Consider the following 72089-nt stretch of genomic DNA (forward strand, 5'->3'; position numbering starts at 1 on the left):
ATGTTGTTTTACCTCCTTTAAAGATCATTACCGTAAATCTTGATCCCGCACACTTTTATCCCCAAGTTATTGAATATTCTAACTACATGTATTATAATAGTCATTTGCATTTTGAACGTAGACAACATCTGTTAAATACATGTTCATGCATTGATATGGGTTTTTTAGATCACACTTAACAAGAGCGCCGCGTATTGCTACCAACAGTATATACCCTACAGGGTTTTTTTGCCATAGTAACACTGTTTTTAAATAATAAGAATAATTTTTTGTTGGCCCCTAACCAATTGAACACAAAATTTCATATCCTGGTTTGCATACTTCTTGAGTTACATCAGGATGAATATTTTCCGAATGGATTGAAAGACGTTCACATTATGTATGTTGCCATAGCTACCACACGAATTCACCGAAAATAAAATGACATGCATAAACTCACAATGTCCTTCTTACGACAAACCAAGTTTCATTAACTTAGCTTGCATACTTCTCGAGTAACATGCAATGTTGAAATTTTCAATTCATGATATTTTCAGTTCATTTACAAAAAGAGGCATAAAATTGTTTGGTAGTTTGTTATAACGTTTAGACTGGTACCCTCTTTCTCTTTTATCCGAAAAGAAACCAGTATCAGCTAACCGCGGTGCCCGTCGCGCATTCAAAATGTCTTATAAATTCATACGTAAAGCGAATAAAGCGTGCAGTCTAAGTAGAAAACAACCAGGAAAGTTGGTTTAAAAAAGTATTGTTATCCTTTGTTTACAATGTTGGTAGTCCGAAGTCGGTCCCTGTTTTTTTTTTCGACATAATTTGCATGTTTCTGTGATATTTCTTTTCGATACAAAGTTTTTTAACTAATCATCGCATGGCACTTAGCACTTAGCACTTAAATACAACATGATTTTTGGTATGTATTGTTCAAATACTATTAATGTAAACTAAAAGCCTTATGCCGCGTACCTGTATATAACATTATATTTTTGAGGAAAAGTAAATCAGGGCACCAGTCTACTTATTGACCTTAAAATTTACTCTGATCAGAGCGTCCGAATGATTCAGGCATGTATGTTATCACTACTTCTGGATGCTGATTATGTGAATATCATAGTGTTTTATTAAGGAAATTTATCAATAAAGCCGCCATTGAATGATAATCACCATCAAACGGGTTTATTTTCATCTTACCGTGGGTAGCATTTTTAATTTGACACGCCAATTTTCAAGCAATAACAAGTTCGTTTGAAAAAATCATGTGATTTCAATTTTGCAAAATGGAGATAAAAAATATCAAATATGCGCATACTTATTTATGAAGTTTCATTTTAATTGAAGCCAAATGTATGAATATGTGCACAGCATCTGTGAATAAGATGATTGTTTACCTATGTGCATAGAAAGGTCTTGGAGCCACTCTCAGTGTAAGTACATGACATTGTGATAAACCATCGCCATTGATAACAATCTTGCATGCTCAATTTTGATTTCCTCTCTTATAATGCACCAGTCAATTGTTACCACGGCCCCCTCGGGGATATATTAGGGAAAGGGGCTGTGTTTTTACCTTTCAGGTGTCCTCGTAGCTAAAGAACTTCAGCGAACACATTATATATTACCTTTTTGGACGTGTTGTAAACATCAAAAAAATAAATATAAATAAAGTTATGGACGCCAGAACTAGTGTCCTCGCAATGCCGGGTGATTGCGGTGGTTTTGTCTTCCCTCAAAATATATCAGGGAATTGCTCTTACCTTAGATCCCCGGGGTGCGGGGTTATTCACGGGATGTTACCACCAGTTCGTTCTCGCAGGGCAGGGATTTTACCGGGGATTGACTTGACGGAAAGTCGGGGGGGGGGGGGGAGCGTGGTTACAATTGACTGGTGCATACTTTACAAGTTCTTTTTCTGAAGACGCTTCGTGCTCACTTTTTGTTTTCTAGCCAAGAATGAAAATCAAAAATGGGAAAGGTATTTGGTTAAATAATTTACAAGTGTAATTTTTGAGTTTTATTTAACAATGCAGTGCCGAATATTGTGGAGATAGAATTGAATTTTGTATTAATTAATCAGTTGACTTGTGGCGTTTAGGGAACAAAATTAAAATCAAAATATTCAATAAAGTTCCCTTATCACCCAATGTTGTGGAATAGTAAAGTAATGAAGATTTAACCTCACAACAGTCTTTCTCAAATGCTGTCCAGGCTTTTTTATGCTTAAGAATAACTAACCTCGCGTTGTCAGACCAGAAATCATCTTGGCATGAGATTGGATCACTATGGATCATTGTGCACCAGTCAATTGTAACCACGGCTCCCACATCCGGGGATATACCGGGGATAGCCGGCGAAATTGGCCATGTTTTTACTTTTCAGGTGGCCCCGCAGTGCCAGGTCTACCCGGAAAATACAGTGTGGATGGGGCTTAACCTAATGTCCCTTGGGTGCGGGGCATTTGGTGGGGACTGTGCAAATCTGTATGTATCATCCAAATATGAGTACCTTGCAGGGTGTATGTTATTTGTAAAAAATATACTAAGTGAGCTTTCAAGATTACCTTTCCAATCGCATACACAATGCAGTTTCAAACATGGATAACTAAAACAAATCTTGGTAGTAGACCATTACTATTAAATATTTGATAAGTCACAGACATTATAAGGTACAGTTTAAAGGGGCTGTACTCAGTTACTGATGAAAAAGCAAAAATTTAAAGAAAATTGACATAAACTTGGTATCGATGTGTACAATTAATGCATTAAAACTTACTAACTGATGATCCCCATAGTTTACAAATGATTTATCAATAGCAGTTATTTCGTGTTTTTCCATTAAAAAAATATTACTAGGTATGTCTTACATGATATTAGCGAGTTAGGTATATATCTGGAAAATTCCTCCCGGTAAAAGTAAGTCTTCATAACATAGTGGATACAACACTTCACTGCATTTTTTTTTCATTTTGGTATTTTATTTACAATAACGATATCAAAGAGTAAAATATTTTATTAAACAAGTGTCCTCAGATTCGTTACAGGTAAAAAAAAAACTTTTTTGGTGCCAACATGGTGTACAGTCCCTTTCATAAACAACAAGTAAAGCCAATGCTGTATTAATTTGGGACAAACAAAAAAAGACAGCACAAAGTTCAAAAGTGTGACCAATGTGAGAATACCTTACATAATTTATAAATTTCCATGCGATTCAGACAATTTTAATGCTAGAAATCACAAAAAATAATTCCCTTGAATTATTCCTGTCATAATTTAAAGCTACCCTCTCACAGATTTACCGTTTTTACAACTTTTTTTTGTCTTGGAAAGAGCAAATTTTTGCGTAAACATCTTCAAACCAATGATATCAGATTGCTGACAAACAATAAGGTCGTAGTTTGTCATATTTCCGTTCGAAAATTAATGTTTTATGGTTTAAACCGTTGCTAACAGTTTAAGAATAATGCTTAAAACATCAATTTTGTAACTTTAATATAAAAATCTGCCAACTAAATTTTGGGCAGCAGTCTTATATAACTGGTTTCCATGGATTTTCGCAAAAATTGGCTCGTTCCAAGACAAAAAATAAAAAAAGTTGTCAAAATGAGAGTGCAGCTTTAAACTCATACCGTAATAAAATTGCAATGCACTACTTTTGACATAATTTTAAACAGATAAAAAAAATGTTATTTTTAAAAGGCACAATATATCCTTTATGTGACCTTACATTATAATGAATGTATTCAGATCATAATTAAGTGACTTTTCTTGCACTTAAATGTAATCAAGAAAGCTTGGGATTGAACACTAAATGAAACAAGAATGAAATTAAATGAATCACAAAATATCATAAAAATTATACACACAAATGTTCTTTGATATACAAACAAATGAAACATTTTAGACTTTCAAAAATTTAACATTTACTAAATATGGTTAAATAAAACGATAAATACATTTGTAGGATTTGATATCCTACTAGATGTAACTCGGCTTCGTTCATTTTTCTAAACTTTCTCTCAGTGATGAGTAATAAATTTTATTCACTTCAGTTGTTTTTTAAGTTTATGAAAATAACAATTGAAACAATTCATTAACTACTGTTGATCAGTGCAGATTGCGGGAGGTCATGGCTGATTTCAATGAACCACCAATAAGCCCTGCCAAAATTGGATACTGATTGGTCACTCAGGTGCTTTTGGTAGGCATGATTAGCATGAATGTTAATTTTAACCATCATTTATGAATGTTTACACAATCAAAGAATATTGAAATAACAAGCGAAATGTTAGTTTGAATGGTGAAAGCCATGAAATATGTAAAGTATTCAAAAAAGAGTCCATTTTTCAGCTTGTGTAAAAAATGAGAAAATTGTTAAGTAACATTATTTATTGTTTATCAGGAAAATGTTGAAATCTCATGTTTAAGCCTATAATGATCATACTCGATTGCTGTGTTATTAGCACTTATTGCAATATGTTTTATTCATTGCAATATTTATGTAAAACATTAATTATTATGTTGACTTAAGTTTGTAGATGAGAACTAATGGTATAGGTGATGTGAGAATGATCTTGTAAGTCTTTAAAACCCCTTTTGGTATTGTGAGTTCTTTGCTCAAGTCTTGTTAAGTTTAGCTTTTGAAGATTTTCAAAGTAACTGCAAAACAAGTCAAGCTGTCTAGAAAGACTATGTCAAACCCTGACCAGATATAATTTCTTGTCTTTTCAAATTACCAACTTGGCAAATGTTTTACCAAAGCATAGGATATTGGTTTTAAAGTACATGTTAGTGTTTTTGTATGTGGAATGAAATATCATAAGTAGCACTAAATTGAACAGAATTTATAGTTCTCATTGATATTACACATAGCCCCAAGTACATGTTGATCTAAGATTTAAGGCTTGGATAGAGTCGGGGCAATTAAATGCATGTTAATACATTGTACTTTCCAACGCAAGAACTGTTTGTTTATTCAAGTAAATAAAGCAATCCCCACACCAAGGAACTGCAGTATTGCATAACCAGCTTAATTGACATTATGAGTTGGAGTTCAAATTGCTCCAATTAAAGGCACATCTAGTTTTCAGAATTATTCAAACTCTGATTTAGCAACCTTAATATAGTTATATGAACAACTTTTGCGAAATAAAAGCTTTTTTTAGATTTACAAGGACGGGTGAAAAGTATTTGCCAAATGTACTGCAACACCTGATACCTGTTGCCTAGGAATCCAACAAATTCTTGGCACTCCAAATGTTACAGTAATATTCAATTTGGAGTGCCTGAAAAGAAAGCTTCTTGATTCTACATTCAACATCTTCTTTCTGTATGACATATTGGACCAGGAGAATCATGAACCTACAACCTTTTGCATCTATTGAAATAGGGAGCTATCAGGACAGTGACAGAGGACAATACAAGAATGGCCAACTGCTGCATTTATTGACTTTTCCAAACTACTTCCTTAAGCATCTTGTACATGTATGTAGTTGTCTTTTTCAATGATTGTTCAAAGTTAAAATGGGCCTGTGGGTTAAAGATGCTCTGTCCAAGGGGTAACATGTTTTGTACATAATAGGGTTATAAGTACTGTACTTGATCCAGGAGGTTGTGTTCGACTCAAGTAGATTTTTGCATATTCGGATTTCACAAGGCATAAGCCGAGTAAAATCAAAATCTACAAAAAACTACCAGAATCAAATATGACATTCCGCCATATCCGGATCAAAACGCAGTACTAATAATCCTTTTATTATATACATTACTGATTAGATCACTTAGAAGCCACATCTTTGCATAATAAATTTCATTTTTAGGATGCACTCATTGGTTTAATGACGTCAATTTAATATTGCGCAACATACTTGTTATGACGGGACGTCACAAGAGTGGTATATGGCCGTATTGCACTGGAGCCGAATATGGGTTAAAGTATTTTGTGATATGTAAATGCATGTGGATTGATGATGGGTATAAAATAAAGAATAAAATTATGTTTGGTATTCCATTCTCACTAGCAGTGTGATGAACTGCTGACACCATGTTATAAAATATGATGGTCAAAGTATGTAAAAGACATTTCAATATTTCATACTTTAAAAACGATATTCATCTCATCTTAGTCTACTCAACTTGCTTTGCTATGTACAAAAGTCTGCAGCAGTAATATGAATAGCATAAGACAGAAGGCAGTGACTAATATTTATCAACAACACTAAGTTATCATGGTAACATGTTATATGAATTGAATACCAAGCACAAATTAAGAGGGAGAAAATAATTCTTCACTTTTTAAATAAAAACTACTTCCTAATAGCAATGTGTATCCAGTCTGACATAGGTGTACAATGTAGAAGTCTTTTACAAAGATTGTTCAAAGTATGGCCCTGTGATTTAAAGCTCCCCTGAAAAAGAGGTGACAGGTTTTCTATATAGTATATAATTACATCATTGAAAATCTTCTCTGAAACTGCAAATAACAGTCCTTTGATATAAAAGGATTTGATCAAATTAAAGAAGTATGTGTGCCAACCACGTAAATTAATTTGTACAAGTCTTATTTAATGACTTTGAGAATTTCAAAAGAACTATGACTTTATCTGATTTAACGCTTTACCCCCCCCCCCCCTCACTCTACACACACTGAACTACATTTTTCAAATTTCCTTTGCAGCTTGCAAGCAGTTTTAGTCTCAAGTTTAAGCTAGCCCATTAAACAGTGACCCCTTGTGATTTGAGCCGATTTTTTCAATGCTTAGAACATGGTTGTCAACATTCCCCTGAATGAAGCCCTAGTCCATCAGTGCTTTCACTTTGATTTTACTATGCAAACGTTAGATTTAAGATCCTCCATTGATCCTGTGGTATGTTATGCACATGGGCATGAGTCCTTTCCTCTCAGGAATGTTTTAATGGATTGATCAGATAACTATCTCCTACGAAGCAACGAACAAGGGAAACCCGTTACACTGTTCCTGGCTTATCATGTATAAAATAATGCATCTTCATCTTGATAAATCATAAGTTCACACATGTATGTCAGATTATGGAGCTAAATACGTGTGTGTGGTGTTAATTTGAGGTGCACAGAAAAATACAATGTTTTAAATTATCATAAATATTGAACATACCGTATACCCAAGAAATAGATATATTCTCGATTAAAGCAACGATTGTACCCGTCCATGATCCGGCGTACCAGTCTATCAACTGGAAAATGTATACCCCCGCCTGAAAAAAAAAAGATAAAAAGTATATTAATTTCATAAAAAGGACACAAAAAAGCGGAAATAATTTAATAGTTATTGTAGGAAGACTATTGTATTGTTAAACACTTACGCCTGTGCAAGTCGGCAGTGAGAGGACAAACATGACAACAGTGATGACAATCAATGTGGGAATACGAAACCCAGCCGGGAAAATTACCTGAATAATCATCTCAATCGGTATCATCTGCAACATAGACAATGTTATACCCGTAAAGGTTTTACAAATAAATGAATACGCTTTCTGAAAAGATATGCTATAAAAGTTATAAAACTGCTCGTCACTTCACCTTAATAGAAGGACATGAACCATTACAAGTGGGTAACTGATTAACACATATTGCGGCGGAAGAAACTCTGAAAAAGAACAATAACCTATAAGTCAAAGGACAAGATCAATAACTGTAATGTGATTTTTATATTAAGATTCCTTGATAACAGACAGTTTATAAGATAACTTAGCTCTAAAAAATCTAACATGTTTTCTATAAGTACCTCATATACATGTAAGGGTTGTAAATTAAATTGCTGCAAAAGTTCAGTGTAACATTGTATTGTTCAGTTTAATATCCAATTATAGACTTATTTGCCAAGTTATCTTCAATGTTCTGGTATAACCATACGTCTGTCTGTACAAGTGATCCAATAGACTTACAATATAGCATTCAATGTTGACAACGTCATTGTCCTCGGAGCTCTCTGGTGTTGTCGATGCTGTTTTTGTTTGATTTGTATTATCTATTTCTATTCCGAGTTTTTCATACGGTTTTGTTATTTTCATATGCGGTTTTCAATCATGTTATTTTAATAGTCATATTGTTATGTGTTTTTCATGTTGTTAAACATATTATTGGTGTTATATACAGTAACGATGTTAGTCCGAATAAAAATTAAAGTTAACATTAAGAAATTAAAATTAATGTTCTTTTTTCAAACAAACAAAGTATCTGAACGCGTCCTTTTTCATAGTAAATACATCAACTAAATTAAAATTATTGTGTACATACCTGACGAACCGACAGTCTGATGCTTTGTTTTGTTCCATACTGCAATACAATCACATTTCATTTATTTCCTCTTTTTTGGTTGTAAATTGTGTAAAGTGTAGTTTTTCCTTAACTGTTGTTTTCTTATATATTTTTATTTTCTACAGCATATATCTGGTACCTCATATATTTTACCGCATAGTTTCATATTGTATATATACATATACATGTTATATAATTTACTAATGCAAATAGTTCTACGATCAATCACATTTGCTAGCTGTCTAGTTGTCTAACATAGAAGCACAGCAAAAGTATCATCTGATATCAACTGCTGGCCCTTAAGATTCGTTATCCATCCTTTTTACTGCATTGCTGTTCATAATTTATTTTTTTAGGTCTGTTTTTTTTTCAACGTTCAAAATTAAAGTGAAAAATGTCAAGGTTAGCACAATCATATATTATAAATCTACACAATTAATCAAATTTCCGTTTCCTCAAACCAACTCAGCATCTTATTAAGTGTATGCTATTTTTTACAAAGTACAAATATTTGTGATTTGGATTGCCACCCTATCAGTAACGAAAATGATTTCGTGAAATATCGTACCGGCACTGGTTGATTTTAAATCTAAGTATTCTAGATTTCTTTAGTAAGTCGGTATGCTGAATACTTTAACCACTGTTTTATATGATAAACAGACTACAGTCATTTTTTCAATAATGATAGGAAACAGTTTCTGAAGTCTGGCACAAATGTCCTCTAAACAGTATTTCTGTGTAAACGTTACTTAACTAAAACATAATTCCTTAAAAAAGCTTTACGACACCTCAGACTTCTTATTTTACGCGAGTTGCTTCTCTTGGACTATTAGGTGTTTAGCTATTGTACCTTTGAATACAATGCATACCATTTTAAAGTAATGGTGGAAATAATTATACATTTTTTAAAGTTATAATTCTATTCCTTCAAAAGGTATATTTCTAATTCTTCAAAAATGTATACCAGAGTAATTACTCCAACCGTTTCTATACTACCGACTTCCTCTGAAACAGGAATGACTTGGAAGGAGTCAGCTCCGGAAACGTGGAAATAGTAGGAACGTCCTCGAAAGATAAAGCATCGGGCTGACGATATACAAAGAGTAAACAGCCAATGGGGCAGATAACACGACTAGGATCCCTCTCGTGCTTACCAGCTCGCACATCGTATATTCATGATATTGACAGAACTACCTCATTCCGAAAAAATGGGATGAGTACCAAAAGAACCTCGATTAAAAAAACACTTTGTGATTCGTAAGGGCATAGCAAAATTAAAGGACACAATCAACAGCGCCAAGGCATGTGCCAGGGTAGTTGTCCAAAGTGCGCTGTTATGTCCAATTATGTATTTTAATGTCACGAACAAAAGAATCCCTTACGGTGAACTGTCGACGCAGAAATGTAATATATTGTTTTACGTGAAATGAATAAGCAAGTACAGAGTAAGTCGGTCAGACAGAATGTGAAGTTCGTGGAAATATGTTAAAGCATCTCAGAGAACATGGGAATAAAAATCCATAACAGTCCACTTTTACATATACATAGTATGTTGAAATGGTCGACCACTCTTCTTCATACTAGACATTGTATAAGCACAATCCCACATCAGCTGAACTATTGGTGGGACATGATGTATAAAATGCCTTCGCACAGAGATGCCAAAAGGCTGAAACGAAACAGACTGCTATAATTGTAAGTATAATTGCAAATGCGTGTAATGGCGCGCGTTGGCGTCTAGTTCAGCTCATTTCTTCAGTAATGTCCTAAATGGCTGTCCATACTGTAGAACATAACCGTGATTCGTTAAATACTGATGAAGGGCTATGCCCGTACTTTTTATTTCCTCTCTTTAAATGCTGACTACTTTCGAATGAGCCGTATTGTTTAACATCTGCTTTGGTTAGATGATAGGTTTAGGCAGTGCAAAAAAGTTTTTGTCAATTCGACAAAGGCAAAAAAAGTCAGCCTATGTAACAAAAATCGATCGAGTATACTTAAGTAGGTCATGCATATTGTCACAAATATTCGTTTTTTCATCTTTATACGAGCCAGGCTTAATTTAGCCTACGACCTATCCATCAGATGTTATGAATTATAAACACAATGCATGAGAGTTATCGACAGCGGAAAACCGCTAATTGAAACATTGTTACAATAACAAAACACCAAGAAAATCGGCATATAATATAGTCCATTTCAAAATACTTAAGGGCAATTTCTTCTGGGTAAATAAACGATGAATCATATGTTATTAAATAGTCAATGGTAAGCCAGAAACCGTGTTATACGAATACAAACTGTTTTTTATCAACCATAGGTTCATACTGCAATAATTACAATAATCATATCAAGCGTGAGTAGAATACAAATATGTATCCGTAAAAAACTATTTTCTCAATTCCAACGCCTTGCTAGTAATCAATTTACACTGGTATTTTAAGAAGTGAACAATTCTATAAAAATGTTATCCCATTTGGTCGTACATAATAATATTTATCTATGTATGTTTTTCTAATAGAACAAAATTATGTTGCTCTTCGAGCATATTGCATAAATTACATTTCCTTATGTCTTCTGTCTCCCTCTACTTTAATATTTACGCTGATACTCATATTCTCAACAATGGAATTTTATATAATTAAGAAAACAATCATTATTATAGAAAGACAGTTAATCAAACTTTGGCATTTATACATTGGCTCTTGCTCACAGTTTATTCAGAAATCCGGTTTTGTACAAATACATATCGGTTACTCTCTTATATATAATTTTATGAACTGTAAAGTCATCAACATAATATAAATTCAGATATTCATGTTTTTAAACCCTAAAAAACATACAAAATGAAAATTCCTTCACAATAGTTCTTTTGAAAAACACTCCTATAAATGACTCGAAATACTAAAATGTATACTTTTAAAACATCTACAAAATCAATATTTTCATAACTATATGTAGTTTTATTGCTTAATATGCTGTTAAAATCGGTGTGATTGCCGAAAGGCTACAGGGAAAATTACTTTTAGAGATTCATATCAATGTGCTTTATAAGCTCGAATGCCGGTCTTAGGAAAACATACATCACTACGAGTTTTAATAACAAATGACCACGAACAATTGTCTGACCATTTCCTTAAACCGTTAACCTGATCATGATCAATGCAATCAATGGAAGATTTCTTCTTCTTTTGAAAACATGAATATCTAAATTTATGTAATGTTGCTGACTTCACAGTGCCTGTGCGTCAGAATATTATGCTACCAATCTTAAGCTGCAAGAACGCCAGAGTGCTAATGGCATGCTGTTAGTCTGCTTTGTTTACGTAGCTAAGCTGCCACGCTGTTAGGCTGCCAGTTTGTCACGCAGTAAGACTTCCAATTGTATGCTGCCAGACTGCCAAGCTGATAAGTTCACGTTGCCTAGCTGCCATCCTATCAGCTGATAAGCTTCTAACTTCAAACTGCCAGACTGCCACGCTGTTAGGCTGCTAACTTTACGCTGCCATACTGCCACGCTGTTAGGCTGCTTATTCACGCTGCCAGACTTCCATGATTTTAGGCTGCTTACTTCACGCTGCCAGACTGCCATGCTGTTAGGCTGCTAACTTCACTCTGCCACGCTGCTATGCTGCTATGTTCACGCTGCCAGGCTGCCATGCTGCTATGTTTACGCTGCCAGGCTGTTATAATGCTCAGTTTACGCTGCCAGACTGCTATGCTACCATGCTGCTAATTTACGCTGCCATGCTCTTAGGCTGCTAAATTCACGATGCTACGCTTCTATGCTGCTTTGTTCACGCTGCCAGGCTGCCAAGCTGTTATGCTGCTGAGCTCACGCAGCCAAGCTGCTATATGCTGTCATGCTGCTAATTTACCCTGCCATGCTGCTAGGCTGACAACTTCACGGATATCATTTGTTGATGGGTTCCAGCTGTCAGTATGTTAGTTTAAACATTCCTAGTGATTTGCCACACTTAATTTCGTAATAATAAAACTCCATAAAAAAGTGAATTATTTTCATCCAACATCTAATACCGCCTGTAGAACGTGAAGCTTACAATGTTGCTTTACCTCATTTAAAGATCATTACCGTAAATACTGATCCCGCACATGTATAATAATAATAATCATTTGCATTTTGAACGTAGACAACATCTGTTAAATACATGTTCATGCATTGATATTGATTTTTAGATCACACTTAACAAGAGCGCCGCGTATTGCTACCAACAGTATATACCCTACGGGTTGTTTTGCCATAGTAACACTGTTTTTAAAATAATAAGCATAATTTAAAACAGGCTCTTGGTTTTTGATACTTATAGGCTAATACCCTAGGAATTTTCCATCAAAAACTCATAAGTTTAAAGCGGTGATACCTTAAACATGAGAAAGAGGACCACTGACACCCAAACCACAGTGTAGCCTAGGCATAGACGGTCATGACATAGGTCACTGGACTGCGATTTAAGCTAGGCTCTGAGTTTTTGATACTTATAGGATAATACCCTAAGACCCTAAGACATTTTAAGCAAAAGTTCTATTATTTGAAGCGGTGATACCGTATAAACGGGAAAGGGGACCACTCTCACCTATACCACCACAGTGTAGCCTATGCCTCAACCTAGATCATGGTATAGGTCAATGGACTGCGATTTTAGGCAGGCTCTAGGTTTTCTATACTCATAGGCTAATACGCTAGGAATTTTCCATGAAAATTAAAAAAGTTAATAGCGGTGATACCTTAAAAGTGAGAAAGGTAACCACTCTCACCTATACTTCCTAAGGTATCAGCCTAAATACAGATAAAATGCCACATCCGAACAAGAAAGTATGGTTCAGTGCAGAATGCTATGATGCACGATCTACATTTAAAAAGGCAAGGAATAAATTCATACGGAATAAATCGAGTGATGAATTGCGCCATAATTATATTGCATCAAAATCTAATTATAATAAGGTTAAACGCAAGAATAAAAATAAATACTTAGCCAAGGAAAAGGAAACATTAGAAAAATTAAGCAAAACTAAACCAAGGGAATTCTGGAAAAGGGTGAAGAACCAGTATAAGAAACGCCCCCAAGATGCGGAAAATCTAAATATTTCTGATCTTTTCGAAAAATTTCGGGATTTATATAGCACCCCCGTTAGTAACGATGATAATGTCCTACGAGATGATATTGTTGATGAATACCTTGATAAAGAAATAACCGTTGTTGAGCTAAAAGATGCAGTATTTTCCCAAAACAATAATAAAAGTAGTGGTCTAGATAATATCCCCGCAGAGATATATAAGCATATATTTCCTCATATTGCACCGTTTCTGCTTAAACTTTATAACTATATATTTGCAAAGGGGGAGTACCCAACATGTTTTGGGGAGGGTATTATCGTCCCTATTTTCAAAGGCGGGAATGTAGAAGAAGCAAAAAATTATCGAGGAATCACACTCATTAATATTATAGCTAAATTTATTCAACGATATTATTAAATAGGCTCACTAAATGGAGTAACACTAATGAAAAAATAATTCAAAATCAATTCGGATTCCAGAAAGGAAAGTCCACAATTGACTGTGTATTTATACTTCATTCAATAATCGCTAAAACTCTTGCATCAAAAATGAAATTATATTGTTGTTTTATCGATTACGAGAAATGTTTCGATAAAATCTCAAGATCTCATTTATTTCATAAACTTATAACCCAAAATGTTAGCTCATTGTTCGTAAAAGCTAATCAGGCCATGTATAATACTGTAAAAGCCTGCGTTCGATATAAGGAAACGGCGTCCCCCTTTTTTACCTCAAATATTGGAGTAAAACAGGGGGATCCCAGTTCAAGTTTGATGTTTTTATTTTTCGTCAATGACATACTTAATTAATCATAATATAGATGGGCTATGCAGTATCAATGATATCAAAATATACTTACTATTTTTTGCAGATGGTGCAGTTATTTTTGCCAATACGCCTATAGCGCTACAATCAATGCTTAATGATATACAATTATATTGCGGCCTTTAGGATTTAAAAGTAAATATACCAAAGACTAAAATAATGATATTTGAGAGGGGAAGAAAAACAAAATATACATTTACATTCAATAATACTAATCTAGATATAGTAGAATCATTCAAATATTTAGGCATAACTTTATTTAAGAATGGAAACTGGAACAGAACGCAGAAACACACCGCTCAACACTCATTATATGCTTTGCATAATTTATTCATCGCAGTCAATCAATTAAAACTAAATACAAAAGAGCAATGCAAGTTGTTTGATAGTCTGGTAGGATCAATATTAAACTATGGATCAGAAATTTTCGGATATTATCCTGCAAAAGATATAGAAATTATTCATTGTAAATTTATGAGAAAGGTTCTTAAAGTAAGAAAAAGTACAAATTTATCAGCGTTATATGGTGAATTAGGAAGACATCCTATGGAAGTTCAGAGAAAAATAAATATGATACGGTACTGGGTTAAAATATTAAAAAGCAATGATAACTCATTAGTGAAAAATATATACACAATGCTTAAAACCGAAGCAAATTCTAATAACACATTTAATGGATTAAACTGGGCTTTTCAAGTGAAAACAATATTAGATGAAATTGGAATGTCTGACGTCTGGATCGAACAAGATATACAAGTTATACCTTTACAACTAATTAAACAGAGGATAATTGATATATTTATTCAATCGTGGAGTGCAGATGTGAATGGATCCAACAGATTGGCTACATATAGTTGGTATAAAAAAGAATTATTACATGAAAATTATCTAGATCTTATACAGATAGATAAATATAGGATATCATTAACTAAATTTAGAGTCTCATCCCACGACTTACTTATTGAAAAGGGAAGGCATTTTAATATACCTAGAACAGATAGAATTTGTACATATTGCAACATGAATGTCATAGAAAATGAATATCATTTTTTGTTAGTATGCCCGCATTATAATAACCTGCGAAAGGAATATTTTAAAACATTTTTTTTTGTCATTGGCCCACAAAACAAAAATTTATAGATTTGATGTCAGCAAATACAAAGAAAAAGCTAAATTCTCTTGCTAAATTTGTATACCATGCTTTTCTTTTACGATCACGTTTAGAGTAACATATAATAAATATATATGTATGATAATATTAATTCATAAAACAATCTTAATATAACATCCAATTTGTAATTCTCTCTTATGACCTTTCACGTTTGATAATATGTGAAGCATTTTGGCTATGAATGTTGTACATTTAATGCTAAATAAATGTTGTTGTTGTTGTTGTTGTTGTTGTTGTTGTATCAGAAAACCAGAGCCAACCTAAAATCACAGTCCATTAACCTATACCATAACCTAGGGTGAGGCCTAGGCTTCACTGTGGTATAGGTGAAAGTGGCAACAGGTGTCTCAATGCATAGTGAGATATTCTTTAATTGACATTCACATATTCGCACGGGATGCGTTAAGTCTGTGCAAGTGTGCCACATAAGAAGTTCATTCAGTTATGAGACAAATAAAATGCAAATTAAAGTTGTAGCATGCATTTCTTATGTTCACATAACATGTTACTGCCATATCTGTGCAGGAATCATGGTTTACTTTGAAAGAAATGTTTTATCAGTTATAAACTCAGTCGCCCCTGTCAAGGAAGTTCTCGAGCAAATCTTGTCCTAACGTTGTTTTGCAGATGACAGTGCTATACTTTTTCACATAAGGGTCCAAATTGTATAACAGAAACTCTTGGAAACGAACTGGAAAGTTGTCATGAATGTCTTTAAGACAATAAGTTTACATAAAACTTGTGGTTGAACTGAATAAATTCTTTTTGGATCAAAACGTAAACTTGCTAAAGTCAAAAACTCTTTTATCAAATGCAATGACCATACTTTAGTCTCATACTCTCCTGTGCAATACCTTGACGTGGTGTGGAATAATGATATTTCTGCTAATTCAAAATTTTAACGTGCAATCAGGAAAATGAAAATTTAGGATCATGTTCTTGTTTAAACAAAGATTTTTTAAACTTGAATATTCACAAAAACTCGCTTAGCAAATGTCATTTTGACTATATGCTAGCTGTGTACTAGTCACCATTAACTGAATAAACCGTATTAAGAATGGTCTTACTAAACAACTAACAAATCAGTTAAAAACTGCTCAAAACAACGTCATTAGATTTATAAATGGGTATAAATGTACATCTCATTTGAAAGAATATGATGTATATAGTATAGTTCCCACAACTTTTGCGCCAATACCTCTGATAATGGCCAAAACCAAACTAACCGTTTTGACTAACAAAATGTGACGAGCTTTACCTTGTTGTCATAGGGATAGCGTACTGTCATACACTTCCGGTTTCAATGTTTACAAAAAGTGTTGTTATTATCGATAGACAAAATATTAAATAAAAAGCTTTTCGAACGTTAAAATGCCTATGTTAAAAGAACCAAAGGCGAAGCAGCCTTTGTGGAAGGAAAACGATTATAAAGCTCAGAAAAAGGGCATTCGTAATACGGTTTATTCAGTTAATGGTGACCAGTACACAGGAGAATGGCTGAATAATTTAAAAGACGGTATGATTACTTTTCATATCATATTTTATATTATATTTGTTACATAATCCGACGTTGAAAAATTTACTTGACTTGATCCGACTTGATATCAGATCAAGATAGGCTTAAATGTTTACATAAAGTGGTGTTCATCAAACATTTTTGGCAGTTTTTGCTATCATTCAACTAGTTGGGTATTAAGGTTCATTCAAAGGGCCATGAAGACAATCTGGTGTTTATTTATTGATTTTTTAGTATATATAAAAAAAAAACATAGCTTAACTTTTATTTATGAGCTACATGTATTTTTAGTTGTCACGCAGCTGGTCATTCATTGATCATAAATGTATGATATGAATTTAAACTAGATGTTTTAATTTACATTGGTGATATGAAACTTTAACTCCATTTTCAGGTAAAGGTACATACAAATGGAAAGAAAGTGCCTGTATATATGATGGAGATTGGAAAAAGGGAAAACGAAATGGATTTGGAACATACAGTCGACCAGACACCAAACATAAAGGGCAGTTTGTGAAAGAATATTCAGGAGGATGGAAAAATGATATGCGTCATGTTAGTATCAAATATTTAAGTACTTATGCTCTATTGGACTTCTTCCTCATACATAATTTCAAAACATACATTAGACCACGCTTTAAAGTACTCATTATAGACAAATATTTTTCATTAAGCAGTGCCTGGAATAATGTTGAATTTAAAAAATGATTATTATTATATATGGTTTTTATTTTTCTCTATAATACAGTGCAATTACACACAGTATTTTAGTTTAAATTTAGAGTATATTAAATGCATCATAATAAAAAAATGAACGGAATGATAATAGTGGAACTATTTGTGCAGTTAATTTGGCAAACATCTGACATCAAGTTTAACATGTTTTTTTCCGTAATTGCATAAGTAATGACCCTTGTGGTGACAATTCTGCACAGGTGTGGTTAATGGGATTAAGCTCATCAACTTCCTGTTTGCCAGCACTCATCATTTAGCACTTAAAGTTCACTGATATAATAGATTTTACAATCACTAAAAATATTAATCTTTATTACATATTCCAGAAAAAATATAATAACAATATTTCCTTGTATTATGGAAAACAGTGTACAAAAGTCATAAAAACATGCTGGAAATTTTCATGCGCCAGATGCATGTGCAGGTTTCCTGTTAATAAATCAGTCATGCAAATGCAAATTAAAAATATATTTAAAGGAAATATTTTTTTGTAAATTGATGTCTTCACATGTTATATTTGAAAATTATAGGATGAAAATCAAATTTAAATTCACATTTAAAAAATGTTTATGTAAAAAAGTTGTCCAGTGTATTTTAAAATAATTGTAAATGTTATGTGAATGAGATTAGGAAGAGGTTATAAGGAAACATACATTATGTCCAGATATTTCTTTTGGTTATTAAAATGGAATAAGTTAGCTGCAGGTGAAATATCTAGAACCACAGAAAATGAAGTTAGATGTTTAATTTTCAGAGGTTAATAGTGATTCAGTGGCTGAAAGTATATAATTGATAGAGAAGAAATTATATTATTATTAGGAGGGAATAGCTAGCAAATGTCAAGGCATGTGGTCTGGAATGTTATAATATTATCCTGAATCTGAATTTGACAGTAGTTTGGTTCATTAGTTAGCCCTCACTGGTGGGGGGGGGGGGGAATAGTACTCAGTTTCAGTATCATATTATAGTACATTTATGTTAAGGTTCCCTGTTACAAAATAAACATGCACCAGAAAACTAGAATGTTTGGTTAAAAAGGCTTAAATTCATCCCACAAGGGGCGTTGCCCCCTTGACCCTAACAGGGGGAGGACACCCAGACCCCCCCCCCCGCCTACTTTTAGGATATTCCCTGCTACTTGAATTAATTTCTACACCCCTGACATACCGTATTCACTTGTTGCATTTCTAATCTTTGCTGACACTGTTCAAATAGTTATCAAATACTAAAGGAATTGAAGAAAAGAGACTTTGTTTTGTTAAACTACAATTTAGCTATTTACATTTATTATTGTATGAATACATATACCATGTACATGTTTTTATGACTAAGCAATTTAGTATTAACTACACTGCATGACAGGGCTATGGAACCAACTTCTACACAGATGAAGAGTACTATGAAGGGGAGTGGTATGGGGACAAGCGAAGTGGTTGGGGAAGAATGTATTATAAAGATGGCACAATTTATGAAGGCGAGTGGTATGATGACAAGCGCAATGGTCAAGGCATGCTCAGATTACGTAAGTCTAAATACTTATTGTTATCAAGAAATGCTATTAATTGATCATTAAATATGCAAAATTGAATATTGGTAATCATTGAAGATGCAGCTGTAATAGTGGATGTATGGTACAAAGTATGAACAGTTCATATTTTTAGCAAATTTAACAACTAACAAATTGTATTATAAATGAAAAAAATATATACCCATTTCAGTTAAGTAACATGTGATGGAATAAAAAAGGTCTTAAATAGAAGGAAGTTACACTCATTAATATAATACCAATAAAAGTGTTCTATATTGACTCCTGTTTGTTTCTTACAGCAAATGAAAACAGATATGAAGGTTCTTGGAGAGATGACAAGAAAAATGGACCTGGTAAATTTTATTACCTAACCAATGGACAGCTTTATGAGGGGGTGTGGGTGGATGATATTGCAAAGTGTGGAACAATGAAGGACTTTGACAGAAACAATGCACCTGAACCAACACAGTACCCCATTCCGAAGGTGATATTAGTTTGATATGTGCATCATACGTTTTGAAATGTGCATACAGATATAATGCTTCATTAACAATAAAACTAGTTCATTTGTTTATATTTTTACAGCTTATTATGGAAAAAAGTATGATTATATTAAAGCTTATTTAATTTTATAAAAGTTCGAATTAAAGCGACATAATTCAATTCATATAATCTCTTTTCAAAACAATATATTCCACGTATCTCTTCTCGCAAGGAAGAATAAATTCTTGTTAGTGCAAACTGTGCAGTTAAAGTTAAAATTATCCATAGTAACAATTAAACAAGTGTGTATTTGTTACAGGTTGAACTGGCCAGTGTTAGTGGAGTATTACAGGAATCGGAGGAGCAGTTTCTACATGATCAAGAATAAGTTTTAGTCCAATATAATAACTTTAAAGGTCTCATTGTCATGAACCATATTTTATATGTCCAGGAATATATTTAAAATATTCGTTTTTGTCTTCGTTTACCGAAAACACCAATATTCAAATTTTAATTATTTGATCATGGATCAATATTATAGATGTGCTTACACAACAATGGACTGTGTAAGTGCAGAGCAAACTTCTTCATAAAAATAAATGCCAAACATTTATACCCTTTTATATTACCATGTTTTGCATTCAAGCAGAGTTTGGGGTTTTAAAATTTCTTAATAATGGGATTTTGTGATATTTTTTTTTTGGTATTTTTACCGATTGTTCTTTACAATATTATATTGTTTTATATTATTGTCATCAATAAAATGTTTACGAAATCAAGTTTTCTCCGTTTTTAGTTCGATTGATCATGGAATAGGTCATTGTTCATTTGGAAATGTGTTTGAAAATCATCATATGATTGTCATACAGACCTGCAAATAAATGGTAACGTATAATACCGCAGTGTTTGTTAAAGCTCTTACTTCCAGTTGTTTTTATCGTTTACTCCTATCCATGATCATTTGTTTGCGTAAGAAACAATATGATGGTTCATGTAGTTATTTGTTTGTAATTATCTTGTATATACTTGGTCTTTTATATAAGTATTTTCTTACGAACTGCCAACAATACTATACTACTTCCAGAGCAAATTCTATTAAAATGTCTGGATTTATGAAACGCATAAGTCCCACAAATAATTGAAACAAACTATGTGTATAACACTTTTTAAAGAAAGACCAATGACGTTGGTATAGTGTTGATTAAAAAATTAAGTACAGCAAATAAAACGTCACCTATTTGGGGACAAACTGTCATCCCATTGATAAAATCTTATCACGTTAAAGGGACACTCTTATTCAAAATCAATGCATACACATGTATAACAAACATTAATTTTGACTGATACACCTTAAACTACTTACTAAATAATGCATTTATGGAAAAATATTAATTACTGATAACAAGATTGTAACTGTGTACTTAATAGCAGAAAGCGCTAAAATATTAAATGATTGGTGAATGCTAAAATATTTACTGTGGTCTTCTATAGTTTTATATGGTAGAAATGCCGTGTTTAATGCTCATTTCTTTCAAATTCAACTCAGTATCCTTCATGAGAATCATTGTTTTCGACATTTATTCATCAAATTTGGAATTTTAAAACAAAAGTTTTAATTGTGGTAAATCTTACGTGGGAATAAGAGTGCATCTTTAACCAGTTGTTCTGTTACTTACTAAGTGGAATTGCAAACCATAACTAATTAACCGGTAATTTCTGTTGATTAGCTAAAACAGGTGGCAGTTCTGGGCACTTTCAAGCCAGTTTTAAGTCTTATGATATTTATCGTACCGAAAAAAAATTGCGAATATCAACTAGATAGCTAGATAATTATCGCGAAAACTAAGTGATTAACACAAAACAATGTGCGAACGTTTATGTAAACAGGTTATCTTACGGCAGTTAAATTGTATACATTTAGTTAAACAAAAGATGGAACTCGTCCTCGTTTAATGCCTTTAATGACTTTTTTTTCGTGTAGTATATATATCAGTGTGTGTATACCACGTGATAAATTAATTACGACATAAATGTTGTGTCGGAAGGCAACCTTTTGCTTCGAATGGTGACTAACGAAAGTGAAAGTTCGAAGGTGGGACTCCGTAAGTGGCGTAGACTGCGCTGTTTAATTAAAAATGGTGAAGAAATAGTAAAGTTATGTAATGGTTAGATGACATGAAGTGAATTATTAATGATTAAGAATGGGCGGAGTGAGCGTAGCAAACTAGTCCTTTTTATTCATTAAGAATTCACTTCATGTCATCTAACAGACTTAGAATACAACCTTATTGGCTGATAATTGCCGACGCAAAAGCTGACGCAGGGAGTGTGTGTCGGATGATTGGCAATAGGCGGATCTTTAAACACCCGCGAAAATTGAAATTCTTAGTGATTAAGTCTACTACTTAATGGTTGCCTGTTTGCAATTTCATTGGTTGAGAATGTGTGTTGTATTCTAACCTTGTTTAAAGTCTTCATTTGAAGCAAAATATGCGCCTTCCTACGTAGCATTTATGACGTAATTTATCAAGTAGAATGTACACACACTGTATGGGTTGTCTTGTGGTGTTGTGTGCATCTCATTGACTCGGGCCTTTATATGTGTTCCGCTAACCAGAGCAGGAATACAAGTTTGGTTGCATGACTTGTGCCTGTAGGGTGGATTGTATTAATTTAAAACTGTGTTTACTATGAATACGTGTGTGTCCTCATGGCATACTGAAACACGTAACTAGCTGCATACGTTTGTGCGCACATCTTACATGCGTTGCTAAAGCAAACGTCGCAAAAAGGTGCCTTGTAATAGATTCTCGAAGAACAATCATGCGAAGCCTCAGAACGCATCCAACGTATACACACAGCAGATTTGGGCGAGGTTATTGCGATAGGACGCTTTTCTGACGTCCTGTATCACGTCGAGTTCGGTGTGTAAACACATGTCCGTCCAGAGAACACAGCGGTCGAGTACATGTACTTATGTAAGTTTTAAGTTATTAACAAAATCACACATTATACATGGACATCACAACACACCATATATACAATATACTCACAATGAGGAGAAAATCAGGTTACCAGTAGAATTGTTACATTTGATATAAAGCTATTAAAGCTGCACTTTCACAGATTGAGACTTTTGATTTTTAATTTATTTTTGTCTCACAATAATCTGATTTTGGTATCCATGCCTTCCGTTCAGTCATATAAATAACCCACAATTGTTTGAAAAACTGCCAAAAATTTCATTTTTTCTTATATCGTTAGAAACGCTTTTTGCCATGAAACATTTTGTTTCGAACGTTTATATGAAAAACTTCGATCTGATCTTTAGTCAGCAGCCTTGTATCGCTGGTTTTCAGACATTTAAGCAATAATTGGGTCATTCTAATGCAAAAAATGTTGTCTAAACGGTCGATCTGTGAGAGTGCAGCTTTAAATATAAACTATCTGAGTTTCTCAATCTAAAACTGTTATGAATACGCATTGCTAATTTCCAACAAGTAGTCTTTGTAGATGAGCTCAACACACTTTGGTTATCGTCTTCTTAAATCAGTTTATTATGGACATTCAAGGAACTAGCATTCGTCGTTTTAAAGGCGCACAACACGGTCAATGCAGTTTTAATGCATTATCATGTATAACTCATTTGACTTTAATGATAAAAACAAAACACTGAAAAAAAGGGTTAAGCTTGATACATTTTTATTTCCTTGATTGCGTACTGAATGGACCCACCTACCGACGCTCTTGTTAATACATTGTTTGTTTTTTACTTCCAACGATAACACTTGTTAAAAGTCTTTTAAATACATTGCTTTTTACAAGGATTATTTTTTAACTCGGGAGAATGTTGCGGAGTTTAAAAAAAAAAACGATTTATACGATAAATGTCTTATATGATATAGTACGTAACTAAGACATTTGTATCCCATTCAGTATGTGTCCATGTTGCATTATATTCGCCAGTGCTGTTAAGCGGGCGGTTTTATCGCTTATTTATGCGTGTTTAGGGAAAGCAATAGCTTAAAATTTAGGTACACAACGTCATTCAAAAGGTGTCCGTGACAAAAGATAAGAAAACAACACCAACTGACTCACAATGTTACTCATTATAATATTAATTCATGTTTATCAACGACTTAATGTCGATCCTAAATCACATCTTAAAACTAGACCAGAAAACAACGATTGCCCGTATACTGAATGGACCCGCCTAGCGACGCTCTTGTTAATATTCGTAACTTCAAATGAACACACTTGTTAAAAGTCTTTTAAATACATAACCAACAAAAGGAAACAAGTTTCAATGTACAATATATCACTTCTTCATGCACAACGAATCTGATTTATAAGGCGTAATCAGGCGTCACCATACCAGCAAAACTCTTTAAAAGAGCATTTCAGTTGGCTCGATATTTTTGGGTGTATTTTTTCGCCTTGTAGGAGAGTTGATTACATTAGATGTTTAACAGGATTAATTGTATCTTGGTAGAATGCTGCGGTGGTTAAAATAAATTATTGATAAGATGAATAATGTCTAACATAGTTTTATAAACTGATACAAACCTCGGAGGAATCACGTTTAATGAAAAAATGACGTTAACAATTATTATTTCAGTTTAAATTTTTATATATGCTCATTTTTCTATTCACAAGTCGACATATAATACACAATACTGTTAATATATACATACATACATATATATATATATATATATATATATATATATATATATATATATATATATGTATGTATGTATATATTAACAGTATGTTGGTGTGTGTTGAGGGAAAGCAATAGCTTAATTTTAAGGGAACACCAAGTCCATCAAAAGGTGTCCGTGACAAAAGATAAAAAAATAATACACCAAATGATTCACGCCGTTACTCATCATTATATTAAATCATGTAAATCAACGATTTAATGTCGATCCTAAATCCCATTTTAAAACTGGACCAGAAAACAATGATTAAAGGATAATACGTCTGTAAACAGAGCAATCACTTTAAATTAGCTATGGCCAGACAGCCTGATGCAAGCCACCAATCTGTCAGTCTATATTTGTATTCGTCTCGGTTATTCTACTAATAATAGTTGATAACAAGCTTTATACTGATAACCCATTAAACCGCCCGCTCAACAGCACTGGCGAATACAATGCATCATGGACACATACTAAATGGGATACAAGTGTGTTGTACTATATTTTAAAAGTTTAAAGTACGAAATCAGATGACCTATAGATAATCTATTTAGAAATGGTACAGAGGCCCAGAGATTGCATACATGAGAGATGAACTTTTTGCTTTGACCATTACTTTTGTGCATGGTTGTAACAAGCTCGGTAGTGGACCATCGATCGTCGATTTGCAATAAATGTTTTAGGCAGAGAAATGCAGCTACCCTAACAAAACATTATAAGAACAGTTCTAGTGAAGTCCACATATAAACAAATGAGCTATGGCTGGGCATCGTTGACTATGAGTAGATGACTACCAAGGTTGTAGTTTCAAACGGTTGTTTTAAACAAGAATTTTTTAAAGAATTTATATTTTATATTATAATTTTAAAAGCAATTTCCTTTGCAAATCTATAAAGATGCCTAGTGCTCTCTTGCTAAAACATGGCATAAACTCCTTGAATAAAGTTGTGTACTTTAGGTTGACTTGTGATTTGGTTCTATGCAAAGAAAAATGAGCATTGGCGGGGGGACAAACCATGACAATTTGTAGTGACACAAGTTGAACAACTTAGGTACTTGACCTATAACTGATTAGATGCGACAATAATCAAATCACTGCTCCCATACAAAAATAAATTGACATGTGTTTTCTGCTCAGATCTTCTCATTTTTGGAAATTATTTAAATATACAGCAGAGGCAACAAAAACCTTTTGGCTTAACACAAACTAGTTTTAACATGTTTGTTCTATCATGAAGTATTTTTTAAAACAAGAATTCCAGATACGGTGCTAACGGAAACACCACCGGTACTATTTAAATGAAATGTGTAGGGAAGCAGTTTCAGACAAGATGATTGTTAATTGTTTTGCTGTACATGTCTATATAGAACAAATGAACGGGGCGAAGCACTGAACTTGGGTAAAACCGTGTTTGAAAAGAAGACTTTACTGACCAGTGCATTAGACACATTGATCACTAAATAATTTAATGAAGCTGTAGATAAAGTTTTAAGAACTGCATTTAACAGATCTATCTAAAACAGTCGTTTATAGCCATAGTTACTGGTCTGTCACCGTAGCTCATTAGTGTTATTTTAAAAGATAGACCACAGACAAAAAACTGTACTCTGGCTGTAATTTAAGTAAGGAAATTAATCTGTTTCAAATGAAATCACAGAGGGCATTAAGTAGCAAAAACATTTTAGACAGTCTAGATTTGCCACAAGCAAAAACAAAACAAAAAGACTCACTCAAAAAACACATCCACATTCAACATTAATATGTCTATCAAAGGATTTGAGCGATCGTTCAAAATCACTGGAGGTGTCTTACAACATTTGCATACACAAAAGACCACGTAGGCAGTCGATGTATTAAACTACGTGAACAAAGATAAATATATGGTGTACAAAAACGTTGGTAAAACAATTCAGAATTATTATAAAAATAGATCTGACAACGGTGACAAAAACAAAGCAAAAACTGGACGAAATCAGAAACACAAACGAAATAAGAGTTGACATGATGAAATGCATTAGTTCATAATGATATTGGTTCAAAGATATTATCTGTATCTTTTATGTGGAGGTAGATTATCTACTGCATTGTACAGATGCTTTAAGTAAAAATGTGTTGTACGCGATGTTGTGAACATGGGTGTAATAAACTGTTTGCAGATTGACATAACAAATCTTTATTCATTTCTCTTCCGGAAGGCATGGCATGTATATAGTTGTTCTCAACTTGTAGATATTTCGAAGAAATACAAAACCATATCACATACACGTATACCTTTTTGTGCTTTGTGACAATTTCCCCCTTATGCACAGTGATTCCATTTGACTATATATGCAAAATTTCAGTGCTTTTCCATCTATGCTGCATGGATGGCCTCTTTATAATTGTACTCTTCTTTGGGTGAGTGCAAACAGTTTATTCATTCATTTGCAGGTGATATTTGTAACATAAAGTGAATACGTAAAGTATTATGATCGTATGGATGTTTACATCATTTTGTTTTAGGTATAAGAATCAATTCAGATAAAATTAACATGTTAAGGATTATTATTAATGCAGTGCTTTTTTCAGCACGAGAATGTCCTCTGTCAAAGTACTTTGAATTTTGAATACTGATCTGAAACAAAAAAAACTAGTTTGTTTTTAAACATTTACGTCATGATATATATATAAAAAATATAAATCCATCATGCTTCAGGTAAAGCCTTGCAAAACACAGTCATCCCTACTCGCTCAACTCTTGTTTTTTATCATAAGGCAATGTAGTACGTGGGTTCAAGCATTATGTCGTTGACATTAAAACTATTATTCATTTCCCAAAGGATAACAAAAACAAGGGCACCTTTATTTACATTCGACGCACATTAATTGAGATAAGCACAGAAAAAGACTGCAAAAATCGCCAGTTTGCGCAATGACACAAGTGACTGATTTAATCAAAATATAAACGATAACAATGTCAACAAAAACCATATATTGAATGATCACAGATGTTTTGTGGCTTTAAACCGAATTTATCACCATCTTCCCAGGGTGTGTACGTCGACATCTGGTTAAATCTTGATCTCAAACAGAACATTAAAAGGTGGATATCTAATTTGGCCAACTTATTGATGTAATTGAAAAGTCTATGACGTCAATCAATGAAGGACTAACCCCTTTTGGGCCACTTAGTTAGATAAAATAATAATCGGATCTTATTATAATCAAAATGGTCAATTTTTATGTCAAAACCACTTGTAGACCACAGTTTTGAGGTTTGATAAGCTGCAGGGTGTAGTGTTGGGACAGATATAAAGCATTGTCGGTTGGAAGATTGTTCCATATTTCATTTGCACCTACATTGCTAAGAACGTAAGCGAAAACTTAAAACATTGAACATGGAGAAATTCATTTTGGTTATTCCTTTGGTTACGATGTTTATTGTTGGTAAGCAATGCAATTTATTTGTTTATCTTGTAGTTGCACATTTGCATTTGTAGCTATTTTCAGTGCATGCAAAATAAAGACAAAAATAAAAAATAAACTTTTATGATTTTATGTTAGGTAAATATACTCAATTCTCAATAAATATGGTTTAACGTTTCTTTATTACAATTCTTCATCATTTGCTATTTCAGGCGTGTTCAGTATACCAGTACGGGAGAAGCGGTTCTGGCTGCAGGAGATCAAATGCGCCGAGAAGATAAACTGTACGGACGAGGACTACAAGCCCATCTGTTGCTCCAACTCCAAAACATATGACAACGACTGTGAACTGAGAGTGGAGAATCAGAAGAAATACTGCACACTGTAAGACGATATGCCATTACATATTACAGTCGTTAAAACAATTTAATGAGATCATCAAAGACTATGTAATTTGCACATTCGAAGAATGATGTTTTTTTTTAAATAGGGGCTATAAAGGTATTACATGGATGCATAATGCAGTTACTCTTCTGTCAAGACTTTTGACAAACAAACTTATTAATGACATATTAAAGATTAGTCTGCATTAGGATATTATCTAAATTAAAATAACATGAGTTATATTTTTTGAGAGACTAATGTCCATGCTTTCTCTTTACAGTAGTGGCGACTTCAGTCCCCTGGTAATGGTTCACCCTGGTCATTGCAAGGACCGCTCAGACACTTCCGACACCCCCAATGACAGGTCATTCTTTCTTGACCGATGAATACTTCGCCATCTAAATGCCAGAGAGAGGGCGTTGATGAGCTAAGGAGCTGTTGGGGAAGAGTGTGACACGATTCAAAACTCCACAACGTTTTGGAATCAGATACCAGACATGGTTAATCGCAGTGGCAACCCCGTGTTAGTTAGCAAATACTAAAGCTGACTTCACCTCTGCGTTGAAAGTCCCGAGTGGGTAAACAATCATGAAGAGTTCCGTTTAACGGTAATTTGACTACAATGAGTGCAATAATATAACAGATGTTCGATCATGAAATGTTCACAACAAAAATAAACAACCGGACCCTCAATTGTGTTTTTAACGTTGAGAGATATGGAGACAACACTGTTAAAACTGTATAGTGATCTTTGTATATATACAATACATGTATGCTTTGCTGTATATTAATTGTGTATAAACATAATTTTGTTGCAATATATGATTATGTTGGTGCAATGTGTTCAAGTTTAATAAATGTCATTCGTTAAAAAGCGTTCTTTTCCTTTTACATAATTGCCACTTTAGCTGATGAATGGAAAACAGCATGTTTAATATGTCAACAAACATAAGCATTTCGGTATGATACAATAACATGAGTTATATTTTGAAACACGTTGTCTAATGATTAATAAGGTATAATTGTATTACTAGCAAATAACAACGAAACGTCAAGTATATGTCATTGAGTGAACGAAGCAAAAATATCGAAGTTAACCGACCATATGTTCATGAAACAAAACTAATATCTAAAAATGTTTAAGAGAATCATAAGTAACCAGTTACGATTTATTAACGTATCATGGTCTTTGGCCTAGCCGAAGCATCTGCAGCATTATCTGAATTATTACTTAGCAAATGCCAAGGTGTATATGAGATTGAGCGAATGCACTTGACGGGTTTCATGGCATAAAAACAAAACAGTGATAACTCAGGTGAGGCGTTAGTTTAATATGATACAAGAAAAATCGCCCAATGAGCAAATACGTACTATGTCAAATGTTTCCGTACGGGTCAAAGGCGTTGCATCAAGAATTTACAAGATAGACATGGACAATGGAAACTTTAGGGACAATAAGAAATTGTTACTAAGAAATTGTTACTGTCATGTTAAAATCAACAATATAAAAACTTTTACTTCAGGGTGAAAAACAACTTTCTTTCTTTTTTGTAAATTCATGTATATGCCCTGGCTCTTGAGGACTGTTTTATCCGTTGTACAATTCGAAGTGTACGGCGTTATTTCCAGATATTTTGCGTTTCATAATATTTTTCGTACGAAACGTGCGTCTGTTTTCGTTGATCTTCGAAATTATCCCACGAAAGCGTTTAGGGTGGCGTAAATACTTAATAACCACTCCCATAAAGAAGAATCCTATAGTTCCATGGGTTTTTTTTATTATCAAACGTCATAAGGGAAACAGTATTTGGGGATTTTTTAAAGAATATTTGGTTTTATCCAGCTGTTTAACTATATAGGTGATGTTAGTGCCAGGTTATATCATATGATATGTTGGTCTAATTTTCGGATCAGTTAAAGAAAATATAAGCAGTGAGGCAAAAATGATGTTTCTTAATAATATTTTTGGCCATGTTGCATTAAAAAAATAGACCAATAATGTTCATTTTCAGTTACAAAAATAAGATTTAATTATGTCTCTCAAAAACATAGCATACACACAATGTACTTTTTAAAGTTTTCGTCATTTTATCAATATGATTTTTATCAGCAATTAAACCCCTTTCAACTGATACACATATTATGAGGGGTACCTATAGTCGAATCCCGTTGGGTCGAACTCGCTTGGCTCGAATGCTCGTTGGCTCGAACTGAATGTTAAGGACCGATTTCTTAATACTTAACGTAAGCAATCCCGCATGACTCGATTTTTCCGAGGCTCAAGGTATATTCTCCGGTGCCTAGGGGTTCGAGCCAACGGGACTCGACTGTATTTAAGCATCAATATTTAATATTGGTATACACGTATTGTAGCTAATGGGACCTACAGATTACTACCTTATGTGTTGGTTAAATAAAGACGGTCAAAGGCTTGAAGAAGGTATACAAGACCATAGCTGTTCTTTGGGTATCTTAATCATATGAGTTTAATAAGTATTTATAGAATATGGTGGAAAGAGATATAACCCTTTTTTATGCATGTGTATTTGCAGAATACAATCTTATAATTAAGATTTTAAACATGAATGTCAGTTTGTTTCTATGGAAAGGATAAGGAGAATGTTAATGCTCTTGTTTTCTTAAAAACAATGACAACATGACTTTTAACAGTCCACATAGAATTAAAAGGACTGACTGAGAACGCTGTTTTATTTCTCAATAACACGGGTAAATCATGCAAAAGGTGTTTGGTGAATATCTGAAAAAAATGTTGTTTAACTATATAGCCGAGAGCATTTTCATTGAGAAAATAAACATGGACATAAATTAAAAATAAATAAAAGATTTTAGAAACTCAAAGATAATTTTTCCACTGTCACAATGCTTCGGGTAGAACTATTATAAAAGGGTGAAGTGAACGTTTTATCAGTTCATATATCGTGTGACTAGTATTAGGGGTGGGTCTTTCTGATTGACGTGCAAAGGAGGAGTTTTAACAGTTAAGATAAGAAGGAACATTACTTCGTATAATAAGCAAATATGTCTTCCAACTGCAGTATTCGTGAAAGATGATTTTGAAAGGATTGGTACTTGTCACAATATTCTTTGCTGCAAGTAAGTTATAAACTATTAAATAAAATGTTATTTTGTTTTTGTTACCATTTATTTCATTATTATTATTATTATTATTATTACTATTACTATTATTATTATTATTATTATTATTATTATTATTATTATTATTATTATTATTGTTATTATAATCACAATACTAATAAATATAGTGCATAATTGAATATAAAAATACCATGAATTTAAGGTAGTGTGAAATTCTCAGTTTCACTAAACATTGATAAGGCGTAAAATATATATATATATATATATATGTGACAGCGACCACAAGATAATTCAGATTTTTTTATCAATCGTATTCATTAAATGTTTCGGCTATGACATGATGCTGGAAGGGCAACAGATGCATTTATTACATGGCAATATATATATATAAAGGCTTTTACCGAACATGGCTGTAGATGAATACATCACTATGAACATATATTTTAAAATTCTTGTCAAAAAAGAAATATGTTCCCATCTTTTTTCTCCGTTTTCTCAGGAATGGACGTGCAATGCTTTATCCTGTGTGAAATGCCCAACTGTACACACGTTGAGCACAGTCCGGTGTGCGGGACAAACCAGATTACTTACAACAACTCCTGTCTACTAGAAAGGCAAAGCACTGAGAATATTTGTCTGTATGTAATACCTCCATTCTAATAGCATTTTCATAAGAATAAATATGTTCCGTTGTGTGTCTGGGTTGATTTTTAGAATATCAAAACACGCACAATTACGAAAGTCTGTACTATGTGCACCTTCTTAATTAATTGCATAATATTATAATATATACAATTAAAGCCGCGCTCTTCTATTCAAATTATATTTCATTCGTCTGGTGCCAAACTAACCAGAAACATAAAAAAAACAATTAACTGATCTCCATTTCCCGAATACTGTTTTCATTGATACGTTTATTCCCTCTGTTGCAGCAAAGGAGATTTTAACCCAATAGTCAAAGTTTATGATGGGCCCTGCAAGAAACACGACAGTACAACGTCTGGGTCTGTTATCACCTGAGTATTAATACCATATCAAGACGACTCTCAAATCAATCTGAGATGAATTACAATGTTGTTCCGTTGAAATACTTCTTGGAAATTATTTCAGTACAGATATGATGTTTGAAATGTTATTTTCGATCGACGAACATGGGTGCGCTTTAGGATGTTTATGTTACCACGGGTTGTTGCGCTTGCAATAAGATAACGAATATACCGGGCCTGACTTGTGAAACTGTTTGTCTTTGTCATATTTGTATTTGCTTGTTGTTCTTGCTTTGTTATTTTGTACTTTTGATAAAGATATTTAACATGTCACGTCGAATTGTTCTTCTTTATAATCCTGTTCCCGATCATTTTTTTCATAATTCATGCATCCTATGTTTGCTTTCATATATGTATAGCTTTATCTTGGTGAGGCAATGGATATTATAGTATATCAAGGCTCCAGATTAGGGCTGGTGAGATGAAAATAATAAAATGAAAGTTCTTGGATTGTATGAAAAAAGGGGAATGCGCCAGCTTCAATGTTTAGACGCCTAATGCGCGGTATTTCGTTTACATTGGCTTTGTTTGTTGTAACCTGTCATCGGTCTGTGTAAAGCTTACGTGACAAACATAAGTCTTATATAGTATAGGTTTGTGTTCGCATCGTAAAATGTCTCCGACATGAAAAATCATAGAAGACCGTATCGGCCAGAGGGAATCACCCCTTACTTCAAATGCATACATGTACTTATTTCTAAAAACTAATACTCATCAATACAGTGAACATGTTGATATTAAGCTGTTAAGTAAGCGATATCCATGTACCTGGCTCTGAAAATACAAGCTTCCTCTTTAAACAAGATCGGCTATTAATTAAAATCTCGGACCAATATGGTGATATATTATTTACCGTAAAATTTGTCCCAACTGAAACCATTTCAGTTAATCCAGTAGAAGGCAATTGCGAAAAAAATGGATGACAGAGCTCTCCGCTACATTTAGATATAAGACATTTGTTACTATACTAATCAATGCATTATCGTTAAGCCTATATATACTAGTATGGTAGAGAAGCGTCGAGGATGGGAAATGTCTGGGAAGAAACATCTGGATACCGTTTCAGTCAGGACGATATGACTGCAAAAAAACAGATATGGAACTACTTTCGACGTATTTATATAAATCCTATTATATTTAAGCTTCAAACTTAATTAGAAGAAGTGATGTTTAAATGTTCTATATCATTATTTTTAACATAACTCGAGTACTATGAAATTTAAACATTAATGCTTATAAACAAAAGGGTTTAAAAAAACAGCACACTTTTTTCAAGCGCAACTGTTTCCGTGTTACAGCTGTTCCGAGGCACTACCGGCATCCGTTTACAAGTGTTTGTTGTTGTTTGGGTTTCTTAAATATTAGTTTTTAAAGCTAAGTATAAGCATTCCACTCTAATATGGATGCTGGGGAAAGAAATGACCCAATGACAATGTGGAAGCCGGACGTTGGTAGACTGACAAGGTCTACAAAGCTTAGAAAACTTATCAATGCCAAATATGGAACTTGTCTTGGTATGGAAACATTTTCAAAATGAATGATTTGTGTAATAGATGATGCATAAAACATGCTCAATTGATCATTGTGCCCCTATATTGAAAAAGGAAATGATGGTATTATAATTAAAATTAGTTTTTACTCTTGTTTATGCTTTGTTTAAAGCTGCACTCTCACAGATTGAATGATATGACAACTTTTTAATTTTTTGTCTTGGAACGAGCCAATTCTTGCGAAAATCCATGGAAAACAGTTACATGAGACTGCTGACAAACAATGAGATCACAGATTTTAACATTTAAGTTCATAAATTGATGTTTTATGCATTTTTTAAAACCGTTATTAACAGTTTAAGCCACAGGTGCGCATCACATTGCAGTAATACATCCTTTTTTTATATTTTTTTTCTATTATTTATTCATTTCGGTCAAGATAGTGAATACATGTCATTTAAAAAAATTATTCCACAATTTTTCATGAAAGAAAATTAGTATAATATATAAATAAATATAAGGTGAACATGTGCAAAAATTCATTAATTCCAAACGGACCTAATCAATAGAGCATAGTTCCTAAAAAAATTGAGATAATCTAATAATTTTTACTGTTCTGATAAGGTAAGATTCCCATTTACATAAAAAATATAACTTTTATGCTAGTAAGATTGACCTTTACGGCATATTCAGACAAAATGCACTGACCCGAAACTGAAATTCGCCATTACGAAAGAACTGGGAGGTTGAAAAACAACTGATTTTTCACCCCTAAAACAAGTTAAAAACAGACTGACATGCAAACTTTCCGTGTGCATTACAAAGACAAGCTTAAAATATCATTCCTACCGTTAAAAACTCGTTGAGTAAGACGCGTATTTATCCAAATCGAACGTTTTTTGTTGCAGTATTTCTGCTTTCACTTCGAATCACCTACTTGAAATTTTGACCTTGACCGCCACTCGGCTATGACTTAAATACACGAAGCGTTTTCATTGGACGGCTTCCATCGACTTTCCTTGTTATAATGACATAATTGGAAAAACATTCAAATGTTGTCCACAAGTCCCTTTAAGAAAAGGCAGAGTTCACAATTAATTTAAAAGGGATGCAGAATGAATTATAAATGAGAATTGGAACTCGAAAAATTGAAGATGTTGGGGTTTGACTAAAGACGCTTTCCATTGATTAATGATTGAATGCAGACACCATTGGCAGACGTATGAACCTTTGGCAATGACAGAGAGGAATATTTAGGTCTCCCCAAGTGGGAGGTTGGGTTCAAAAGCGGTAGAATGTCTTATTCCTTAAATTTTCAGCCAAAAACAATGATGGAAACAATGTAAGCAAACACTTGATATTTGTTACTATTTTAAGATTTTTGGAAAATACGCATAAAATACGTCATGGTTCAGAGTGTAGTCAGTGTTTTTGATTGAGAAACAGAAGGAATATTTACCTCTGACTTTTAAAATCTAGTTAATATTCAGTGAGTTGCAAATAAATCAAGTCAGACTGCCCAAACAGGGTTATTGTTGTTTTATGGCTTAAACCGTCACTGACGGTTTAACAAAATTGCATAAAACATCAATTTTTTAACTTATGAAAATCTGCAATTTGATCTTTTGTCAGCAGTCTTATATCACTGGTTCCCATGCATTTTTCGCAAAAATTGGCTCATTCCAAGACAAATAATAAAGATGTTGTCAAAACGTTCAATCTGTGAGAGTGTAGCTTTAAGGCAATTCCCGAAACAGAAACATGAATTTAAGTCTTTGATCCCAGTCAATCAAGCTTTTCCAGTCTTGAGATACCGTCCCTCAGTTGCTCTCTTCGCCTAAGAATTTGCAAACAAAGCAATCTTGAACACTGATTTTTAAAACCAATAATCGGTTTTTGTATATGTATTTTTGGAATTAATTATGTTTAGAAGTACTTCTTACATTCCATAAAAATCAGAAATAATGAAGACCATTGAAGGTTCAATTTCTTTTAATAAACAAAAAGTGGCTAAGGATACAAGCTCAGATGGCAATGAAATAACAACCTATTTGGCCTGCACATGCAGCAAGAAGGTATCTCCCAAATGCAAAGGAATCCAAGCAAGTACAAGCTCTATTTCTCCAAATTCCTTTGAGATAAAATTCAAAGTACTAGTCCAAATCAAATCTTAGGTTTTAGAATGAGAGATTTTCTATGTGAACAAGAAGTGCTATCAACCAAGTCCTATGCAATGCTGTGCTAGCGGAGAGAGCTGTCTAGGTCCATCTGTCCATTATTCAGGTAGTTGCTTGGCAAGAAATGCTCCAAAATAAGGCTATAAGGCATCAATTCCAATTGCAATCTTGAGTTTTATCTGTACCCATTTGTCAAACCCAATTTGTTTAAACTTCATGACTTTATCTTTTTAATCATTAATGAATGTAGGAAATATTATACAGTTATTGCATGATTATTTTGGTCAATAGTGATCCTTGGTGTCGGGGATGAGATTCTGAACTAATGCCCTCAGCCGATATTATTATAGATATAAATGTTCTGTTACCTAATCAAAAGTTTATCTGAAAAAAAAGAAAATAACTGTTTCATTATCTGATCAAAATTTTATTTAAACGAAGTGTTAAAAAAGTTAAAAATAAATTTAAAAAATATAATTTATTACAATTAAATAAAAGCACAAAAAATAAGTGATTTGTGTATAATGTATATATATAATGAATATAGTAAAAAAAGAAAAAAAGAAAAAAGGGGGAGGTGGGGGAGAGAATCTCAGTGAATTAAAATACCTATGTTTTAGTGCTCATACCAATATATCAACTTGGGGACAAGTGCACCTCTGGAATGGCTTGACATGACCAATCCAAAGTCCAATCATTAGGTAAGGCCAAAAGGAACACTACCCTTCCTAGGGAAACCCCCCTGACCCTAGATTGTTTTTACCCTAAATAAATTAATCTGATATGTGTTTGGCATAAAGAAGTTGAGATTTAATTTTCAACATGCCGAAATGTCAACCTTATTTCACTGAATTGACATGACTTTTATCTCTTAGACCTATCATTTTTTAGACTGTTGCCCTAAACACAGATTATTTTTTAGCGTTCAATGAATCATTTGGACATAACTAGGTTTTCCTTTAATAGCTTTCAAGTGTATATTCAATTCTGTTCAAATGCACATATAAATCAAATTATACTGTTTTTTAGAGAACTACAGAGATTTTCAACGCTGGTCCTGTGAAAACTATGCTGAATTTTGGGCAGAGGTTTGGGACTTCACAGGGGTTGTCCACTCACGGTCGTACACTTCTGTATGTTAAACTTGATTTTCCTTATTTTTGTTTACTTCTTAAATTATTTGGTGTGTTTTTTTGTACATTATGAATACATATACCTTTAGTTCTTCTAAAGGCTTAGCCTAAGTTAGCCCTAGGTATGCTTTTGGTAAACTGTTCAGTATCTAATATATTCACAATGTTGAAATTCAAGTCCAGCTTTTCTATACCAATTTAAATATCACAATTTGAGTCCTTATACAGGATTCTAAAAGTTTTTATTTTATTTTAAATTCAGCTCTTGTGCAAATCTGCTTTTTTTAAAGGTTGTGGACAAAACAAAGAAAATTACGGACATTCCTGAGTGGTTTATAGGGAGTCAACTGAACTTCGCTGAAAATCTTCTTAGATTTGATGATGACAAAGTGGCCATTTATTCCACAGGTAATTATGCATGTAGGTGCATCACTTGCAAGTTCTTTTAACATTGTCGTGAAGGATACTGAATATAAGTTTTGTAATAGTTGTGTGATAGATGACACATATTTTGATTAACTGAGATTTTCATCGATATCAAGAGTTTCAAATGGCAAATAAAATCAAACTGTAATATTGGGACAAAAGGAATGGTAGTGAAAATTATTCATGATTAACATAATGTGTTCCTTATAAGGTGAAGGAAGAGAAAAGATCGAGGCAATAACATTCAAGGAACTTGGACAGAAGGTGGCAGTGTATGCATCAGCAATGAGGAGACTCGGTGTGACAGTTGGTGATAGGGTTGTAGGTAGGAAAATATGTCTTCATTTTCTTGATAATTACATGATTGTCTTAAGCTTTTAAGTGTTAATGTATGTTTTACTTATCCTTTATCTGACAGAAAATCTTTGTGACATTAATTTATGTCTTCATTATTAGGTATTTATCGAACAGAATTAAATCACGTTATCAATTTCTAACTCCTTCAGGGTACATCCCCAACTGTCCTGAGGCGGTGATTGCGATGCTGGCTGCCGCCAGTATTGGGGCAATCTGGAGCTCTACCTCGCCTGACTTTGGCGTTGTTGTATGTACAGTTTTATTATCCCTATCAGTATTTAACACATGTTTATTCAATGAATTAGAATGTTTAACCCCTTTGTTTGGTCCCTCAAACCTACACATTGGCTGGTTTTAATGTAAGAAAATATTGGAAAAGTATGAATTTTTAAAGCTCAAACTTTTGTTAGCATGCATGTTATATAGTATAGTGAAAGACTCATGAGTACCTCACTAATTAGGAACTAATGGCTTGTTAATCAGGGCGTGCTGGACAGATTCTCCCAGATCCAGCCCAAGATGATCTTCAGTGTGAACGCTGTCCACTACAATGGCAAGGTCTATGACCACCTCGAGAAACTGGAGAAAGTTGTACAGGGTAATAAATTTTGTCTTGTTGTGATGAGTTGCATTGTATTTCTTTGCTCAAAGGTTGTAAGTAGCATATTACAACTGAAAAACAAACAGATGATACCAGTTTTATGTTAGCAATTATAATCTCACCAAACTTTTGCCTAAATATAATTGTTACATCCTGCTAAAATCTTCAAACTATCCACTTGTGCATGTACCTTTCAGGTTTACCTGAACTGGAAAAAGTTATAGTCATTCCATTTGTACCATCAGCTTCTTGTAAAATCAGCAACATTAAAAGCAGGTAAATGATAAAAACAATTCAATGATTTTGACTTATAACAGATGTTATCCCATTTTTTAAGTTCTGCCATTTGGTAAATTAGTTAACATTTCATTCCTGTGACTGTCAAAAAATAATCTGATCAGTATATTAAAGTGAAGCAACCTTTTGTCATTCCAGCATAATGTTGGAAGATTTCCTGCAGTCGGGTATTGTTGATGGTCAGGTCCCAGTGCTGAGGTTTGAGCAGGTTCCATTCAGTCACCCCATGTTCATCATGTACTCCTCGGGCACCACAGGGGCTCCTAAATGTATGGTCCACTCTGTTGGGGTAAGTAATGGACAATGGCATAAAGGTATGACCGTGGATAGTGTGAAAAGTCCAGGCTTTGAAATAAATTTGCTGCTCCAATAGGTCGTTTCTTAAATGATTCTTAAAAAGGTTTTTTAAACACAAAACATGTTACTAAAACTCAGTTGATGGTTTAGGTACTGATATTTCTTTAACTTTTGTCTGGTTCTTGCTATTTGCTAGCTGTTACTGGGTGCAGATTTCTCCCATTTATCATGATTAACACTGCTATTTTCTTACTCAATGTGATGTTTAAAGGGTACACTAATGAAGCACCTTGAGGAGCACATGGTACAGGGTGACCTTACAAGGGACGATGTCATGATGTATTACACTACAGTGAGTAGCAGTTCAGAGTAAATAAATACATTTTGTTAGGTCCATTTTTAGCTCTACTGGCCAAAGGCCAGAAGAGCTTATGCGATGGTAATGTGTATGTAGTATGAGCGTTCATGCATCTGTAAACAATTCCTTGTTAACACGATACAGCCTTCAGTTTTGATTGTATCTGGATGAAACTTGTACAGTATCTACATATCCATTAGAGCTCGGTTCCTTTCAAAAACCATGCATGCCTAGATTATAGGCCTTGATAGTATAAAAAAAACAGTGACTTGTTAACAGTTCCTTGTTAACATGATACAGACTTCAGTTTTGATTGTATCTCGATGAAACTTGTACAGTATCTAGATATCCATTAGAGCATGGTTCCTTTCGAAAACCAGCCAGATCCGCCTATGCATGCCTAGATTATGGGCCTTGATAGGATAAAAAAATGCTATTGTGTAAACAATTGCTTGTTAACACGATACAGTCTTCAGTTTTGATTGTATATCGATGGAACTTGAACAGTATTTGGATATCCATTAGAGCTCGGTTCCTTTCGAAAACCAGCTAGATCTGCCCAGGCATGCCTAGATTATGGGCCTTGAAATGATTAGATTATGGGCCTTGATAGTATAAAAAAAAACGCTATTGTGTAATAAATGCTTGCGAAAATAGAGTCATCAGTTATGAGTGTATCTCGATGAAACTTGTACAGTATTCAGATATCCATAAGAGGTTGGTTCTTTTCGAAAACAGTGATGTTGACCACACAAACCCAGCCAGTAGAGCATAGGCCCTTTAGGGCCTCTTGTTAATAAGTGTAGTGATGTTGTTTTTGTGATGGAAAATGGAGCCGAAATTCAGCCACATTCACAATCCTAAAAAGTATACTTTATTCACAAAAATCAAATTAGCAAACCTGAGAAGAAAACAAATTGTTTTTAAACTCCCAACAAGTCAGCTGGTACAGATATATCTAAATGCAGGCTCATCTCTAAAATTTCTTCAAACATAAGATCTTAAAACACAAAAAGGTAAAAAAAACAAAAAGTCTTCTCTTTCACATGAGTTTGGACCAACTTCCTGTAGGTTTCCTTAAATTACGGTGATGAAGACACTTAATTATTTGGAAATATTATTGTCTTTGTGCACAAAGTCTTAATTAAGTGTTCTAATTTTAATAAAATATAGGTTGATTCATCCTTGGATTAAATCAGTTGTGTACACATTCATTTGTAGTGTAAAAGGTAGAGGTAATATCTTGATGTATTTTTCTCCCACCTCAGATTTTTATAAGTAGATCCAATAATTTAACAATGCTAGAAATTCTTATCTTGCCCACGGGCGAAGATAAAATCCCCGTATGGAACTCCTTTTTAATGGTCACCACATTGTTATTACCTCTGTAACATCATGGATATCTTGTCTTGTGACAATATTTAGAACGCTAATTAATTATTTCTCGCTTCAAATGTCACCATAAAACAGTTTTCACACACATTTCAATAAATAATGCTTCACTCTCCTTAGAACTATTTAACGACCGATTTTGACTATTCACTATTCTTGCACTCTCGGCCATGGGAGATACTTATAATCTCTGCATGTAGTATGTAAATCACATAGAATTGCCGTATCTCAGGTAGGTTGGATGATGTGGAACTGGCAGGTGTCAGTGCTGGCGGTGGGAGCTGCTATTGTCCTGTATGATGGATCTCCCCTTGTACCACATGATAACATCCTATGGGATATTGTTGACAATGTCAGGTAGGAGAATACGCTATTCAAACAGTGATAAAGGGTACATAATGGATATATAAATAAGCTTTGGTCAATTTATTATTCTAATTTTTTGTAGGAATATAAGCTCATTTCTATATGAAATATGTCTTCATCCAACTAAATAAGTCCTGACCATTTTTGTTCCAGTGTAACGGCCCTTGGCACCAGTGCAAAATGGTTGGCTGTGATGGAAAATAAAGGACTCAGACCAGGTATTTAAGGACAACTTAATTTATTTGAAATTATACATGTACCTCATTAGAATTATTCACCTCTGAAAATACTTATGAAAATAGAAGATTACCAATGTATGTATTCAAACCTTTGGAATTGAGAACTGAAAGAACTAATATTTTTATTACGGATAATATTTATGTAATTCTCTCACTATGTTTATGTTGTGCTATGGTTCTGTGATTGTTAAACCAATTTTTAATAGTATGATTTAAAGATTGAATGACCATTGACTATGTTATGCGCTGAGACTATGTTATACCCTGAATTAATGTATTTTACGGATTTTGTATGCATGGGCATATTGCCTATTATATTCTGAAATAAACTCTAATCTGGAAACATTTGTCCAAAATCTCACTGTTAACAGTTTAGGATTCAAGTAAATTTTGATTATCATGTATTCCAACCATATATTTCTTTCAAAATATATACTTAAGTATATTTGATGTGCTTCTGTATTTCAATGTGAACATTATTACCCAGGCACCACCCACAAGTTGTCGAGTCTACGTATGATCCTGTCAACTGGTTCCCCACTCATGCCCAACAGCTACGACTATGTGTACAGGGAGATCAAGAGCGACCTGCTGCTCGGGTCAATTACTGGTGAGACATCATGACAAGTATAAAACAAATTCTTAAAATGTCAAACCAATAGCCGTGTTCATTTTGACAAAAAGAAAGCATGTATGGTTATCATAAAATAGTTGCCAGCTCTCAGAGTCTGCTGATGGATTTACTTGACCTAACTTGTCTATTCAAATATATTTACCAGTACTTTAACTACACTACTTAACTACAACTATTATACTATTGAGTGTTCTTTCTCTTTTCAGGTGGTACAGACATTATAGCCTGTTTTATGGGTCATACGTGGGATGCCCCGGTGTACAGGGGGGAAATACAGCAGATGCTTCTTGGTTGTGATATGGCCACCTTCGATGAAAATGGTAAGATCAGTAGAAATTAATAATTCTTAACAAGCATGTGTCAGTTTTGTTTTTGACAGACATTTTATTCAATACTGACAATTGCAAGGACATTGATCTGTTTATTTTTTTAATTTCCTTCAAGAATACCTACCGAAAGACTATTTTGACTATAAGGTGACAGTTAGCCCTATTCTTTTGTGCAGGTAAACGTGTGTATGATGAGGATGGTGAACTGGTGTGTTTCACTCCCTTCCCCTCCATGCCAACCAAGTTCTGGAACGATCCCCATGGAGACAAATACAGGAAGGCTTACTTTGAATCCTACCCAGGTAATCAATACATTGGAACGTTTGAAATATAATTATACAACCTATTTTGACAATTATTCTAACAAGGCAATAACCTTGTTTGCAAACTTCAGTTCCATGTTCCTGAAATCAAGATTAAGGTGCATTAGTTTTATTGCACACTAGACAAATCCAAAACCGAAAACACATGAATGGTAAAAAACAAGCTTACCTAGATGTACTTGTTACATCAAGTATGTGTTACAGGTGTGTGGGCCCATGGTGACTACTGCAAGTTCAACAGCGAGACAGGGGGCTTCATCATGCTGGGGAGAAGGTTCGGGATTTAGTTGATTAAGCTATCTTTCAAATGAACCATTTTTATGTTAGAAACTTTTAAATTTGGCTGCCATCGGTCATGACTACTATGACTGACACAAATACAAGTTAAAATTTATCACTGAAATTGGAGTTTTCACAGTGTTGTTGAACTCTAACTGCAGATCTTGTATCTTGTTTACAATTTTTTTTTACAGGAACTTGAATACTCAATTAACAATATGTGTTTACAAACTAAGTGAAAAAATGTTATATAGTGTTTAATACTTTAAATGTTAATCAAGTTGATTGTTATTACCACAATGTTGCCTTATTTCAGTGATGGTACATTGAATCCAAATGGTGTGCGCTTTGGGAGCTCTGAAATATACTATATAGGTGAGATTTTGAATTCAATTCATCTTGATGATACCGTACATTGTAGCATGGCTTCATTATTTACTGTTAAATTCTCTTGAGATTATTGAATGACAGTACATATGTATGTAAGTATATTCGTACAGATGTATAATTATTGCTTGTTTTGATGGAACATAAAAGAGCTATATAATTTTTATGCTTAATCATATCCCACAGTGGAATCCTTCAAAGAAATTCAGGACAGCATCTGCGTAGCTCAGCGCTGCAGGGATCTCTCAGAAGAGCGGGTTATACTGTTCCTGAAGATGGCACCAGGGGCTCCGTTCACTCCAGATCTGGTTAACAACGTAAAGACCTGTATCAGGAAACACCTGTCAGCACGACATGTCCCTGCCTTTGTGCTTCCTTGTACGGACATTCCAGTAAGTTATTTAGCTGCTCACAGCTTTACTGACACTTGCTTTCTTCTATCTAGTCCTAAACTTAGATATGTTAAATATGCATAAATAAAAAAACAGATTAATTCACCATTCGAAAGATAAAAGAAGTTTTTATCAACAGACGGGATAGTACCGTGTATAATAAGCAAAACTCCTTTTTTCATACATACTAAGTGCTAACAAATGAAATATTTTTGTATTTATATCTCAATGGTGTACACATCGTTTCAGTACACAATCAGTGGTAAGAAGGTGGAGGTGGCTGTCCGGCGTGTGATCGCGGGTCAAGAGGTTCTACAGAAGGGGGCACTGGCCAACCCCGACTGTCTACTACAGTATGCCAATATACCAGAGCTCCAGGGATACTGACAGCCATGATACACTCACATCCGGCTTCTGTCTTACACAAACGTTTCTGGCCTGGTTGTAAAGAGCAATGAAAAAAGCAGGCTTTTTACTTTTAAACACGTTTATGTATATGTTTAGCTTAGAGGCAACTAAGGAATTAACCCTAATGTGTGAGGAAAATATGCTTCATGTATATCTTGATATTAAAGACCGTTTAATGCTAGCTGAATCGAATACTGAGGAAAAGGGAAATGCTTGAAATACTATATTTATTTCATAAATTATGTATACTATGTAACGGCTTTGTTGAGAACTACAAAAAGCATCTTAGTAATTAAATCAACTCAGTGAAAAAAATGTTTTATTTATAAGTTCATTTAAAGAAAGGTAACAATGATTTTATACAAGGGTCATCCGGTGAAAGGTTAACATATTCTTAAGTATAATCATATAAACATGTACTGACTTTGTTCTATTTTGTTGTGTGTTTTAAGTTTTATTTATTAAAATGTATTTATTGAATAAAATGTTACTGTGAAATGTGAGTGAATGTTTGTTTTCCATTCAGGGGAAATAATCCGTTTTTAAAGATTCTTAAGGAGTGTTTTGGTTATCTCCCATTCGACACGCTTTTTAAAAATAACTAGGCTAAAAATAAAATGATGTCATTAAAACATGTTGAGACATAAAACAGGCATGCGCGTTTAACGTACAATATCGTATATAAATACAACGAGATCAAATGTCGGGTACAAAACTCAACAATATCAGTGTGAGAAGATACCACAATCGCTTTCTTGTACTTTCTTCACCGTAAAAAGTGAGTAGGTCTAAATGTAAACTAGAGGTGTTATTCATGTAATAATATCTTAAACAAAACATCTCGTTGTATCGATGTTCAAGTAAATTAAAATATGAGTACATGACTATAAGTATTAAAGCTTTGCTTTAAAAGCATAATCCTAGGTAAGTTGCATTGCGGCTCTCCATTCATGTATTATGTACAGTAAATTGGTATGCATCACGGGTGCGTATTCCCTACTGAACGAAACCGGCTTTAATGTTGACAGATACAGGTAACAACGAACCATGGCTGGACTTCCACCAGGGGGTGTCTTCGAGCTGGCCATTTGCTTTGACACAACTGGTTCCATGTCTCGCGTGATCGACGAAGTGAAGGGGCGCGTGCAGGATATGATCCAGCGGCTTCAGGCGGACATCCCCGCAATCCGTATCGCTGTTCTTGCCCACGGAGACTACTGCGATGCCGAGGTGTTTTACCTGGAGAAACATGTGGACTTCACCACGAACGTTGCGGAACTGACGGACTTTATCAACAATGTTGACGGTACGGGCGGGGGCGACCCGGAGGAGTGCTATGAGTACATGATGCGGCTCGTGCGGGGCCTGCAGTGGATGGCGGGCTCGCAGCGAGCGCTCGTGATGATCGGGGACTCCGTTCCGCACGAGCCAGGCTATGATCTGAACACCGACAACATAGACTGGCGACAGGAAGCGCGGGAATTCGCCAGCATGGTAGGTTTATCTGTATGTTATGAATGAGAAAGGACCGAATAGTGTCATTACTTAAAAAGTCTCAGCTTAATTTTTACTTTACAACATTTAATAATACAAAAAGTTTGTTAAAGGTACATTTCAAATGGTTTTTATTTGTTGGCGAAACCCTTTTAAATAGTTGACACTTCGTTCATACAGGGTATTAAGATATACGGCGTTCAGGCTTTTGAAGAGGAAGCCTCGGCGATGTTCTTTGAGGAGCTGGCCATGGTCACATCCGGGGAACATCTTCAGCTGAGCAACCTGTCCAATATCGTAGACTTCATCATGGCGATCTGCTATCGGGAGCGAGGTGCTGAATATCTAGATGTAAGTATTTCAATCTAGTATTGGCTTTCCGCAGTTTGAATAATGGAATTATTACTCGAGCTGACTTAGATAAATATTGCCGATTGATGAGTCTTTCATACATTTTATTCATAGTAAATGACTCCCATTACATTTTGGAAGCTATTATCGATTAAATTTGTCTACATTCAGAACTACGAGGCAGAGGTTAGGGCACGAGAGGCAAGAATGGGGCTTAACAAGGACTTGGAAGGGTTGTTCGGGGTGCTCCGGAGAGGAGATTCCGGCGCCTCTCTAAGAAGGGGTCACTCCAACGCCTCGCTTAAGAAAGGGAACTCCAATGCCTCACTCAGGCGGGGAAATTCCAATATCTCGCTCAGGAGGGTAAATTCCGCCCCATCACGGACGGGTTCCCTCGTCACTGCGGCCTCAACCCTGTCCACCATGTCTGCCGTGGCGGTACCGCCAACGCCCATCAGTCCTATAACATCCACCAGCACGTCGTCAGTGGTGATCACGGCATCTGCTTCTGTAAAGAGGATTAGGCAACCAAAACGTACCGTTAAATCACCAGCCATCAATCAGAAAAAAACATTACAAGGTAAACCTCGTGTACAGAAAATCGGTAAAACGAAAAGTGCTGTGTTAAAAGGGTTAGAAAGACAAACAGTACCCGACTCCAAATTTCTTTTAAAAGGAAGGACAGTGTGTCAAAGATGGTCGCAATGGAAATTGGCCATAAGAAATGATCGAACGGGCAGTAGCACGTTTCAGAAAGTCAATCCGAAAGCATTTGTTACACCTTTCTGGATAAAGAAAAGACTTTTTCCAAGAGACGCATTGGGCAGAAAAGCTCTGTATGAGGTGGCAGTACAACGAGGCCCACACAAGCGGAGACAGGTGGTGTTTTGTAAAGCTTGCACAATCAGGACGTGGACAAACTGGTACAAAGTCATATTCAACACCAAATCGGTGAAGATCCATTTGCAGAAGGTGTTACAGACACTTGGCGCCAATGTGTATGTGCGGCGTTTCCGCCTGGACGGATTCGGGAAGCGACAGAGAGAGCTCGTGCAGCGGTTCAAGGTTGGCCGGTTCTACAAGTATGCCTGGCAGTCCCCAGGGACGCCGCCCTCACTCACATGGGCGATGCAGTGACACGTTAGTTTATTTGAGGAATTTATCATTATTTCATTGAAATGATCTTGTGCCGTTTTTATGTAATTGTTATCTACGTTTATTTATTAACTTTATACACATATAACATGACCTGAAATTGATTAAAATTAACCTTGCCAAATCGCTTCGTTTTTGTTACTCCTCCGATAAGAGCAAATATGATCAGCTTTGATAACCTCCCTTTTATATCCCCTGTGTAAATGATTGTAAGATGGTTCTAGAGCGGAAAATATCCGAAGAATTGACATCCTTGGTATCGTCCTGTAAAATATGAGGATATATATAATATTTTTTACTTTGCTTATGTAACTTAATCTTAAGATAACATATTAAGTCATCAAGCCTGTGAATTGTACACACTTAACACAGTTTCAGAATACCCATAACACATACTATTCACTCGCGGATCCAGGGGTTGGGCGCAGCCGGTGCCCCTACCCCTCCCCGAAATCTTCCAAGTTAAATTTATTTTAAAATCAATATCGGAGAAATAGGTAATACAATACGCTCAAATTGCACCATTTTTGACTAGAAATTGTTGCAATTTTCTTTTGGAAAGTACTCCGAAACTGCCCTGCAAACATTTTCAACTAATTAACTTTCGATTCTGAAGGAGGCGCGAATGTCAAAAGGTTGTTCCCCTAGGTTACGCCACCTCTAACATCAATTCCTGTAGCTGCCCCTGCTATATATATAGTTTTTTTCTGCAGTAAAAACAATATAAAATATATGAAAGTCGTAATTACGTTTGAGCTAACCTTAGCAAGAAATGGGCCAGGTTTCGGATCGTCCACAATTGCTTCGATAATCTAAAATGTGTGCATGTACAGGGTGTGAACATGATTATATTTCATTCTAGCTTCTTAAATGATCTTGATTTTTTTAGACCCTTTCTTACGAAAGTCCGTGAGAACTCAATCTTGACTATTTTGATGCCTTTTTAGACAGGTTGCAATGCAGTCTCTTAATTCCATTGAATTAAAGGAAAATAAATAAATATTGATAATTTAAAGTCGTCCATTAATATCAGAATATCTAGATTTGCTATGGATAAGGTTCATACATGATCTTTATCTAACAAATCCATGGTTTATTTTATTTTATTGCGAGATTGACTTAAGCAAGAGTGGGAACTATCACCGTTATGTATTCTATTCTGTATTTTCCCATGAAAAGTAAATGCATAAGAAAATAATACCTAACTACAAAAGAATACAAGGACTGATAAAATTCATTGTTAAGAAAACAATTCTTTACTGCATTTAACAAATGTTATCTGTCGACGTCTAATAATTAAAGATGAATTCGGATTTATTTTCAAACAAGTCTTAACCAAAAAGTGTTTAGATTTAAAATATACAATAAAGTTTGTTTAATTTCTTATCCGTATCGCGTTACTTTAATAGATTTGAGTCCATTAGTGGGAATTATGGAAGCCACAAGTGGTGGTGCCCTCTGGCGGAGATGCACATTAAACGGTATCAAATTTTATTAGTTTAGGAAATAAATGATCATGAAGAGCCACTTGAGGCCGCGGTACTTGTGAACCAGTATATTCAAGTGGCCGGCTTTACTTTTCATCGGGCATTTCCACGACAAACGTGTATGCACAGCCCTGTATGTCGGCTATTTGTTTTAATGCCTTCTTTCATAGAGACTTGTTTTGACCTGAGGCAGTTCAGATGCAAGAACAACAGCATAAGAAACACTGAACAATTGAGAAAATAAGTGAAACTTCTCAATAAACCATATGTCCTGTAATAAATGTATTCTACTTTCGGTATCCGATGTATAATAAATATTATTTTGTTGTTTCAATCATGTTTATTAGACAATTACAACCAAAATACTGGGTTCTTCACAACGTCCTTCAAAAGAGAAACTTGGTTTATAGTTCATCTTCTCTTATATACAACATCCAAGACCCCTGTGTTAGGCCGGAGTTCCAGGGGTAGCCGCTGTCCGCATCTGCATTTTAAAACGGAAACCATATTTCATGTGCCCCCATTTTTTAACCAAAAAACAACAACATTTTTATAGTATAAATAGCAACTGATATAAATAAACAGGTACCTTATTTCAATAGTTACAATTGTTTTCACATAAACGGATCAGGTTTGCTATACAATCATAAAAATGGTTCATTTCCATGAAGAAAAAACGTTTAAATTGAACAGACACTTAAAAGTTTCAGTCTCCGTTTTTTCTTTACCTTTTTGCTTTTAAATTCTACTTCATGCAATAGAGAGAAGTGTTCTTACACCTTATTTCTATATGAATTTCAAGCCAACCCTTAGTCCACTTATGTGTCGCTTTGAGCGGACACGGATCGGACGCACAAGCGGGCGCGGACACAATGAATAGGACTATTATAGTAATCTAGGTAGTATTCAACTGATTCGGTTTTAACGTACACGGACAGCGGACGCTGAAAGCATCTGCCTACCAGGCTAGTACCCATAAGTTCAAACTCTTGTGAGTGTCTAATTATCATTATCGTTTATTCCATTTTTAACGATTTTCTCATTTTGATCTAACTTTCTAATTTCATTAACAATGTGTGAAATAGCCATACCGTAACTGAAGTTCATCCTATCGCAAGGTTAAGCGCTTCAATAGCCAACTATATCAATATTTGTAAAAGATATAAACAACAAGTATATTTATTTTTCGGAAGGACGGCCTTTAAGACCTCTTTTATTGAATGTTTGTTAGAAAGTTTACTCTAGAGATTTTCGCGGTTCCTAATATTTTAATTAGAACGCTTGTATAAATAGGACTTGAGTTATATTATCATTTAAATCAGACCATTTCAGAACTATATTCCTTTTTATGACCATAAAATAATATTTATCACTGTATTTAAAGCTAGATTACGTTAAAGTATTCCCAAGCAGTGATATGTTTTATCAACTATGAATTTGTTAAGGCTTCGTTACAACTTCTAAGTGGTCGACAACTTTAGAAAGATTTTTTTTCCATTTTAGTTTATACAAGGAATTAAACAGGAAATGTTGTTAATAAAAGGGCATTGAACATCAATAATTAGCAAGCAGATTTTGAAATACTGTATTATATTACCACTACCCTGTTGAAATGTTTGCAGAAATGATTACAAACATTTTATTTCCAATTAAAATTATATCATTTGTTAGTATATGAACCTTTCATGGAGTTTCAGAGTAGGGTTATGGGTAGCAATACCGCGGAACTGATCAATGAAAACAAAACAAAATTGTATTGTAGATCATGCATTTAACATTAGACGGTGATTACACCTGTATATCATTATTTTCATTGTTGATTCGTAAATGGAAATTGTTCATTTGGGTCTTATTTTCCTACCGAGTTATACAAACTATTATACCTACTCGCGACTGTTCCAGTTACCTCCAAACCCACCAGTATATATTTGATAGCCAATGGAAGTCTTGTGTGTTGATACAACCATAGTTCTTTCAACTCTTTTTCACGTAGAAAACAGCACCCGGTATATCTTAGAAGCCTTGGCACTTATACCTATTTTTAATTCAATATAACAAGGCCTTAATACAAGTTTAATTCAATTAGAAGTATCTGTTACGAGAACTTTGAAGCCTAGTCTTCTTCCTCTTGAAATTTCTTCATTTTTTTAACAAAAACCAGCAGTTAAAAGATGAACAGTTTCATTGTAGGGAGCTACAATTTTGGAAGACCCTGTTGAAAGGACTGGAAACTGATATCTCAAAGAAACTCTTGCCAATTAATACTTTCAGCGTTTCGACGCATGCGTGGAAGTGACCCTTCAAATTTGCACGATAAAGGGATTTGAGGGTCAGCATTTTAATATCTTTCTTGTCAATGAGACACAGATAAATATGTTTAATAAAATCTGATGAATTTAAGGGTCCTTAGCCACACGTGTTGGTTTAAGTTTGTATGCACTGTAATAGTCGTAATTATTTTATAAGCACGTGCGAATTGGCTTTATTTTAAGTGTCGCCATTTTTATGAGTGACAGTATTTATTTACATTTGCAGCGGCCCTGGTAAGGATGACACTTAATTTAGGGGCTAGCGAAGTCCCCACATTATATTCCGTATTTCACATCTTTGTAGCCAGACGTGATAATGAATAAGAATGTTCATAATTAAAGGTGTAATTCTAAAAGCGAGTCCCTAAAGTGTATCAAGGGCTTTTAAGCACAGTTTAGGCGCAAAACTGACCAAATGTTGCAGAAAGTAACAAAGAGGGTTTTTCTTTGACAATTTGGTGTGAAATCGTATAATATTTCACGGAGAAAATAATTCGTGTTTTGAACCTCGCGTATAACGTATAAGGTCCATGATCAAGGAACAGAAGATAGTAGAACTATTTTAGAGAATAGTTTGCTTTTTTAACTATCTTTGATGTCTAAGAACAAACACGGTTCCTTTGCTCCCCAAAAATAACACGTATTTATCATTTCTGTAAACCTCTTGATTTATTCGAATAGTTCGTGATTATGCTAATAACAAATTACTCCAGTACAGTTTACAGATGGCATCCAAAGAAACCCTAGCTACAATAAAACATTCCTTAAAGCTCTTTGATGCTTTCGGCAAAATATCATTATCCTATGTTCCACATTTATAACTGGCTGAATATGGTCAGATTTGGTCATATAGAAAATCGCCCTGAATAGCTGACTGACCAGCGGTCAGCGTTGTCCACAGTACCGTCCTCGAGGGACGCCCATGGTAGAGGGAGACTTAAACAAGCTGGGCCCTCTCTGTTTGCGATATTTGACCCCGTCTGCCCCAGCGCTGGGATATTTGAAAAGGGGCGGGGACTGTAAAGAAATTAAATTACCATCAAGTGTGGTTGAATAACACTTTGTTGTGGAAATTTAACGGGCCTGTCATGGTGTTTAACATGAATTTTAAATTAATAATTTTGGTTTATTGGAAATAACAGTAGCAACTCAAGTTAAGAGCGTTGAAGCACATTTATTTATGTTCAGCAAGATAAAACAATAAAATAATTGCAAAATAAATAATAATCACAATAACAATAGAAAGTTGTCAACCAACTTCCTCATCTCCGAATATATAGTCTTCAACCACATGTTATGTTTCTAAATTTATTGACATAAAGCTTGTTGAAAGATCCCCTTCCAAACGTGTCCAGTTTAAGCATATCTATAAGCAAGTGACACGAACAGACGGCTGCACTTGGCTTTAGGTGATCTTTGTCAGTAGTCAAATGTAAGATGACCTATCGAACATAGATCTCCATTCACCTAGGAGACGTCAATTTCCTCATCCCCACTATCAGACAATGATTCTAAATCATCGTCCACTTCGTCCATTTGTCGGAATATTTCTTGCGAGTTCATAGTCATTTGTTCATATGGGCTCGAGCCCGTGGTCTCCGGTAACGTCTCTGCGCCATCTGCCGAGCTGAAGGTGGCATCTATATGGTCGTCTGTGTCACTGTTGGAGGGTTTGTTCAGGTCGCTCAGATCTGGGTTAGGGTTGTTCTTATTCGGTAGAGTGTTGTCACGGGAACCACCGGAAGACAACAGTTCTCTCTCCTTCGAGTTCCGCCATTTCATTCTTCTGTTTTGGAACCAGATCTTTACCTGAAAATAAAGATGAGTTATGATTATAATTAATATGTATTTAATACATGAGCTATGCGGCATAAACGAGTTTGAACAATTCTTTCCCGAAATATTTAATAAATATTATAACGGTCAGTCCAGATTCATTGACTTATGCCAAAAGAACAATATTCCGTTCCAGAAACTGTCTCAATTGACACATTAAGACAAAAGCCAAGACGGAAACCAATTAATCAGCGACAAATTGCCCGAAACGCCGGATTTATTAAAACGGATCTTCATAAGGAATCGATTGAAGATAAACGGACGATTACAAAACAATTACAGGCGAAAATAAACGAGAAATATTCCCATTAGGGGGGATCACCGCTGAGATTTTCAAGAACCTGTCACTTGCAGATGTTACTGTTTAATCAAGAACCTCTGAAACTAGCGAGGATACGATTCAATTGTAGACAATATTTAATAAAGAAGAAACAATATGATGCTCTGGAAGTGACGTATAATTAGCTTATGCGCAGCCAATGGGATTTTATGGAATCTGCTTTCATAGGCGATAGCTCTTTCAGGCGACAAATAGATAAAGACACACTGAGTTGCCATTTAATTTCCGAACTGAGAATTTCCCCCAAAACTGAACACGCTGCTTAATACAGTTAAAGCCTTCCGAGTAAACTTGTTCGATCAGTACTGTAAACTTTTCTGGATTCCTTTACAAGAGGCATGTAAAAAACTAGCCTTATGGAAACAATATAATTGGACGGGGAAAATAATATTAGGACAACAATGAAATATAAAACAGATATCCATTTACCTGAGAATCCTTCAATCCCAATTTGGTTGCCAGCTTTTTGCGGTCAGGTTTGCTGATGTACTTCTGTTTCTGGAACATTTTCTCGAGCCCCTTGCGCTGCATGTCGGAGAAAACTGCGCGCCGCAGCATCCCGCGCCGGGGCTTCCCCCGCATCTGGCTCAGGAACGAGAACGCGTTCGGCATCGGCATCAGCGGCGAACCTGTAACGTGTACTATTTCATATAAATACTGACATATGCAAAATTAATACTCGTATTCGAATAGTTGCCACATATGGAAACATTCGTATGATATGCCTACCAGCAATGCCAGTACCAAAATGGAGCGGGTAACAGATTACCTACTCTTGAGTGACCTTATTTATGTTCAGGGTATATTACGTGTGCAGTTGGATATGTTCTGCGTGCGCTCCCAATTTACATACTTTCCCATAATACAAATCATTTTTAAAAGCGTGTATCTGTTGTTTGTGCAGTTTTATTGCCATTCATAATTAACTCTTTTAAATACTAGAAAATATGCAGCAATATTGCCGGGGCTGAGCGAGTTTCAGTAACCGCGGTGTAATATCAGCAGCCCTGTTAATTAATATTTCATCGAAAAAATCACCGTAGTGCTTTTGTCGCAACCTGTGACAGTGTGGCTTAGGCTAATATTGCGGTAATAAAGATTTGTATCTTGGTAATTATTAAATCGACAGGCAGTCCAGCTATACATTACAATTAATACATCAACTCGCGCCGGTCTTTGATTGGTATACTCAGAGGTAACATCTTGCGGGTTGTCGCGTGTCGATTTCATTATGTAAGACTTAATTATTTTCCAATTAGGTATTCTCTAATTATTGTTTGTTTCATTGGGTTTGTCTTGTGTTATTGACGTATCATCAAAGTAATCTTTTTTTTAATAGATTCCCCAAAGAGCAGGCAATACACAACCAAATGGTACATCTCGACCGGCAACGAGAGGACTGTTACATCGAGACAGAATAGAAGGTAAATATATCTCTGACAATAATGTAATTGGTTATTTGAAAAAGCAAGATGTTGCAGTTCATTTATTGGAAATAAAATTGAATAATACGGTCATTATTTATAATAATAAAGATTTTATGACGAAATATTATAGGTGCTGCTCTGGTGTAGAGGGAAGATAACGATCGCCAGGTAACATGTGTCGATGATTACATTTCTCTAATTGTTTTGACAGAACCGAGCCTTTTGATGTCCATCCCTTTTCACATTTCTAGTGTCCAAACGCAAATAGGCATTTCAGACTTTCTCACAGAATTCCATTCCTTTTAAGGTTGTAAATATTATTTCCTTTCGATGTCTTATGACGATCCGTTGTTCAATTATTTAACATCTTTAAATGAAATTCCTATTTCGCCTCTGAAGTCATGTATTAAAGTCATATTAATTGCAAATCAGTCTGTACACTGCAATTTAAAACAAACAGTTGTCTTTCAAATGTTAGACCGACTCAAGTGGTCTTTTAAGTTGAAAATGTCCAATGAATAATCATTAGATCGTTATGTCGGTTAGTTTACCTCTGACACTAACTTCATTAATATTTCCTTAAAAGAGCTTGAACACATGGTTGTCGCTAAACTTCAAAGCTTTCGACGTCAACATGAAAGGATAATTGGTGGTATCTTAACTTTGCAAATTAAAGTTAAAATGCAATTGACAATTTTAAAAGATCATTAGGTTTTGTGATAACCATATAAAACGGTTTTCTCGATTTCGATTAAGAGTCTTGTATTATAAAATGTAAACCAGCTTTGACAAATATTCTGGAGATGAAAGTATTGAATGTGAATGAGAATTGTTTACAATGACAGTCACTGTTAAGTGTATAATATTTGAAACAACACAACTAGTGTGCACATATTATTCTGTTCATCGTACGGGTATAGATTTGATAATCAGACAAAAGAATGTTAAAACTTACACCGCGGGCACAATACTTTACAACTGGTCAGCAACAACTTATGATTAATAAAGATACAATTTAATGCTTTAAGTAAGTACGGTACTAAAATCATGACATTTAATGGCTTTTTATTGCATTTTACTAAACAGAATACTTTGCAATAACTGTTTGATAATTCGGATGTTTTCTTTGTCAGCGTTGGTGCCAAATTAATTGATATGATGATAAAATGTCAATTAAATTGCAAAATGAAAAGTTACTTACGGCCGTAAGCCCTACGTTGTAATATAACGATATAGTATTATATTAAATAATATGCTGTTGTTGTTACTGTTGTTGTTCTTAATGTTTGACTTAATAATCAAGTGTTATTTAATAAAGATATTGTTCTTAAAAGTAATATTGCAACGTGATGAAATCATGTTTGAGTTATTTCAGTGGCCGTGGTACATGATACAGACACAGTAATATATTCAAGGCATTTTCTACTTAGATTTATTTTCTGATAGCCACAGGTCAGCTTGTTCTTTTTTCCAAATCACTTAAGATTGGCTGTAATTACTTGTACAACGCTCGCTTTCTGCTTACAATTAATTTGTATTTTAACATTTAAGAAGCGCAATAACAGCCATAAAAGTAGCAGAAATTAAGCCTCAAAAATGAGTTTTTAATTTTAAGTCTGAACATACCCAATTATATGATTCATTAAAATAGTTTGTGGCACTTTGTGAATGTGCTATGAAACGAAGATGATATTCATATAAAATCACATAGCTTGGGGAGGTGATGGAATAAACAGTTGAAAGATAAATGACCAAGATAGAACATACTAGCGGCGGTATACTTGGGTCCCGGTGACCGAGATGTGTCACAATACTTCAGACACGTTATCAAAATAAGAACAAATCGGGGGATGGGAGCGACAAAAACTTCTCAAAACAATACAATATTCTTTAAATGTTTCAACTGGCCTGTAAACTCCTAAATGGGAGGAATGTGTACATGACCACTTCTTACTTGAAAAAAAAAACTGAAGAAAAGAAAATAAGATGTTTATGATTATCGTAAAATCCATTTAAAAAAACAGCATTCTGCCACAAAATCACTTACCGGCAAAGTACGGGTGTCTGAACATGCCATGGAATGGATGCTCGTAAAGTGTTGGTTGGCGGGGGAGGCAGGACTGGCACCCTAGGGTCGGACTGCAGGGCTTCGGGCACGCCACGGGGCTCACGGGCATGTGTGCGGGACTGCTGTGGTACGCCCGTGGTGGGCCTGAAATAGGTGCGAATAGTGTAATGTCCTGATACATTAGTAAAGGAGTTTCGTATGAATATAATATATAATTAACTTACATTACGTCTTAAACAAAAGTACTCCGGAGTATATATATCTTATGGACAGTTTCATGACTCACGAAAATTCATAATCCTTGGTCAAACGGAAAATATAAACACCAATAAAACGCTTACTAGATCTGTTGTCATTATTGTCTGATCCAAGGATTGCACTGACGCCGAATTTCAAGTACGGCGTCACGTTATTACTTGATGATGACGTCGTCGCCGTGTTTAACGTTTCCTGTCCGCGCGCAAGGGAGAGCCCCGGCACACCGGTAATGTTTATACCCGGAATCCCGATGACACCCGCCTGTAAACTTGTAACTGGTCTGGATATAAGTGCGGACTGGCTTTCACGGAGAAGATTTTCAACTAAGAATGAAGCCGACGACGTCGACACTGGCTGAGGAACTAACGGAAGTGTCCTAAATAAACTTTGATACATTTGCGGCGTCATCATGTTTTGAAACATGTCCCTTTTATCCAGTTTTGTTAAATATTTTCTTTTAAAATAAACATGAGTTTAAATTCTCCTTTTTTCAAACTAATCCTTTTAATAGAAATTGCAAATATTGTTAAAATGTCTTCTTAAAACCAATCGTATCTAATTAGCAGCCAAAGCTACACACGTTCAATAAAAGGTAAAAGAGTATATAATTGTCATTTAAAAATCAAATTTAAGCCTATTAGTGAAAAACTTGATCCTCCGATCAAAAGCACAATGATAGAATGATGATTATTTTTCCACGGATATTTTATTCATTCCAGCAAATATTCCGCAAATTCTCCCAGCGGGATATCACGTGGCACGCGACAGCCAATAGGTGACAACTATGGCGTTTTGTGTCCTCCACTTTGAAGAGCCACGAAAGAGCTTCGGCTAATAAGATCTGTGTATTCATTCGCGTGCGATATGGGGGCGGAGCGACCACAAATTGACTCCGCTTTAGGAATTTGTTCTGCGATCGTATAATTAAGTTTGTGTTAGAGCTTAATTTTAGAGACTGTCATCCAATACGGGCTAAGCGAGAAAAGCTGAGATTATGACGACAAGTTAACGGTCGAATCTCGATATGACACAGCGATACACCAAACTGACGTCTCAATCAAGTGTCAACAACTAAGGTGTCGGGAATCATGAAAACGGCTGGATATCTACGTAATAAATGTAACAATAAAATACAATGGTATCAAAATAGTAACAGAGCGGTATTAAAACGCCGCCCAATATACATGATCCAGTACAACACACTTTTAGGAGCTGAATCAAAGTTGGTCCAGAACGGGAGAAATTAAAAGAATTATTACCAACTGTTAGCCACTTTGTTTTACCATTATTTTAACGATTGTTTTAGTATTTAAAGTGCGTTATTTTAATTTACCAGACACAACGTAATTCTGGATTTTGTCTTGATATATTAGTTCAATTATCTAGAATAATGAATAAAGAAAGAACGAAAAATAATGATAACTATGTTATCATATAAGTATGACGAAAAAAAAGAAACGATTACAATAAACAAAATTAAGTTAACTCTGCTTAATTTTGTGTTTTAAAATTACATATTTTTTTACAAAGCCACGCACTGACATTTTCACCTTATGAAATGACCGCTTTGTGTTAATGGCGTTACAACTGAGACCTTGTATAAACAACTACCGAAATATTGCCCTGAAGGTGATTGTACAGCTTAAATATCATAACTTCATCTAGCCTTTCAAAAAGCGGTAATATATTTATAATAGTTAACTTGTTAGAATGTTACAATTGGATTAAAACCTATTATTTCAATGGTCCAGAATTGTTACCTTAAACTCTTTCTAGAAAATAGATGAAATAATTGTTCAATGAAACGGCGGTACACTGCTGGTTTCATTTAAACAATGTTAGATATTACCTTTAAAATCAAGTATATATCAGTAGTAGTTTAATTAGATACTTGGGTTTGCATGCAGCGTATTTCAGTTACGGCCTCAACTTTTTAGTAAAGCTCATATTTCAGAAACCTAACAAAGGTTGTGACTCCTTAATGAAACCATTTGTGGCGCGTGCCGGGTTGGAAATAAATTATTTACTGTAGTTATAACCAACAAAGGTTAAAAATCCGTGAAATCTAAATTAGGGTTTCATTTGGAGTTTAACGTTAATTGTCTAATATAGTGAGAGTGTGTTCCTTCGGGTTGTGCTTTGGAGAATTGACGTTTCAATGGTTACAGAAGGGAATCAACATCAGATTGTCTTGAAGTATTATTTGGCTAGGGGCTATACCATTCTATTGGCGACCGCTGGATTGAAATTGCCATTTCATTAGCAATTTTATTAATTTCAAAGCAAAGTTACGTTACAAAACAATGTTAAATATTCATAAACTCAATCTCCGTTGATATTTGAATTTACAAGTTATGGGATAATTTTTAACACAAAAACAGACTTGATTGAGATTCGTGATTTAGGTGGATTTATAGCCAATTTTAATGGAAAATATTAGAAATGTCTGATTTAGTACTGCCCGAAGGGCCAGTCCACAGTCTGCGTGTCTGTAATGCGGTGACATGGTCAGTTTTAACCAAAAACGAGGGCTATAAATTAAAATTTAATTTCGCATCATTCATTGATGGAAGTGACTAGAGTCGCCCGAAAACATTTAATAAAAAGAACAATACAGAGTTCGAATTTACGGCGTTGAAATGAAAATTACACGGTTTGTACCGAACCGGAACATTTGGTGTGGGTTTTTTTAACTTTCCGTCCTTCCCCGTACATTGCTGAAATACACACCGAGCTTCGTACCATGAAACAGATATATCACAACTGTCGAGAAAAATAGTTCATCAATATTAAATACGTATATCCCCATGAAGGTGCTCGTTACGAGTGTCATGCAATCATTACGTATTTACTTGTTCTGCAATAGTCAGCTGTCTAGTATAACTTTACATAGATGCCTTACGTATTTACTTGTTCTGCAATAGTCAGCTGTCTAGTATAACTTTACATAGATGCCTTACGTATTTACTTGTTCTGCAATAGTCAGCTGTTTAGTATAACTTTACATAGATGCCTTACGTATTTACTTGTTCTGCAATAGTCAGCTGTCTAGTATGACTTTACATAGATGCCTTACGTATTTACTTGTTCTGCAATAGTCAGCTGTCTAGTATGACTTTACATAGATGCCTTACGTATTTACTTGTTCTGCAATAGTCAGCTGTCTAGTATAACTTTACATAGATGCCTTACGTATTTACTTGTTCTGCAATAGTCAGCTGTCTAGTATAACTTTACATAGATGCCTTACGTATTTACTTGTTCTGTATAGTCAGCTGTCTAGTATAACTTTACATAGATGCCTTACGTATTGACTTGTTCTGCAATAGTCAGCTGTCTAGTATAACTTTACATAGATGCCTTACGTATTTACTTGTTCGGCAATAGTCAGCTGTCTAGTATAACTTTACATAGATGCCTTACGTATTTACTTGTTCGGCAATAGTCAGCTGTCTAGTATAACTTTACATAGATGCCATTTCGCCATAGTAATATTTTTACCGAAAATTATTAAAATCTTTTGGAGAAATGTGATGAAAAGAATCTTACAGTCGTTGCTTTTTAGTAAACAAAACGGAGTAGTAATATAGCGAGCATTTCGAAGAAGTTAAAAAGCGAGACCTTCGAAGTAGTTACAAAGAGAGCCTATCGAAGAAGTTATAAAGCGAGCCTTTCGAGGTAGTTTAAAAACGAGACCTTCGAAGTAGTTACAAAGCGAGCCTTTCGAAGAAGTTAAAAAGCGAACCCTTCGAAGTTGTTACAAAGCGAGCCGTTCGAAGTAGTTACAAAGCGAGCCGTTTGAAGAAGTTAAAAAGCGAGCCTATCGAAGAAGTTAAAAAGCGAGCCGTTCGAAGATGTTACAAAGCGAGCCTTTCGAGAAAGTTATAAAGCGAGCCTTTCGAAGAAGTTACAAAGCGAGCCTTTCGAGGAAGTTATAAAGCGAGACTTTCGATCATATATTTACTTTATCTATACATTTCACTACCATGCAAGTGTTTTTTTTCTATAATATACATTAAGCTATTTACGCCATGTATCTTATAGAATCCAAATCACAAATACTTCAAATTAAAATGAAATATTTATGTCAACTGATGGTTTCCTCGTGCAAAATTTCTAGATTAATTTATTGGAGAAAATTAAAGGCTCGTGTCCGTAAGTGACCCCTCAGTGTTGACACCAATTAGCCAAGGTCATGACCTTGCCATTGCAAAGGGTCATCTCAGGCCGCAGAAGGAGGACTGACCAGTTTGTAAAACAAATTGATAGAAAATTTATGACAGCCATTCCATTACAGCTAATTAGGCTCAATGATTGTAATTTAAAATTCGAGTCTGTTCAGTCTGAATTAATTCTTTAAATCCAAATTAGTAATGTTTACGACGAGAAAGGAAAATGATGATGCTGTGTTTCAGAAAGCTGAAACCACACCGACGTGGGTGGCAAGTTTATTTTGAATCTTTGTGCGACATATTTAAAACTATATATTTTTTGTTTTTGCATGTATAAGAAAATAGTATATATTATAAAATGGATTATTTCTTAATGATATTCTATTGCGAAAGAACTCTGTACCTGTGTACATTTTACGCCAGTAGTTGACCTGTTAGTGTTTGCTGATTGTAAACTTTTTATAATAAAACTGAGTCTCTTTCCATTCAAGGGATGCTGTTTTTAATAAAACGAGACAATTTATAACGATGCCCAAATGATCATTTATCAGTTTTGGTTTATGCAATTATCTGCAGGGTTGAGTCATCATTGTAAAATTAACGTTTAATATTCAACCGCAAAACAGTTGTTCATTTTAAATGCAGATGTGATAGCAATAAAATTAACTATTAAAATGTAAAAAAATAGAACGAACAAATTTAAGATTTGAGTACCCACCGAACGCGTTGCATCGGTTTATTTTATTGAATTTTGACATTTACGTATCATAATAGACGTGGTGTCATAATGGACGTTGTGTTGTTTATGTGAGTTTATCAAGGTCTGCCCGTGCCCATTGGCTGCATTATGGGAAGACCCCGCCGTGACGCCATCACGGCTTAAATTGTGTTTAAATGCCATAAGTGACATGAGATAGAAGTGACAGCAATTCGAATTTAAATCCAGACATTAGAAGACTTCAAAGAACAGAATAAGATACAAGAGATCCAGAGAGCCGTATCCATAAAGATCTTAGTCGTACATTGAAATTATCTTAGTTTTGTTATAATTGAGTGAATTGAACTTAACCATGTAAAAAAGAATGAATACGAAATTAATTAAATCAAAAAATAAAATTATTGACATTTGTGACAATTCTGCAGATTTAGGATTATTAAAATTACGACTAAGATCATTTACTGAAACGGCCCCCAGGTGCACTACCCCAGCTCTTGGCCCTTTAACATGTTCGGTGTAAAGCACCGACACACGGGATACAACTTTCCTGGGTCCTGAGTTCACCAACTAATCCCAGAATATACTTTTAAATGCCGAGCGCTTGCAAGGGAGCTACTGGTACCATTTTTAACGTATTTTGGTTTGACGAGACCAGAGTTTGAACCCCCGACCTTCCGCACCCAAAGCGAACGCTCTACCATTGGACTATCGGGGCGGTCTAAAAGACGTTGTGTTCATTGGGGTCACCTTATCTTCGAGCGTAAGGCAAAATATCGCAAGATCAAGAATTCCAGTAACTTATTTAGCGAGTGTCACAATCAAACTGAAATGAACTGTCCCTAAACTGACTAATAAATCTCTTATTTTAGAAATAGATATTGCTATTCAGAAATATTAATTCGAAAAGGCGGTCGTACGAGTGCGTTGATAGGATGCCAATTATTTGTGCCTCTTTGACAAATAGTCGCGTATTAATTGGTTTTCACCTTGCTATCGCGTTACCCTAAAACATATTTGTGTTTGCATATAGTGTGGGCCAATGACAACCGAGGATTTTTTCAAAATGTCTGCTCATTAATTTAACGTAAAACACTTATTAATTCTAACCCATTTAACCAAAATATCACAATAACAGATTCTGTGATAATCTTTTGAAGCTTGACTACAACGTAGGTAAGGAATGGAGTACCACATACTAAGCAGACCAGGCGACAAAACCAGGTTTTGGTTTCTGCAATCAAGCAAATCTGGCGCATTTAAGATTTGTGTATTTTAATCCTAGCAGTGACCTTAATCCATGTTCCTACCCACCCCAAGTTATACCTGCACAGCTTGATTTATTCCAAATTCAATTAATGCACTTCATTATTATAATTATTCAGGGGTTTGTTTATATAAGCCTCATTTAGTTTCTTCACAACATCTTGTTCTTAACTAAGTTATTGAGTAAAACTCGTTTTAATTGTCAATGACCTTGACATTCGCTGTATACTAAATTTATCGCCACATTTATCGCCAAAAGTAATGGAGCGGTTAATCTAGGTTTTCTTACAGCGACCGTCACCTTCATGCTACTGATCATATAATCAATCGAAATAAAGCTTCCGACATATCAAGTTTGATCATTATCTATCAATTCAAACGAAAGTTATTGAACAGAAACCACTTTTCGTTTTCCAGCAACTTGACCCACAGGGGCAGGTTGCGTTGTTTTGACACACCACGCCCCCGTCCGTTTTTTTGTTTTGTTTTTTGTTTTTTGTTTTTTTATCAATTTTTTTTTATCAAATTTTAGTAAGAATATGATGTGGTAACTGTAACTTGTGAAAATTGGCAAAAAAATATTTTTTTTATATTTTTTTTTATTTTATTATCTTTGTAAATGGTGACGACTCGACCCTGAATTTCCATGTATTTGCCGACATGACCCTGTTTAAGAGGCCATAACTTTATCAAATCTTAACCAAACTCTACATTTTTGGACTTTTTTTATGTGTAATGTAGTATTTAGTTAATAATCTATAATAAGGGTGTCAAACAATCGTAACTACTCGGCGGTAACCAGCAAGCTTTGGAAGTTAGGCCGAGGTCTTCCGATTGGCTATTAAGTTCGACCTATTTTGAAATAGTTTTCTGAACACTATGCAATTTATGTTAATCATTTAAGTTTTTGGACCAAAAAATATCCCAAAACTTTCAAAGAACAACTATTGAATATGTTTCCACTGGCATTTAGTGTTAATATAGACTTGATTAAAAGTTAATATTTTCAAGACACACCCATGCGGTGACTCTCCTTTTATTTTAAAATGTTATCCAATCCAAGCGTTTTATTTGTTGTGTGTCTCAAATCTAGGTTAAATCTTCACCGAAAAGACCTTACACTACATAGTCATATAAAGGGAATGTTATGTGAGTCGGTTGATCGTTAGGGCTGAGTCATTCCAGTTACTTGCATTGTGTCCATTTTGCACGGGACCGAAGGTCGAGTAGGATGTATCTACATGCAAGCCACGAGAACTTATTATCAATCATATAAATAGTAAGCCATTAATTCAAAGTTTGGATATAAAAGTAAAAGCTTAGACCTGTTTCCCGTTCAGAGTCTGTTGAGCAATGGTATTATTGTACCTTTAAATAGGATCTTGGTTAATCTGGACTTGATCGAAAAAAGAAAACCAAACACAAATGTTTTGGTAGTTCCTGCACTGATATTTCGCTACGTTATCCTTAGTTTAACTACATACAGAAAACAAACAAAAAGGGTTTGAAAAAACATTTCTAACTCATTTGAATTATGAATTAACATACCTTTGTAATGGAATAGAGTTTTAAATTAAGAAACGAAGAATAACGTAATTATTTCAATATTAAAACGCCTAAGCCTACCAGTATATATTGTTTTTGTTCCGGTCTGTAATGGTCAAATACCAATGTTCTGTGTAAAATACGCAATAAATGCGAATCGACAATATGTTTCGGGAAACAAATCCGCGGTAAAGCATATACTTATGTAGATCAAAATTGTAATGTTGTCTTGTACGATCTAATTGAACCCTGAAATCAAAATAAGCACTCAAGTGTTTTGCCTGTGTTGACATTTGTTATGTTACCGAGGACAATAATGCAATGGCATCTAGAGGGACATGCTCAGTATGATTGTAAGACAACTCATACACACAGCAGTGACATTAAAATATCATTATCAATACATGTATGAACTGAATGGACAATAAAACCACACAGAAATAGCTAAACAGCGATGTGTCTGGATGCAAAATCATTTGTTTGGCACTGTTTCATATCAATTGAATCTACATGCAAACGGTTCTGAAACAAAATATGCTATAATAAAATAACTATTTAATGCGGTTCCTCTATGTTACCGAAAATTTAAAACATATGTGAAAATACGCCATGTGGCAGGACAGAAATATGAAATAATAGTCCGGCGAATTTTCTCCTAGCTCATGGCGTATTTTCGTATTCTCGCCCCACCAGTTTCGTAAGTTCCCATGAAAATACGAAATGTGCCACCTAAATAGTCATCTATAGAAAAAGCAACGATTTCCAATGCAAGGTATAAACTAATAAATACATTTATTGCAATCATCATTTTGCAACATGCCACAAATGTAACGAGTTGAATTTAATGATTCTAAGATCTAGAACACACAATGTTAACACTGTTTGTTTAATCGAGCTACAAGAAGTGTGTGATGTATTTATGGGTAAAACATCTTCGTTTGTAGTATAATTTCATTTTCTACAAACATTTGTACTGTTATAGGGTGTTGGGTACAAATTTAAAAGCATGTTTGCAAAATTAACCATGTATGCTTCACCCTAGAACCGAGCCCTATGTAGTTCAGATGTGGTTAAGGGCGTTTGGAGGTCCTCTCCTCAGCACATTGTGTCAAATTCTAGTCCTTTTTATGATAACGTTTTCGAATCTGTACCACTGAGTAATAATTGTATATATTTCGAAACACATTCTAATAATGAGGAGGTAGAAAAGAAGTGAACTTGCAAGTACATATGTCAATAGCATATAACTGAAATTCTTAATCTTATGATATGTTGTCGTACGTGGCCTCAATGTGAACATGTATGTAGACAAATTGCATACAGTGTTACCTCCCCTAAAACTATAAAACTGTCTTTACAAGTTATAACGTGCTTCTTGTAACTATTTATTCTAATAATAAAATACTTTCACGTGCATATCATCGTATCCTATCCTCACCTTCCAACACGAGGACAGCCAGTGCGTCATACCAATTTGAAGACTTCTTTAACGTGAGTTAGGTATACTATTACTCAAAATCTGTAAGAAATTTTGGACTGGTTCAATTATAAGATGTAGTCGAAGATGATCTCTTAATAATTCTCAGTTGAAAATCGTGAAAAACAGGCAGAAGGGATTTATATATCAGTCTTAATTAATCTGACCAAAACCAGGGTATTTTCTAGGTAGCTCCAACCTAGTAAGAATGCTTCAGTGTTTCATTTCTCATTTGAATAACAAACTATATTTGAATATATTATGATATAAAACCATAATCGTTCCAGTGTAAAGCCATCGGTTGACGATCGTAAGCTTCGCAATTACATAGGAGGGCTTTTATATAAAAAGAAGCAAACAGCATTTCCATGCCTGACAAACCTATTTCACATTATCATTTGTTCGTCATATTGAAAAGGAACCTTCTTCGAAAATACCATCTAGAGTGGTTCAATGTCGATGTCAGATTCTCTGCTCAATTTTAGAGCGTTAATTGGTAGCTCTTGCGTTATAAAATTTGTCTTGCGTATTTCATATACAGAATCATTGAAATATAATTTTACATAAGAATATATTCTACGTCCTAAATGAATATATTTGGACGCATGTATATTCTGTCTTTGTTGTTTTGTGACATGCATTTCTCTTGTTTAGTTAGTCACTGATAGGTCTTAAATTTGTACTTTTAAACAGGGTCTCCATTAACATTTCGACTACTGGGCTTGACCCTGATTATTGCCTGATTCATTTTCATACTCCACTTAGAGTACAGTTAAAACCACAGTGCCAAGCCTGATTTAAAGTTTAAAGTGTGTGTTAGACCTGAAACCTTTAACCTACACCTGATTAATGTTAATTAGTTTAAATTAACGTTAATCAGGTGTAGGTTAAAGGTTTTAGATCTAACACACGATTGGGAGAGATACAGAAAGTCTTAAGCTAATTTAAAGACATAAATACATTAGAATACATTTATTTATAACAGCATGTTTGAAGAGGTTGATTATCAGACTTAGTAAATGACAAAGATGTCAAAGTGAAATGCTACTTTAACTGTTGGTAACATCAAGCTTTGCTTGTTTATCCAGAAACGACAAAGGCAGTGGTGATGAGAATTTTATTTGGAATAATTCTTTTTTATTATTTCATTTATCTGTGCTTAGTTACGGATAACTACAAGATGTGTATTATTGAGCAAAGGACGTCAGTACGACATAACCGAAGAATAGTTATGAAGATAAACTGATCGGTTGCCAGTCGTCGGATGGAATATTCACATCGCAATGTGCCGTTTTCGTATACTTACGCGTGGTCTGGAAGTTTTAATTATGGAAAACAAATGAAACCCTGATTGACTATTAACTGATTTCCGGGGGCATCAATTACTTTCTCAATAACAAACATACAAAAAAGACTAATTAAATTGACTGCTAAATGTTGCAAACGAGTAATAAGTAGTTCTGAGAATTATGTACACCAGAGTCATTTGACGGCGGGCTTCTTTGGCAGCACTGTCTTTTTTCCAATCCCAATATATCAGCAAGAATCCATTTACATAAGCTGCCACCTCTTTTCACACATTTTTTTTATAAAACGTTGCGTTTTGTTTTAAAAAAAAATACATAGGGCTCAATAAAAACGCTATAAAAGGGCCAGTAAAAATGGTGAAAAGTTAAAATGATATTTTAAAAATGGTGAGGCTACTGGACTCTTTATTCAGCAATTAACACCCTTTCAAATAATACAATAAAGGGTTTCCAGAAAAAAAGACAGTAAAGACCATGACTTCTTATTAATAGGCATGGCTTATTGACATAATATCAACGCAATTCTAAAGCGACATTCATACTGAGCAGATTTGAGATATGCAACTAAATCATATTTCATTGCAAAAAGACGGACAGCATTAGGCAATAAGACAATAAATGCCTGATAATGTTTGAACATTATTTTATATAAACGTATATGAGTTATTGATGATTAATCTCCGGGGATCAAATAATGACAGTGCATGCTAAAAGTATTTTCTTTTGTAAACACGACGGTATGGAAATACTGCGAAACGTTGTTAATATTCACGTCCTCCCATGTGCCAGCATACCCTTCGGTTCTCCGTCAATGCGTTTTCTGTTGTATATGTATATTCCAATGGAGTACAATATAACAACATAGGAGCAACCATTTTTGTCAGAGGGCTTGAAACTATTAATAAGATTGGCACTTCAGACAATGTCTAGAAAGCAGCGTGAAAATCAAGTATGGCGGAAAGTAGAGAATCATAAGGCGATCATCCCCAGCTTTATCTTATAAATGATCTAATCCAAAACACTTAAAACATGTCGAATTTACCTGCGTTATATTTTAAAAGTCCTCAAATGTGTAGTACGTGCTGGCGTATTGGCCTTCGGGAGGATAGGTGACGGTAGGACACGGTGAATGTATAAGAAATAGTGGTTGTTTAAATTGTTCTCTTCTCACTCTAAATATCATCAAGCCCAGTATAGATATGCAACACTAGTTTACGGAAATGTAAACAAACACAGACAGAAAATCCGTAGAAAAACTGAACGAAAATATTATCACGCATAGTAGTTGTAAATACCAATCAATAACATATTGTGACGTAAACACTGTGTACAACTTACTGTACAAAATAGACAATGCTTCGTGTAGTTGGAGAACACAGTTAATTTGATAAGTCTGTTAAGATCACCAAATTCAATAGCAACAAACTTAAAACAACATTTATTTACTAACCGTGTTACAACATTGATTTCAAATTAGTAATACCTGGAATAAAGAAGAAAGACAAAAAGTTCCAAAATGTTTCTTCACTGATCCGGATTTAAATATATTTCAAATATAATAAATAATACCAAAAGAACATTGATCAGAGAAGTTTGCCCTTATACATGTTCTACCTCAAGAACATTCTCTCAAATTCTAAAGCATTTTTTGGTAAATACAAATTTCTAGAACATTCTACACTTTTTTGGAAAAATACATGCTAACGATATCATAGGGGATTATAAGAATCTTCCATGGCCGCTCGTGTAAGATAGGTTTATCCCAACCCGAGCGTTGGCTGTTATTCGAAACAAGGTTATGATCGGCCTGGTGCCTCTAAACAATGTCATGTTTGGTATGGTGCCTCTAAACAAGGTCATGGTCGACCTGGTGAATCTAAACAAGGTCATGCTCGACCTGGTGAATCTTAACAAGGTCATGGTCGACCTGGTGAATGACCGACCTGGTGAATCTTAACAAGGACATGATTGGCCTGGTGCCTCTAAACAAGGTAATATTTAGCCTGGTGCCTCTAAACAAGGCCATGTTTGGTCTGGTGCCTCTAAACAAAGTCCTGTTTGGTCTGGTGCCTTTAAACGTGTTCTTGTTTGGTCTGGTGCCTTTTAACATGGCCATGTTTAGCCTGACTCTAAACTAGGTTATGTTTTGCCTGGTGCCTATGAACAAGGTAATGTTTTGCCTGGTGCTTCTAAACGTGTTCATGTTCGGCCTGGTGCCTCAAAACAAGGTTATGTTCGACCGGGTGTTTCTAAACATGGCCATGTTTAGCCTGGTGCCTCTAAACGTGGTCATGTTTAGCATGGTGCCTCTAAACATGGTCATATATAGCCTGGTGCCTCTAAACATGGTCATGTTTGGCCGTGTGCCTCTAAACATGGTCATATATAGCCTAGTGCCTCTAAACATGGTCATGTTTGGCCTGGTGCCTCTAAACATGGTCATATATAGCCTGGTGCCTCTAAACATGGTCATATATAGCCTGGTGCCTCTTAACGTGGTCATGTTTGGCCTGGTGGCTCTAAACATGGTCATATATAGCCTGGTGCCTCTAAACGTGGTCATGTTTGGCCTGGTGCCTCTAAATATGGTCATATATAGCCTGGTGCCTCTAAACGTGGTCATGTTTGGCCTGGTGCCTCTAAACATGGTCATATATAGCCTGAGGCCTCTAAACGTGGTCATGTTTGGCCTGGTGCCTCTAAACGTTGTCATATATAGCCTGGTGCCTCTAAACATGGTCATATATAGCCTGGTGCCTCTAAACATGGCCATATACAGCCTGGTGCCTCTTAACATGGTCATATATAGCCTGGTGCCTCTAAACATGGTCATATATAGCCTGGTGCCTCTAAACGTGGTCATGTTTGGCCTGGTGCCTCTACACATGGTCATGTTTGGCCTGGTGCCTCTAAACATGGTCATATATAGCCTGGTGCCTCTAAACATGGTCATGTTTGGCCTGGTGCCTCTAAACATGGTCATATATAGCCTGGTGCCTCTAAACGTGGTCATGTTTGGCCTGGTGCCTCTAAACATGGTCATGTTTGGCCTGGTGCCTCTAAACATGGTCATATATAGCCTGGTGCTTCTAAACATGGTCATATAATGGTCATATATAGCCTGGTGCCTCGAAACATGGTCATATATAGCCTGGTGCCTCTAAACATGGCCATGATTGACCGTGTGCCTCTAAACATGGTCAAATATAGCCAGGAGGCTATAAACATGGCCATGATTGGCCGTGTGCCTCTAAACATGGTCATATATAGCCTGGTGCCTCTAAACATGTTCATGTTTGGCCTGGTGCCTCTAAACATGGTCATATATAGCCTGGTGCCTCTAAACATGGTCATGTTTGGCCTGGTGCCTCTAAACATGGTCATATATAGCCTGGTGCCTCTAAACGTGGTCATGTTTGGCCTGGTGCCTCTAAACATGATCATATATAGCATGGTGCCTCTAAACATGGTCATGTTTGTCCTGGTGCCTCTAAACATGGTCATGTTTAGCCTAGTTCTTCTAAACATAATCATTTTTAGCCTGGTGCCTCTAAACATTGCCATGATTGGCCGTGTGCCTCTAAACATGGTTATGTTTGGCCTGGTGCCTCTAAACATGGTCATTTTTAGCCTGGTGCTTCTAAACATGGGCATGATTGGCTGTGTGCCTCTAAACATGGTCATGTTTGGCCTGGTGCCTCATAATATGGCCATGTTCAGCCCGGTGACTCTATTGGCCTGGTGCCTCTAAACATGGCCATATTAAGCATGGTGCATTAAAACAAGGTCATGTTCGACCTGCTGCCTCTAAACATGGTTACAATGGCCAGGTGCCGCTGCACATGGTAATATTTGCCCTGGTGCCTTTGAACTAGGTAATGTTTGGCTTGGTGCCTCTAAACATACCCATGTTTAGCCTTGTGGTTCTAAACATGGTCATGTTTGGTCCCGTGCCTCTAAACATGTTCATGTTTGGCCTGGTGCCTCTAAACATGGTCATGTTTAGCCTTGTGCTTCTAAACATGGTCATGTTTGGTCCCGTGCCTCTAAAGATAGGTATGTTTGGCCTGGTGCCTCTTAATATGGCCATGTTCAGCCCGGTGACTCTATTGGCCGGGTGCCTCTAAATATGGCCATATATATTTAGCATGGTGCCTCAAAACAAGGCCGTTTGACCTGGTGCCTCTAAACATGGGCATGATTGGCCGTGTGCCTCTAAACATGGTCATGTTTGGCCTGGTGCCTCTTAATTTGGCCATGTTCAGCCCGGTGACTCTATTGGCCTGGTGCCTCTAAACATGGCCATATTAAGCATGGTGCATTAAAACAAGGTCATGTTCGACCTGCTGCCTCTAAACATGGTTATAATGGCCAGGTGCCTCTGCACATGGTAATATTTGCCCTGGTGCCTTTAAACAAGGTAATGTTTGGCCTGGTGCCTCTAAACATACCCATGTTTAGCCTGGTGGTTTTAAACATGGTCATGTTTGGTCCCGTGCCTCTAAACGTGTTCATGTTTGGCCTGGTGCCTTTAAACATGGTCATGTTTAGCCTTGTGCTTCTAAACATGGTCATGTTTGTTCCCGTGCCTCTAAACATGATCATCTTTGGCCAGGTGCTCCTAAACATTGTCATATTAGACCTGGTGTCTCCGAACAAGGTAATGTTTGGCCTGGTGCCTCTGAACAAAGCAATGTTTGGCCTGGTGCCTCTTAACATGGTC

At 35.0% G+C, this 72089-nt stretch overlaps 6 protein-coding genes across 6 annotated transcripts; 5 read left to right on the forward strand and 1 right to left on the reverse strand.

Annotated features, from left to right (window-relative positions):
* Positions 1–16640: 16640 nt before the first annotated feature.
* On the forward strand, positions 16641–20419 carry LOC128232301 (MORN repeat-containing protein 3-like). Its single transcript, XM_052945783.1, has 5 exons — positions 16641–16872; positions 17267–17427; positions 18970–19129; positions 19435–19619; positions 19938–20419. The coding sequence occupies exons 1-5, from the start codon at positions 16728–16730 to the stop codon at positions 20004–20006; spliced, it is 720 nt and encodes a 239-aa protein (XP_052801743.1). The 5' UTR covers positions 16641–16727; the 3' UTR covers positions 20007–20419.
* A 7211-nt stretch (positions 20420–27630) lies between these two features.
* LOC128233078 (uncharacterized) lies at positions 27631–28965 on the forward strand. Its single transcript, XM_052946957.1, has 3 exons — positions 27631–27748; positions 27940–28111; positions 28392–28965. Exons 1-3 carry the CDS (start codon positions 27700–27702, stop codon positions 28495–28497), a joined length of 327 nt encoding a protein of 108 aa, XP_052802917.1. The 5' UTR covers positions 27631–27699; the 3' UTR covers positions 28498–28965.
* A 2112-nt stretch (positions 28966–31077) lies between these two features.
* On the forward strand, positions 31078–32545 carry LOC128233052 (serine protease inhibitor dipetalogastin-like). The gene is made up of 3 exons (XM_052946923.1): positions 31078–31225; positions 31728–31866; positions 32161–32545. Exons 1-3 carry the CDS (start codon positions 31180–31182, stop codon positions 32246–32248), a joined length of 273 nt encoding a protein of 90 aa, XP_052802883.1. The 5' UTR covers positions 31078–31179; the 3' UTR covers positions 32249–32545.
* A 1038-nt stretch (positions 32546–33583) lies between these two features.
* LOC128233051 (acetoacetyl-CoA synthetase-like) lies at positions 33584–44662 on the forward strand. The gene is made up of 18 exons (XM_052946922.1): positions 33584–33788; positions 36971–37074; positions 37365–37482; positions 37712–37825; positions 38007–38104; positions 38341–38455; positions 38656–38734; positions 38894–39044; positions 39324–39404; positions 41035–41159; positions 41322–41386; positions 41895–42017; positions 42248–42361; positions 42547–42672; positions 42898–42967; positions 43289–43347; positions 43546–43751; positions 44001–44662. Exons 1-18 carry the CDS (start codon positions 33674–33676, stop codon positions 44136–44138), a joined length of 2001 nt encoding a protein of 666 aa, XP_052802882.1. The 5' UTR covers positions 33584–33673; the 3' UTR covers positions 44139–44662.
* A 188-nt stretch (positions 44663–44850) lies between these two features.
* LOC128232242 (uncharacterized) lies at positions 44851–47283 on the forward strand. Its single transcript, XM_052945690.1, has 4 exons — positions 44851–44937; positions 45188–45653; positions 45834–46004; positions 46176–47283. Exons 2-4 carry the CDS (start codon positions 45207–45209, stop codon positions 47139–47141), a joined length of 1584 nt encoding a protein of 527 aa, XP_052801650.1. The 5' UTR covers positions 44851–44937; positions 45188–45206; the 3' UTR covers positions 47142–47283.
* A 4849-nt stretch (positions 47284–52132) lies between these two features.
* On the reverse strand, positions 52133–57597 carry LOC128232609 (homeobox protein DBX1-B-like). The gene is made up of 4 exons (XM_052946275.1): positions 56968–57597; positions 56606–56770; positions 53561–53760; positions 52133–52764 (listed from the first exon to the last, which is right to left on the reverse strand). The coding sequence occupies exons 1-4, from the start codon at positions 57305–57307 to the stop codon at positions 52423–52425; spliced, it is 1047 nt and encodes a 348-aa protein (XP_052802235.1). The 5' UTR covers positions 57308–57597; the 3' UTR covers positions 52133–52422.
* Positions 57598–72089: the final 14492 nt, after the last annotated feature.

The sequence above is a fragment of the Mya arenaria genome, chromosome 4 (assembly GCF_026914265.1).
Source record: "Mya arenaria isolate MELC-2E11 chromosome 4, ASM2691426v1".
In the NCBI taxonomy this organism is placed as follows: Eukaryota; Metazoa; Mollusca; class Bivalvia; order Myida; family Myidae; genus Mya; species Mya arenaria.

Coding starts and splice junctions, on each gene's coding strand:
- LOC128233078 (XM_052946957.1), top strand. CDS start 27,700: ATGGAGAAATTCATTTTGGTTATTCCTTTGGTTACGATGTTTATTGTT. Junction 27,749..27,939: donor GGTTACGATGTTTATTGTTG/GTAAGCAATGCA, acceptor TTGCTATTTCAG/GCGTGTTCAGTATACCAGTA. Junction 28,112..28,391: donor CAGAAGAAATACTGCACACT/GTAAGACGATAT, acceptor TTCTCTTTACAG/TAGTGGCGACTTCAGTCCCC.
- LOC128232242 (XM_052945690.1), top strand. CDS start 45,207: ATGGCTGGACTTCCACCAGGGGGTGTCTTCGAGCTGGCCATTTGCTTT. Junction 45,654..45,833: donor CGCGGGAATTCGCCAGCATG/GTAGGTTTATCT, acceptor TCGTTCATACAG/GGTATTAAGATATACGGCGT. Junction 46,005..46,175: donor GAGGTGCTGAATATCTAGAT/GTAAGTATTTCA, acceptor GTCTACATTCAG/AACTACGAGGCAGAGGTTAG.
- LOC128233051 (XM_052946922.1), top strand. CDS start 33,674: ATGGATGCTGGGGAAAGAAATGACCCAATGACAATGTGGAAGCCGGAC. Junction 37,483..37,711: donor AGTGGCCATTTATTCCACAG/GTAATTATGCAT, acceptor GTTCCTTATAAG/GTGAAGGAAGAGAAAAGATC. Junction 43,348..43,545: donor CTCTGAAATATACTATATAG/GTGAGATTTTGA, acceptor CATATCCCACAG/TGGAATCCTTCAAAGAAATT.
- LOC128232301 (XM_052945783.1), top strand. CDS start 16,728: ATGCCTATGTTAAAAGAACCAAAGGCGAAGCAGCCTTTGTGGAAGGAA. Junction 17,428..18,969: donor GGAAAAATGATATGCGTCAT/GTTAGTATCAAA, acceptor ACTGCATGACAG/GGCTATGGAACCAACTTCTA. Junction 19,130..19,434: donor TCAAGGCATGCTCAGATTAC/GTAAGTCTAAAT, acceptor TGTTTCTTACAG/CAAATGAAAACAGATATGAA.
- LOC128232609 (XM_052946275.1), bottom strand. CDS start 57,307: ATGTTTCAAAACATGATGACGCCGCAAATGTATCAAAGTTTATTTAGG. Junction 53,761..56,605: donor CAGACACCCGTACTTTGCCG/GTAAGTGATTTT, acceptor TACACGTTACAG/GTTCGCCGCTGATGCCGATG. Junction 52,765..53,560: donor TGGGATTGAAGGATTCTCAG/GTAAATGGATAT, acceptor CTTTATTTTCAG/GTAAAGATCTGGTTCCAAAA.
- LOC128233052 (XM_052946923.1), top strand. CDS start 31,180: ATGATTTTGAAAGGATTGGTACTTGTCACAATATTCTTTGCTGCAA. Junction 31,226..31,727: donor CACAATATTCTTTGCTGCAA/GTAAGTTATAAA, acceptor CCGTTTTCTCAG/GAATGGACGTGCAATGCTTT. Junction 31,867..32,160: donor AGCACTGAGAATATTTGTCT/GTATGTAATACC, acceptor CCTCTGTTGCAG/CAAAGGAGATTTTAACCCAA.